Here is a 72,089-nt window from a genome sequence, read left to right on the forward strand (position 1 = left end):
CGCAAGTGATAACGAAAACACGCTGATGTACTAGAGATCTCTGAGTACCGCCACCGGCAAATGGCATATATAAATAGCTCGCTGTTAGCACGGCGAAGAACGTGTCGTCTGTGGCCTAATCGTTTCGCTCCGCGCGCTGCAGAGCAGGGATGGTAAGTTCGACTCCCGGTGACGGAACTTTTTCTTCTAGTTTTTCTTTGCCATCTGTTAGTCTTTATATATTACAACGTCGGGGAGGATACCAGAATCTTGGAAGAATGCCAACATCATCTTGATCCATAAGAATGAGGACGTCAAGGATCTGAAAAATTACAGGCCCATAAGCTTACTGTCCGTTGTCTACAAGCTAATTACAAAGTAATTGCTAACAGAATTAATACGACATTAGAGTTCAATCAACCAAGGGACCAGGCAGGATTTCATACAGGCTTCTCAACAATAGACCATATTCATACGATAAATCAGGTGAAAGAGGAATGCGCGGAATACAACTAACCCCTATACATAGCCGTCATAGATTAGGAGAAGGCATTTGATTCGGTGGAGACATCAGCAGTCATGCAGGCACTGCGGAATCAGGGCATCGATGAAGCCTATATAAACATAATGGAAGAAATCTACAGCGGATCCACAGCCACTATAGTCCTCCATAAAGAAAGCGACAGAATCCCAATAAAGAAGGGCGTACGGCAGGGAGACACGATCTCTCCAATGTTATTCACCGCGTGTTTACAGGAGGTTTTCAGGGTCCTAGATTGGGAAGAATTAGGGATAGAGGTAATGGAGAGTATCTCAGTAACGTGCGATTCGCTGATGACATTGCATTGATTAGTAACGCGGGAGACGCATTACAGCTCATGATTACTGAACTGGACACGGAAAGTAGAAGAGTAGGTCTGAAAATTAATATGCATAAAACTAAAGTAATGTGGAACAATCTTGGAGAGAACAGCGCTTTGCGATAGGTGGTGAGACACTGGAAGTTGTAAAGGAGTACATCTACTTAGGACAGGTAGTAACCGCGGAACCGAACCATGAGAGTGAAATAACTCGAAGAATAAGGATAGGATGGGGCTCAATCGGCAAGCATTATCAAATCATGAATAGTAATCTACCACTATCCCTCAAGAGGAAGGTATATAACAGCTGCATCTTATCGGCACTTACCTACGGAGCAGAAACCTGGAGACTTACAAAGAGCGTTCAACTTAAATTGAGGACGACGCAGCGAGCGATGGAAAGGAAAATGATAGGTGTAACCTTAAGAGACAGGAAGAGAGCAGAGTGGGTCAGGGAACAAACGGGGGTTAAGGACATCATAGTTGAAATCAAGAAGAAATGGATATGGGCCGGGCACGTAGCACGTCTGCAGGATAACCGGTGGTCATTAAGGGTAACTGACTGGATTCCAAGAGATGGCAAACGCGTGATGGGGAGACAGAAAATTAGGTGGGTAGATGAGATTAAGAAGTTTGTAGGTATAACGTGGTAGCAGAAAGCACAGGACCGGGTTGATTGGCGGAACATGGGAGAGGCCTTTGCCCTGAAGCGGGCGTAAACAGGCTGATGATGATGATGATGATGGCTACGGCAATCGCGGAGGCCAGGGGTAAAACAAACCTGAAGGTGGTCACCACCAACATTTTGCGATTTATTGGTATGACGCACGTGTTAGCTAGTTATAACCGGAACTCCGAGCCTTGAATCGTAGTGTGCGATGCTGTGTGGTGACGACCAAATCAGATGATAGGATGTTGCGGCGTGCGTATCACGCGTCTTCATGCAGTCTGCCTCTAGCTGCTCACTCCGTGTTACACGGCAAGCACCGCGGTCAGGGTCTCTGCTCAGCTTCATAGTCACGGTTACCACAGTACTCCGTCAGGGCTACGCAAAACAACAGCAGAGCCACATCATCACACTTCCTCATGCGACCGGCAGTGGAGAACGCGGGTACTTCGCTTGCCCACCATGTTCGCAACAGCCGTATCTAGCGCTCTCGCCTTTCTGCTTCGTACGACAGCTATGGGAACCGGTAGAACTGAACTGAAGACAATTTCCATTGCCATGGTCACAGCAAACAGTGATGGACAATGGAGTCGAAAGTTTCGTAAAGAACAAGCAGTTGCAAATAACCTCACTAATGTCTTTGTTGCGTCTTATACAAACAAAAAGAAACGTGGTATCGTATGTTTTTACACCGTAATAGGTACTGCTCCAAAGCATCGCCTTTCAGATCGGCATGCAGACTCCGAGATCCCCGCATCCGAGGGGGCGATTTAAACAAGATCTATATATCTTTATGCTGACGCTAAAATCCGGGCCTGTACAAGATATGCTTTTTAGCTTATTATTTATTTAATAATATCTGGGGTTTAACGTCCCGAGTCCACGATATGATTATGAGGGACGCCGTAGTGTGGGGCTCCAGAAATTTAGACCACCTGGGGTTCTTTAACGCGTACCAACATCTACGTACACGTGCCTCAAACATTCTCGCCTCCATGGAAAATGCAGCCACCGCGGCCGCGATTCGCTCCCGTGACCTTCGGGTCAGCGGTCGAGCGCCATGATCACTAGGTCACCGTGGCGGGGCCCCGCTATTTATTTAAATAGTAACGCAGTAATTCGAAACAAATTCTTTGTATGCGAGAATTATTGCCATTCTTTGGGAACTACTTCGTTTCTAGCGCGCATGCATGCAAGAAAAGCGCAGTGCGGCCTCGTGGGCGGAGCTTATATTTATTCTTAGCTTGGAAATCGCTATAGTCGTCACCTTGAGTGCATGAAAGCCAATGGGTGGAGGGGGGGGGAGGTGCATGCCGGGTCTGTAGAAACAAGCGCCACGCTAAATGCTTTCTTAACACCGAACAGTACTAAAGCTAATATAAAGACACGCTTCGATTGCATCTTTTCATTAATCACCCTGAAGGAAGAATCCAGAATCATTTTTATTGCTTTCTGCATTCAGTGTCATGCTGAACACGGTATCATGCGCAATAGTTTATTCTCGTAAAATTTTCATCGACATTACGGCCTGGCAAGCAGCTGCATAATATAGGGCAGCGCGGGTGTCCATCACGTCCATTAAAAGAACACTGCAACAGAAAAACAACAGTGGATTTGACAGGCAGGTATGATAAGAGCACGTCAGTGTACTAAGATTAACGCAGCATATACACGGGATTCCATCTTTCTGTATGGCCAAGCTGATAGAAATGCAATAATTCTTTCACATTTCAATACAAGCTCCCATCAGCTCAACGCTTCTTTCACGCTTCTGTACACCATTCTTCAATCTTTACTTCAACATCAGCAGCGTTTTCTTTCCTTAAAAGTATTTCTGAAGCCTTAGAAAGAGGTAGTAGTCATAGGATACTCGGTCTGAGTATATGACAGGCGATCTGTCTCCTCGTGTTCGTAGACGCTCGCTGAAGGCTTCGCAATCCTCACGTCTGAAGTGAAGCGTTGTCATGAAAGAGGTGGACGCCATCATAAACATCCCTCGCCTCTTCTCGTTTATGCTTTGTTGCATCATGCAATTTACGTAAACATACGCGTAGGGTAGCTAGTAATGCACAGGTATCCCAATACATGGCGCCATGAGCCATCTATTGTGAGTTTCATCTGGACGGAAAAAGTGTGTTAATATATATATATATATAAGTATAAAAGTATATGCGCCTTTATAAAACCAACTGTTTATTTTGCCTACGTTTCGATGGGAGCCCCGTCTTCTTCAGGACATAACAATATTTAAAGCGTGTGTGTGTCCTCTTATAGCATGTTAAGAGGGGATGGGGACAGGACAGAAAGAAAGGGAAATAGGAACGTAACAAGTAAAGGAAAAAAAGGAGGGGGGGAACCACGACAACAACAACAACAATAACAACAAAAAAAGAGACAAATTACACCATTTCCCGATAAAGGGGACCATGAGGCGATGCGAAGCCGGAGCACTTGCACGATCGCGTTCCGTTGGCGTTCGTTGGGCATGCTACCTACCTCGCGTCGTAGAACGCGAAGAGGAACGCTACGCGCGTCTTGTCTTCCCTCTAGCATGGCCGCTAATTCTCACAGGGCGAGCGGGGAACGCGGTCGACAGGCGCGCGAGAGGGCGGCAACGTAGGAGAGGAGAAAGAGGGGGAGGGAACGCGCATGCGCTGGTGTTCATCAGAGCGTTGCGCAGGAGAGAATTTCGGCATGTCTAGCCTTCGTTTCAGAGGAAGATTGGAGAGAGGGAGTGTAGAGGGGATTGGGAGAGGGGGAAAGGGGATAGGGGATGTGGAGAGTAGGAGTGTGGAGGAGTGTAGAGGGTATGCGAATGCGCATTAAGGGTGGTCACGCCGCACACCACCACCACCGGATTGAACTCCGCTATACGATGCTTCGCATCTAAAAGAAAAGTCAGGAAGGTCAGTAAGAAGGGTTTTGCTTGACGCGGCCATTGTGTTAGTTTAGGAAGCGACAACAACAGAGACTCCGCGCACCCACCTTTCCCGGAGTGAAAGGGTGAAAAGCACTGCAGGTACGATCACCGAAGGCACTGGCTACACATGCATCTTTTCTGCGTATTTTGCTGGGTTGATGTTAGTGTCATTTAGAGTACTATTTGCGCTTTAAAGAGACACTAAAGGCAAATATTAGGTCGACGTTGATTGTTGAAATAGCGCTCCAGAAACCTCTTAGTGCTACTTTTATGCCAAGGAAGTGCTTATTTTGAAATAAAATCACGTTTTCGTGGTCCGCATCGCGTTAGCGCACTTCAAATCGCCCGCCTGAATCCGACTTTCATACGTCACTGCTGCCGTGCCCAACGTTGCCCGCCTTTACTGCGCGGCCGCCGACAGTAGTAGCCGCAGAGCGAAAGTAGCAGGACCCACAGCAGCAGCAACGGCCATCGAAGCCATCGAAGCTTGCCGCAATCGCCGCAATGAATGTGGACGGAGAACTTGACAACGAGACATTGGCTCGCGACGCTGAGCTCCAATTCAACGACTTGAGCCCCGATGAATGCGGTATGCTGCTGAGGGCTCGTAGTGCCGGCATCGTTACATGCGGCATTTTGTCGAACTTTGTATCAGAGCGACTTTCACGAGCGCGCAAAACACACGCGGCAGTACGCGATCCCAAAACTACCACTGAGACGCGACCGTGTGAGCGAAGCAGGGCGCTGGGTGAAGCGCAGTTCGGCGAAAACGGAACCTTCTAAATGCGAATGCATTTCTTAGTCGGGCTATGTAAGGCACCCGGCGTTGTCCGCGCGCCTCTCCGCTCTCACTCCCTCTCCCATAGCAACAGCTGCGGGCGCGCGCGCTTATCCTCGCCCCTAGCAACTGAGAGCGAAAATTTCCTTGGAGTAGTGTTCTTTTATTGGAATCGAAATGGTGACCTTCTGACTTAATATGTTTGGAAAGGGGAAAGTTCGGTAGTGTGTCCACATGCGAGCGGTGGCTGTTGAATCTGGTTCGAAAAGGTGTATCAGTTTATCTAACGCATTGTTTAGAGCAGATTCCACATTCCAATAGGTAGACAACGTTTGGGGAGTCGCAATTAAGGTCACCATGTATGGTGTGTGTAAAAGTACCATGCGTACTTTCCGCTATCGGGGTTGTTTTCATGTGCTTGCACACCTGACATCTACTTTTCCCGCAAGGATGACAACCAACTTGTCCTGTTCTATTTGTTTTAGAGTGTACTACATAGTCCCTAACATTTTTCAGGCGCCTGTATACCACCCGCAGCGGGATAGTAAAGAGCTTTTTAAGGCGGTCGCTTTGTTCAGTTACATTGAAGTGCTTCTTTAGAATTTTGTTAACGTTCAGCGCGTTACTAGTGAATGTAAGAATTTGGTTGCTCCGTTCTCCTTTACTTTCTTTGTTCTGATTGTGTAGGATTTGGTGGCGGTTCAGATTCGCTGCTTTTTATTGCGATAGCAATTATATGGACAGTCTCGGCTGGAAAATGTCCGTCCCCGTCGTCGTCATTCACCGTATATGTATAAGTATGTATATATATAGAAAGGCCACAAAAATAATTAAGAAATTCTTTCCGACGCGCGGAATCGAACGGGCGACCTCTCGCTTTGCATCCCGCCGCGTTAGACGTTAGGCCACGACAGCACTGTCTCTCAGCCTGCTAACGGCGAGCTATTTATATATACCATGTAATTCAGCATGCTTTCTTAGTGGCCACATAGATGGCGCGACGTGCGCGCGTGTTGCGCGCTTTAAAGATCGTCGCCCCGCCCCTGCGAACGCTGTTGCTGTTCGCTCTACAGGGCGTCGTTGCTTTCGTGCCCTTATCTCAAGGAAAGAAGGGGCGGCCGGTGGATTGCTTCGCTTCACTCGCTGCAGCGGCCGCGTTTGCGAAAGGAGCGCGCTGTTCAAACAAAAGTAAGTAACAACTGTGACAATTAGTTCGCGCTCGTCTTGTGTGTACCTGTTCGTTTGTTTCGTGCGTCCTGCTTTATGTTTGAGCAGTGCGCTTCAAGTGTCGAGCTGTGACGCATTAGTTCGCTCTCGTCCTGTGTGCGTTCTTTTCGTGCGTTCTTTCGGCTCGAGCGTTGCGCTGGCAATTTCGAGCTGCTTTCCGTTCTTCGCGTTACATTACAATTTATTTCTATCGCAATCATTGCTTCGCCGTTGCGGCGAAACTGTGAATTTTTTGTATTGCGTTGTCGATGATTGGAGGTGGATAATGCTGCTTTATAAGGAGGTTACGTAGGCGGTCTGTGTTCTCTTTCAAGTCCTTTGTTTCAGAGCATATTCTCCTAAATCGGTGTGCGTGGGTGTATGGGATGCTGGTTTTGCGATGCCGCGGCTAACAGCTCTTGGAGTGGAGGTATTGTTGCGCGTCTGTAGGCTTCCTGTAAACACTAGTTATCAGTTTACCCCCTTGCACCCTTACGTTAACATAAAGAAAGTTAATTTCAGTTCTAGAATAAGTATGCGTGAAAGAAATGCTTTATGAACGTTGTTAAACGCATCGATAAACTTAATTAGTTGTGCTTCAGTGCCCGTCCAAATAAGAAAGATGTCATCCAAGTAGCGCGTATAGAAGGCGGGGCTCGTGGGATACGTTTACAGAAAACTCGATTCGATCTCGTGCATAAATATATTGGCATAGTTCGGCGCCATCCTCGTTCCCATCGCCGTTCCATTTATTTGAAGAAAATATTGGTTGTCGAATTCGAAGCTGTTTAATTCGAGGACGATCGTAGCTAGAGTTTCAAGGACAATCGGTTGTGGAGAAGAGGCTGGTGCATTTTCGCTGTATGACTTCACAAGAGCCCGAATGCCGTCATCATGTGGTATGTTTGTGCATAGTGACGTCTAATGTGACGAGAAAAGCACCTTCCATTATTGTAAGATTTTCAATTTCTCTCAACAAGTGGTTTGCGTCCAGCAGGTACGATGGATGCCGAGGCGGAAAGTCCCCAATCAAGAAATCAATGTAGCTAAATATTGGTTCAACAATTGCCCCCTTCCTGATAATACAGGTCTTCCAGGGTTGCCTTTTTCGCGTATTTTTGGTAGCATGTAGAAACGTCCAGGTGAGATGCGAGCGGTAATGAGTGATTGGCAGAGCTTGATGTCTATTGCACCCTGTTTTGCGAGGTCTTGGAGGGTTGTAGTAATCAATTTTTTGTGCTGTTTTGTTGGGTCAGAGTCAAGGGGTTTATAAAATTTCCTGTCCTGCAATTGCCGCACGCCTTCTTTGATGCCAGTCCTCCTTGTTTAGAACGACTATTCCACCTCTCTTATCAGCTGGCTTTTTAACAATGTCCTCACGACTGCCTAGCGCTAAAAGTGATTCATGCTCTTTTCTAGATAAGCTTGAGGTACCGGGTTTACTAGCCTTATTAGCTTCTATAATATCCATTTGTACCGCTTCAATATATATATATCTAACTGTTTGTCTCTGTGGGCGTCCGGAGTGCACTGTCTCCCTGTGGCGTGATGGAATTCTGGTTTTCTATTCTGCGATTGGTTGGAGAAGACTTCTGCCAAGCGTAAATTTCGTGCAAAATTGTCAAGATCCCTTAATCTTCCATTATTTGGGCAGAATGTAAGTCCGCGAGACAATACTTAGCGCTCATCCGTTGTGAGCTCGGTGTCTGATAAGGTGATGATGTTTTCGCCCGCATTATTATGATCTTTTCGATGTCTGCCAAGGTTGTTGAATTTGGTTTTTTATCGTCGCAGCCTAATGCTAGTACAGGTGGCGTGTCTGTGTGAGTTGATGCCCTGTGTGATGTAATGCCATCGCGACTTAGTTTTCTATATTTCATAGCGCCTATATTATCAGTTAGATATATTTCGAAGATAACAAGTTCAGTGGCCTGTGATGGAGAAAGGGTACCCATATCCCTAGCCCAACGTTCCTCGACCCTCAGCGGCAGCAGCGTTTTCTCAGAATTTTCAGCTATACTCTGTTTCACAAGCTGTTGGCAGTGCAGCCAAAGGTAGAGCTCTCACGTCCAATCAGGGCTGTAGGGGCACAAGAAATAGTTTCTGAAATATTTTAGCAATTCAGTTCTATATCGCAAGCTACACCCACACAAATTGAAAATATTGTTAGGATTGACGTTTTCAAAGCGTGCAGAGTGTTTTTATCATTAGTGGAATTAAAAGAGAAAGCCCGCATGGACGCATTCCTGCGGAGGCTTGTTGTGACGTGGTCATGCGCCGCCTTTCGGAATCATATGGCGTTGCCCGAGTTGGTTGTGTCTGTGCAAGATGCTTCTCAAGCTGTGCGACCAGCGAGCGATTTTTCAAATGTGCGCGGTTTTCCCAAGCTGGCGAAGCAGTTAGCTTTAAATGTTTTTGAAGGGCTTCGCGTCGAGTGCGGGGACAGTGCAAGTGTGGATGCACTTATCCAGAGGACCGCGGAACTGACCCAGGTGAGCGAGCGACCGCTGTACCGCTGGATGGAAGACGCTGGCGAAGTCCTACCACCGAAGAAGCGTTCGTGTGGAAAAGGCCGTGATCGAAAAAAAATCTGGAATATTTTGACCTAAGCGTTTTGCAAAGAGTGGTGCACGGCTTTTTTGAGAACGGCGAAATTCCAACTATCGCCAAAGTGGTGCAGCGTTTCAAGGAAGACGATGCGCTACCGACCGTGTCCACGGCGACGATGCAGAGGATGCTGAATAAGCTTGGCTTCAGGTACAAGAAACGTTCTCGGAACGCCCTTCTCATAGAAGCGACGCACATTGTCCAGAGTCGCCGCCGATACCTGCGCCAAATAGCGGAGCTGCGACGCCAGGGTAGGGCAGTTTCTTTCACCGACAAAACGTGGGTCAACGCTGGTTCAACGCGTAGCCACGTGTGGATAGACGCTCTGTCCAGTCTACGTACGAAGCCCGTCGATCTGGTTTGTCGACTGGTCGTCGAAACCCCAGTGGCGAAGGAGGTAGACTGATTGTTACGCACTGCGGTAGCGAACATGGTTTCGTTGAAGGCGCAGCGGAAGTCTTCCAAGCTAAAAAGAGCTCAGGAGACTACCACGAGGAAATGAACGGGGACCACTACGAAGAGTGGTTCTCCCAGAAGCTGCTTCCACTACTACCACCCGGCAGTGCTATAGTCATCAATAACGCGCCTTATCATTCTGTGAAGCAGAAAAAAGTGCCGCGTATGCATAGCCTAAAAAAGGACATACAGGCCTGGCTTTCCGGAAAAGGTGTTCCGTGGAGCAGCGATATGGTGAAGGCGGCGCTCATGAAGCTTGTCGACAACGTACACGCAAGCGGGGACCGATACCGTGTGGACTGCATCGCTGAGGCTGCTGGTCACCTCGTTGTACGCCTACCTCCCTACCGTTGTCAGCTTAACCCCATAGAGCTTGTTTGGAGTGACGTGAAGGGCTTCGTAGCAGCGGCAAACAAGACGTTTAGGCTTCAAGCCCTTCACACTCTACTGTGGCAAGGAATTAAGCAAGTAACCGCTGAGAAGTGGAAGAGATATGTGGAGCATGTTATCGCTCAGGAAGTTGTAATGAGAAAACTTGACCACTTCATCGATGATGTTGTTGACACTAATGCAGCTGTCGTAATCACCCTGGAGGACGAAACAATGAGTACTTCAGATTTAAGTTGTGAGGAGGACCATGACATGTGAGCTCTTGTAACAAGCTCACGTCTATCATTACATGTGTGCGTAGAGGTCAGGACATTGAGTACTATCGTAGTGAGAGTAGCCAAAATGACAACACAGAACTGTCTGCTATTATGACAAGGAATCAAGCAAGTCACACTGAGAAGTGAAAATAAAGCTTCAGATTGATTGAGTCAATCATTTGTTCATTAAGTGATTCAGTAACTGAAGTAAGTATTCTTATACACGGTGCATAAACAATTAAAAAAACTGTAACGCCCCAAGAACTCATACGAACCGGGTGACAATATATAGAGAAGGTTGGGCCAGTTTCATTGCAACGCTGGTCGTGCCGTCCGTAAATAAGCAAAACAGATCAAAACTGATCAAAATAAAGTCCTTCTATCTTACAAAAGGAGCGAAAGGGCTTGATCCAGCCGCCGCACCTTGCGATAGGTCGGTTGGCGATACGTGACCTTTTCGCCTTCGCGCCCCGCCCAAAGGGTCCAGCGGCGGCAGCGCTGTGCCGGCGATAGGTACGCATCACTGTGTCTTCAAGCCTGTGGGGCGATTTTAGCAAGTAGAGAGTACTTCACGCGTCTCTGTCACATTGTTGTTGCAAACTAGAAGTGTTTATGTACCTGAAGTTGAGTGGACGCAGTAATTCCGCGTTTCAATTTAATGTTTAGAGCATGACGTGCTAGTATGTCGGCTCTCTATGCCTTAGGTTGCCTCCCCGCGCGGAGGACAGAAAAAAGCTTTTCTTTTTTTTTCTGTTCCTCGCGATGACAAAATTATATGCTGAAGGAAGGCCCAACAAAATCAGTCGCAAGAAACTTGTGGCCACAGAAAACACCCGGCTATGCGAACAAAGTGATTTTGTAATGGTAATAACTTTAAGCAGCCTTTCGCCTGGCCGGCGTGCTTTGTTCGTGCATACGCATGAGCATTTTCTTAGCAACGTTATTATTGCTTCGACGTTCTTTATGCCCTATATATGTGCGCAGTATTCAATGCAGAGTCACACCCCGTATCTCTAACAATAAATTGCTCGGAAACCAATAAAGCTGCCTTTGTTTCTCTCACCGGATTAGTTTTTTGCCACACCTTGCCGTGTTTTGCCGCACTGCTGCGTGCGAGATCGGTTAAGGCTGCTTTTGAGAAGTTCGAGTAAATTATACCACAAACACTGGGAGAAAAAGCTGAAACCATATATGCCACACCAAGCATCTCTGCTAATTTTCCAAGGCAGAAGGAACGAAAGCCACCCTGCAAGCGAATGAGGGGGGGATCAGTTCTCACAACAAAACTTGCAAAGAACAAGTTTGTTATGAATTCATGCAATAAAACCCAGTTTTTCAATAAGTGCTCTTTTGTTCTCTTGCATCTCTACAAAAAGCCACCTAACTCAGCTTTTCTGGTTGTAGTCTGGTTTTAGGGCCCGTACGTGTATACATACCCCAAATTAATTTGAAATTGCATTGGGTAACATTGCAACGTACCTTTATATCTGCGGGACACGGAGGCAGCGGGGGCAGTAAAAGGGGGACGGCTTTGGATAAATGCACGTTGTTAAAAAGAGTTAAACATTAAAATGGGCGAGACACTAGTGGACATGCGATATTTCCTAGATCTTGAAAGGTACTCAAGTTGCTGATATTCCTCAAATGCAGTGCTGCTGCATTTGAGGAATATCAGAGCTTATACTTATGCGTCGGCTATTACTGATTGTTAAAAGTCGTCGCTCTATTCTGTCCCGAAGGGCTGGACGAAGAGCCGGCTCCAGCCCTCCGGGACAGAATAAAACGACGACTTTTAACAATGAGTAATAGCCGACGCGAAGTATAAGCTCTGTCGCAAAGCGCTCCGCTGGCGGCGGCAGCGTGTTACTCCTGGTCCTCTCTCCTGATAACCCCTAAGCAATTCTCCCCCTCCCGCTCCTATCTCTCGCTCACTTTCTTCCCCTCTCATTTGGTGTCCATATAAACAAGGAAATATACACTTTGTTTTGAGAAATGTCAGGCTCTGACCAAAATGTCGACGTAAACAATGAAGTTTTGCTTGAAGAGCCACCTCTCATACTCATATGGCAACCAAAGGCAACCACTCCTTCAACTATATATATATATATATATATATATATATATATATATATATATATATATATATATATATATATATATATATATATATATATATATATATATATATATATATATATATATATATATATATATATATATATATATATATATATATATATATATATATATATATACATATATATATATATATATATATTGTAATGATGAAAAGCGGAACCATGACTCGGGCGCTCAAACGCGCTCGTTCAGCCAACGTGAGGCAGAGCAGTACGAAGTCAGAGAATAAAACAGCCGGCCCAACGTCCTGGCGTTGTCTCTGTTCTCTCTCCTTTACAATGGCACAGGCCACCAAAACGAAGTCTTACGTCCACGCTTCCTCGTCCATGACACCCGCCAAAGTGCAGCCGCAGTAAGCGCGGGTGGAGGACAGCGTTGAGGCCTCCTCGGCATCTGCTAACCTACCGCTGCTGCAACCAGTGTTAGGGGACGGCTCCTAGGCCTCCTCGGCGGCTCCACACCACTTTACCAATACCACTTCACGACTAGGGACGCGTGGACGCGTTCCTTGCCATGGATTCCGCCGCCGTGAGCACCGGGACCGCCTCATACTCCGCGGACGTGATCCCTGTCTCGTCGGGCGCCTCACCCGACCACGGCGTGGAGCGCTTGCATGCGCTCACTCAACTGTCACAGCAACTCGACTGTTTGACGTTGTTTAACTCCGGGTTCTCGCCTATCACATCGAGACTATCAACTCGCTCGGCGCCGACCATTGCTGGCCGGAGCATCAAAAATAGCTGGTGGCCATCGACCGCCCTCGCGATGCCGCCAAAGCATGGCATGCCTACAAAGGCGTCAGGCAGCGATCCTCGTCGGAATGGTGTGCTAAGCTGAGAAGTCTCTTTCGCCTGTTTTGTCATGCCTGCGACCCCATCTTTGTCGACCAAGTCTCTAACGCACATGTGAGTTGCAAGGCACACCAGCTCGGGTGTCCACGAATCTGCCGTCCGTCGGCGATCGAGCTAATGTGGGGCACCGCCTTGATGGCCCATCGGTGCCGTCGAGCCTTATGACAAAAGAAGCCGGAAGCAGGATGCTACACTCCGCTGCTAGCCTCAGTCTCTGCGACTGTATAAGACACAATGACATCACTAAGGCAGGCCGAGACCACTCCTCATTCAGAGCGGTTGGAGGAGCGGGCACCAGATTCGCCTTCCCTGGGACGCACGCAAATGCCGGCTCCTGTCGTGCTTGGCACGCCTCCAGTGAAGGCGCTGGAACAATCAATTGCTTCTATTGTCGTGCTCGCCTACTCCCTGGAGCCGCTTGTTCAGATACTAGGGCAGTCACCTACCCAATATACACTCGATCGCCTTGCGGCACTGGAGATAAAAAAATCTAGGAGGGGCCGTGTTGACAACACACACCTATCGGGAAGAACTCCTAAAACTTACCAGAACAAGAAAGATGCGATACGTAATCATTTCAAGGAGATCCACAAGTTTCCACACCAAGCATGTGTAATCACCGGACTTTCTCGTGAACAAGCGACGCTGTTGTACCGCATAAGAACCGGCTCCGCATACACCCCGGCTTGGTCATTCAAGACTGGGCGATACGCTTCCCCGTTTTGTGCCTTCTGCGGTGACATCGGGGACATTGAACATTTTATTTGGCTTTGCCCGCAGTTTGATGTGGAAAGAGCAGCGATGGTCCGCACCTTGCAAAAAGGTTGTCATAAGCACCGGACAGTTGAAGACATCATTTTTCCTGAAGGTCCCGCGGCAACGAGGAGGAGCGTGCAAAGAATTTTGTTGGTTTTCCTGGGAGACACTGGGCTGTTCGGCACTTGGTGACATCCCCCTACTATTCAGGAGATGCTCAGGCGGAACAATTGCCGGCCATGCAGGCCAGGCTAACCCCGCCTGCTGCAACATCACCACCACCACCACCACCACCGCCACCAGCTGCCAGGACACGCCTGTGTTTTGTCGGTGTGGAGGTAAAGGTAACCAGAAAACGTGTGCTCAAAAACAAGAAGCAGCAGCCTCACATGGTCATCGAAGACGTCCTGAAAGGAAAGCGCTCACAGCACATGACTGGAGACTGCAAAGGATGAAAGAAATTGAATACAACGTGTCCAATACACCACCTCTGAGGGAGAAGGTTCTCCGAGACAAGTACAAGAACGTTCCGCAATCGTTAATTCAGCTGTCCGTTGACGTACCATCATTCGCGAAGACGCCTACGCTCAACGCCGCCCCCCCCCCCCTCAAAGCACACGGTGTGCCACAAAGAGCGCCTCCAGAGCTGTTGGACGACAGTGAAGAGAAGAAGAAGACCCTCGTGATTAAAGTCGAGAATGTGGCTAAAGACAATAAATTCTCAGTTTTTCAAAAGTCACGGACTATTACTTTTCTTGACGAAGGTCCTCACTGTCCTCCTGGAGGTGAAAACGATTCCGATGCACACGGCTTCCAGAAAGAGGTGGGAAAGACACGCCGTGAAAAGGTGCCAACCCGATTGGCTCCTCGGACGCTCCTCCGACATCCTCCTCTTGGTAGACCGCGTGCGCCGTTTTCTCCGGGACCCACCCAATGCCGGTCGCCATATGTGACAGCTGAAATGACGTCGCTGCGTGACCAAGGCCGACTGCCGCGACACAGCCAATGTCGCCTCCCGGAATGTTCGGCAGCTACACATGTCGCGGCGTGCACAGGACTGACCACCGCGACACTGTCAATGCCGCCAGCCAGAGACAATTTCGGCAGCTCTGCTTGTAGTGTCGCAGCGTGGCCGAGTGTGATGATGAAAAGGGCAACCGGGACCAGGGGCCATATGTCTGTGTTTGATTGCTTGACTGAATAAATAACTTAAAAAGTAACGAGGAACAGCTTGCCCAGTTAGCTGTTACAACTTACACATTGGCACAATGATTACACAGTGTGGTTCACTCAGTCAAGTCTCAGTACTGCATGTAAAACACAGGGGGGCTGTACGTTCGAATGCATACTGTGGCGTAACTGCTGTCCATAAGCGTGTATTCACGTTACAGCATTTTACTTTCGTTACGCTCTTAAAATTGCGTTTTACGCAGATTCACATAAAAATGTGGCTTAATCAAGAAGAAAATAGCGGAACGTATCCGAGATATGAAGATATATGTACATTGAGAGACGTTTACTTCGACGTTTTACCTACCTTTTGAGGTAGGTAAAACAATTTATGAGGAACCGTACGTATAACATTTATAATATCTATACTTTTGCAGCATTGCTATCTCTACACCAGCATCTTAGAAGACGAATATATCCGTGTTCAGACCACATGGAGGTATGGCTGCCGCAAGGGGCACTGTAGAGCTTACGCGCAAGCTACTATGGAGTCGCGGGTTAGGGTGCATAACTTTATAAAAGAAGCGAGTGCTCACTGAAAGAGCCCTCCAACTACGACGAATTCATCATTCGATCTCGCTTTTATCATTTTTAAACCCCCACTTTGTGACAGTGGCATGCTTTCAGGCGTTTGCGCCATCGCGCAAAGCAGGTGGAAGGTTCTCACACAGGATTTATTATTCCATTTCCTAACTCTTTGAAATAGGAGATGCTTCCTCCCCCAATTTCGCCGCATCAAGAGCATCAAGAGCAGGTGGCCTTTCGTGCACCCTTGAAAGTAAGACCTTTAAGTGACTGCTCGTGGTGGCGAACGATGACGTTGCACCCAGCTTCCTGGGGAGATTGCAGCTGTGGCGTCACGGCTTTGCTCGCAATGGCATCCAAGTGAGACATTTGTGAGCAGATTCAGGATCTTATACTAGACCAGCTTTTAGTTGAAAAAGAAACGATATTCATTGAGAATGCCTACTTGTAGAAGGAACTTCGCTTACTGTTCAACGTGTGTGGTCCATTGCGAACAATACAGAAGAGGCCGCGGAATTCTCACGAGAGGTGCGGTCATCGGCAGCGAGTATTTAAAGGGTCCACGTATGTCAGATGTCATGCCGTACAGCATCACCATTATTGTCGCCCCAGCACAAGTCTTGCTTTCGTTGCGGGTCTTCGCAGTATATTGCAGATTCCAAGATATGCATGGTGCCGTGTAAAACCATACAGCGAACGTGGTGAACGAGGCCATTTTCAGCAAGTTTGTAGGAGCGGTATACCAGACGAGCGGGCGCACACTGCCCTGAAATCGGTAGCTGCAGTACATCCTGGGACCTTAGCGTGTTACTTCTCGCCCAGCAGGACAGAGGAGGCACACATACAGAAGCCCTAATACAAGATATACCGTAGGTCTTGTGTAGGTACGGGCTCTGCGTCCTCGATCCTGTCGGTTGTTACGTATAAAGGTTGAAAAGCCGTCATTTGCAGTCAACATCAGCAGCACTTTGCGTTGTTTCTCGCCGCAAAATAAGCACAGGGAGTGTATTAAGCATCAGTCACAGATTTTTTTAAGTCGTCAGGGAGGGAACTTACATCCTCGGCATCCACGCTATCGATGCTCTGCGACTGTAGATCAACCTAATGTCATCGCAATACACCAACATCACGCAATAGCCGCAAGACCTTCACCCTGAATTATTTATCTTTCCCTATTTTCGCGCTTTTTCGATGTAAAGTTTAGACTGTCAACAAAGTTCGTTCACGAGGCCAAGGTAAGAGAGAGGATCACGCCTTTTTCTGTGATGTTAAGGCCTTTGGCATTTCCGGTGAGATATTGAGCACGTGAAGAGCTGCAGCGCCTTCAGGACCAAGACGTTATCAAAAAGGTTGGCGCATCTGTATGAGTGTCACCAATCACAGTAGTGGAAAAGAAAATTGGCAAGGTAAGAATTTGTGTCAATATGTGTGAGCCAAAGGAGACCACTACCGATGACTCATTTCCGCGACCACACAAACAACTATTGCACACATTTCACGACGCAATGTACTTTTCCAAGATTGATTGATACCCCTGTCACGCGGCAACCACTGAACTGCGTTTAACTTCGTTGCGCATTTAACTCCCTAATCGAGTTGTACGAGAATGGAGTTGTGTCCCTGCCACACGGCATAGTGCAAGCTTTTGACGGGAGCCGCATGGGGCAAAAACGGCGCTGCTGCGCTTGTCGAGGCGTCCCATTTTTTACATATGTAATCGTATTTAAAGCAACGTACTCATGTTTTTTGTTTTTTTATGTGGCATGTAACGTAATAAATTAAAACGAAAAAGTATGCGATGTGTTATCGCAAGATTCATGTTCTGCAAGCATGAAGAAGTTGAAAACTATGCTGGCCACACTGCGCTCTTGTTTTGTTGCGCGTACAGTACGTCAGCACAGTGTGCATCGGTCGACCGGTCTTCTTTGTGTGACGGTCTTCCTTGTGTGCTGTGAAATTGTGTGTGTTTGCATCTCTAGGCTTGTGTTAAAGTGCACGATTAGTGACGAAGCCGACGACGCGAAAAAGAAGGTCGCGCTCGCCATCGCCGCAGTAACTGATACAGAAGTGGAGCTCGAAGCCTCGGCAGCCAAAGTACGCGCTATCAAGCGCCAAATAATCGCCAACAACTGTTTGGTTAGTGTGTTGGCATAGTCTTCCTTTCGCGGACCAAGGGAAGTGTGGGCCTACGCTCGGCATGGACGTTGGTTCAAGGAAACTGCGACAAACCTTGGGGACCAGAATTTCCGCCAGTCGGTTCACGTGTCTCAGACAACATTGAAATACCTGGTCGATGTTTTCCGGCCCACGATGAAACGCCAGACTACAAACGTGCGCGAAGCCATTCCTGTGCACATTGACCGCGACTGCGCACAGTTGCTGCCTTTGTGCTGCTCGGCTGATGGTTCGAGCGACGGGGCAGTGGAGGTATTAGGATTGCCCATTTCTGCTACACTGTGCACGTGCGTGCGCCTCGCACGTGTATAAACAAACAAGACGGCGTAACGCTTGCCGGTGGCGGCTTGGTGAAGCGTTGGCATAGAGGGGATAGGCGCTGATGTCCTTAAAAATAGAATGAAAACTTACACTACGTGGTGTAATGCTACACAGAACAAAAATATAATGTTAAAAGTTATATTTGAGCTTATCCAGACAATTTTGTTAGCGCGGATTTCTTCGCAGCAGTAGCTATCTGGGAACAAGAGTACTCCGTCGAGCCCAAATGGTCATTATCGAACTCCCTTCTCCAAAAGCTCGATTTAACTTCCTTGGCGAAATGGAGACCGTATGACACGAACCGCATATCCCTCGACAAAAAGACGAAGGAGTTAAACGGAGTTCACGGGTGCCCGTGTGACTGGGGTATTAGCAGCCGAATATACCAAGCGCTGCTGATCCCTGAGAACAGAGAATTGACGACATTCATATCCGATATTGGATTGTATAGGCTCAAGCACGTCTGATTCGCAAGTTTCATTAGAACCGCTGTCCTACCTTATGCGGTTCCTTTAGCATTGATGCTTGCATTCGTAAGATTGAAATTATACACGCAAGGAATCTGCTCTGCTTATTGATTCTGAAGATAGCGCGATCACAGAAGAAAAGAACAACAGACATAAGGAGAAGCGGCAAATGCAAGTACTAGTGCAGTCAACGAATTCGTTATGATATACGGTATATATATATATGTGTGTAATGTAAAAATAACTCATTGGTGTTGTCCGATAACAAGCAATAATCGCAGCTTTAATCTCCTGAGAGATTAAAATTTGTGTATCTGAATTCATCATTGCTGAAAAAAAGAAAGTGAAGTGGCAAGCAAGACACAAGCACTAAACAGAGAGAGAGAGAGAGAAAAACATAGATAGGGAGAAAAATAGCGCTCGTTCTGTGGAGGTACACTTATGTGGTCTCCGCTGGAATAAACACATCGACCAAGTCATAGCTCATACACAACATCGATTATTTTTATTCGCCGAGCACTGAAATTATCAACCACCCCAGTACGTCTCCTTGCGTATAAATCTGTTATTCTGCCCAGGTTAGACTACGCTTTTGTTATCTAGGGCCCATATATATTGATAAGCTGGAAAATGACTAGGAAAAGAGCCGTTCGCTTTATTTATAATCGCTATGACCATACGTCATTAACGGACCTGTTAACCAGAACCTTCCTGCAACCTCTATCCACGTTGGAAGTTTCTTTGCCAAATAATAATGGGGCATGTTAAGGTCGACGCATATTCCGTTACTCCATTCACCTCCATGTAAAGCACAAGAAAACGGCATGATAGAACATGAACACCGTATACAACGTGAAATAGGTTATTTAAAGTTTCTTTTTATTGCGATAGCTATTATATGGACAGTCTCGGCTGATTTTTGCCGTCGCCGTCGCCGCCGTCATGCTGCGTATATGTATAAATATGTATATATATATATATATATATATATATATATATATATATATATATATATATATATATATATATATATATATATATATATATATATATATATATGTATGAAAGTCCCAAAGAAAAATAATTCCGAAAAAAAGCTTCCGAAGCGCGGAATCGAATCAGCGACTTCTCGATCCGCAGCGCGTGGCTCTAACCACTATGCTACGAAGCGCAGATCGTCCAGGTGGCTAACGGCGAGCGTTATATACACACCCTGTACCGTATCACTCAGAGACGGCATGCGCTTATAAGCGGTTCTTCATTACCAGCGAGATGGCGCTAGGAGCGCAACGGGCGCTCTTAAAGGCGTCGGCCAGCTCGCCTCGCTCCTGCGAACGCCGTTTCTCTTCGCCCTACAGGGCGTGCTCGCATTCGTGCTCTTCTCCGAGGGAAGGAGAGAGCGGGCGGGGGGGGGGTTGAGAAGGGGGTCGTCTCTCATGTGCTTTCCCCGCAATGTCAGCGCTGAAGTCACAGAGCGTACGAAGGTCCCTTCGCTCGCTGCAGCGGCCGCGTTTGCGAGAGGAGCGCGCTGTTCGAACAGAAATAAATAACTTTGACAGTTAGTTCGCGCTTGTCCTGTGTGTACCTGTTCGTTCGTTTCGTGCGTCCTGCTTTATGTTTGAGCAGTGCGCTTCAAGCGTCGAGCTGTGACGCATGAAAGTTCGCGCTCGTCCTGTGCGTGTTATTTTCGTGCATCATTTGCGCTTGAGGAACGCGCTGGAAATTTCGAGCTAGTTTCCGTTCTTCGCGCTACGTTCCAATTTGTTGCTATCGCATTCATTGCTTCGCCGTTGCGGCGAAACTGACTTTTTTTCGAAGAACAGTAAATGATTGGAATTTATTAACAAGTAAGCCAGTATTGCAGCCTTCGTTGGTAACGTCTACTTCTAGTTTGTGCTCATTAACCTGTTTTTCATCTATGTTTGTGTATATGTATACACGTGTATTTGTTGTTGTGCCACTTTCTGTTCTCGGTCGTGCGAATCATGTGACCCGGTTGCGCATAATTGTTCTACAAATTTCATTAAACGAGATCATGTATTGTCAATCTTCCCATCCTACCAAAATCCCAACCAGGGATTGCAGTACTCATAAATAAATAAATGAGTAAATAAATAAATGGATAAATAAATGCCTTAGAATATTCGCAAAATTAACTTTGACCGAGAATACAGCTATGTAACTATATTTCTACGTTTTGTTGCCGAATTAGTACCTTTTGTAACATTTTGGGCATGATCAAAAATCTTGACAAATTGCAGAAATGCCATTATATTGTCGAAGAAGTACCATCGTTGTGAAAGGAATGCCTTAATGCATAAGCTATGTAGATGTCGTACATAAGGACCTGAGAGTCGTGTTCAAGACACTTACCCTTTGACCTCTGCACCAAAATGGTCTTATATAGTAACCTGACCTTGCGGAAATCTCGGTTCTGAAATAATATGTAATCTTTTAGCACTCCCGCTTGCAATGTCATACTAACTGGCGGCTTGAGAAAAGGACAAATGATGTTTCCATAATCGCATATATAAAACACAGTACATTCGTCATCTGATGTTCGTCCTCACCAAGTACGACGCAAAGCGAATGCGAAATTCAGCAAAAGATTTGCCAGCCTAAATGACTATATGTTACTCTACTAATTTAAGCATAATCTTGGATCAGCATAACCTAAACTATGTTCACCACTTGTTAAATTCCTTGTTCATCGCTAGTAGCTTTAGAAATAATGCTCAGGAAAGAGATTTTTGCGGAAAGATCCCACAAAATAGTACCTATGTCTCGTACCATCAGATGCGAAAGCTGCGCAGGAAAACGCAAGAACACGACGGAGACTGTTCCGTTCGGCGAAGCCGTTGCGTGCCAGGGCATGGAAATATTTCCTGTTGGCGGACTAAAAACAAATATACCGGGCAATGCGTAAGGTCGATATCAGAAATAGCCCTTTTAAGGAAAAACCCGACTTCGAGAAAATTGAATTGCTAACACGCGTTTCCATGATCGCGTGATGGTCTTTTCGTTGGACCGTTCTACAGGGAGACGAACGTTGGAAAGAACATGAAAGACGCTATGATTAAGCCCGAAAACAGCATTCCGGGGACGGCTGCTACTTTAATATATCTGAACGCTTAGGTGAGGAGGTAGCATTGCGCAATGCAAAATAAAAAAAGAAAGAAAGAAAGAAAGAGAGAGAGAGAATCAGTAGATCAAGCATGTCCACACCCACTTTCGCTTGCCCCCATAAGCAGTGCCCCATTTCCCCTATATGGAAAGGGATCCTGCCTTTTTCGAAAGCAGTTTGAAGCCCTAGCGCGTCTTTGTGGTGGAATACATTGCTGCCTCGCAGAACGCCTCGGCTCGATTCCGGCTCAAATTCTTTATTCTTTCCATATGTCTGGATTTTTCACTCACCGACAACGCCGCCGAACAAGCAACGCTGTCGCGTCTAAATTTCCAATGTCTATTCTTGCCGTTCGTGAGTTGATACACACTGTGAAATACCCGTGGCGCATACCTGCCTACAACGGCTCGTGGTATGCGGGTATGTGCCACACGTTATGGGGAGGAAAGTGTTTCATGACGTACGTAACAGCCTCGACACGTCATTCGTGTAATGACCGTTCAGTCGCGTTTGTGACACACTCGTGCTCTCCTATGCCAATTTTTGCATATGCCAACTTACGCAGGCCACGATTAGAGCAGCCAGACATAGCCATATTAAGATAGATAGATAGATAGATAGATAGATAGATAGATAGATAGATAGATAGATAGATAGATAGATAGATAGATAGATAGATAGATAGATAGATAGATAGATAGATAGATAGATAGATAGATAGATAGATAGATAGATACGGTCAAAGTGCATTTGCTTCGCTCAGCAATGCTTTGCATTTAAAGGTCACACAAATGTAGATTTACGCTTCTCAGGCAATAGGTAGAGTTGCTGATATTTGCTAATAAATTAGTTTAAGTAGCTGCAGAGGCAGCCAGGAAAGTAATTATTGTTTAGAGGTCTGAGACGCCGTACTTACATTGCCATATTAAGCAGTAACACGACGAAAAGTGCTGAAATCTTTGAAGAAGGCATTAAAAACGGCGCTTGAAAGTGCTCTGGCCATTTCGCATGTTGCCGGAGGTTTTATTCTCTTCTTCAGGGGCCCAGAAACCTTCGTTGAAACAATGATGCCTAAACTGCCACAATCTGCTGCAATATAGGAGTAGACGAACGCAAAGCTAAAAAATCTAAAACAAAGCGACTGTCAGTAAAGAACAAGAAGATGAATTCTATCTGCAATGGTGCAGAGGGCAACAAACCGATAATTCAAGAAATACTTCAATAGGGGCAATTTTTTTTGCTGTTACCATTGTTGTTCTTGCCTTCTTCATATTGTCGCGGGGTCGTGACGTGGACGAAGGCAGTAGTCGGCTTGTCCAAGACTAAACGTTTTATTTGGGCGAACCTGTGCCCGGTAAATGATAAGTCAAACTACAAGTGATACATGCTTACACTGATAGCGGCGAACAGAGCGTCGGTCGTGGATAATCTGCGATAAGGTGCTTCGGCATTTACACATGGGGCACCAAACATTCGAGCCTTATCGCTGGTGGCCGCGTGAGTTCTGGAATAAGCTCAACAGTTCGTGTTTGCACGTTCAAGGCTACCCGAAGATTCCGAAATATGGAAGGTTCCCGGACATCATGGCGCGGCTTGCGCAAGGCAGCGGCTACGCATGCAACGGAATAATTACGTAAAAATAACAAAAAAAGCGAGTGGGGCTATATTAGCTTTCTTAGTGAAAGTTCAGTCTAAGCATCAATTGTTTGTCCATTGCAATTGTTCCTACGTGCGCAACAAAGGACAGGCGCTGCACTTTTTAACGCGATAGCGATAAAGAGCTTGTTTCGCAGACACTCCGGTGTCGGCTTCGTTGGTTGTGAGCGAAGAATCAATGTTGTCCGTGACCGAAAAATGGAGAACTATGAAAATAAAATAAACGATAAAAAACTTCGGTTCGAGTGATAAATGAACCCAGGCCTTCTGCGTGGCAAGCAGGTGTTCTATTGCAGAGCCACGTCATTGCTTGAAGCGCCTATGAAAAAAAAAACACTATGTGAATGTTTTTCTGTGGGAGCAGTCCCCTTAACGCATGTAATATTGAGTAGCATAAGTAGAATCACGCCAGGAGTCGAAACATGTGAATTGCGCAACGAGTGGGTGTTTTAAAGGTCCCCCCATTGCAAAGCGCTGAGACATATATAATCATCAGCAGCATCAAAAGCATCAAGAAAAGCGAGCACCGGCGTAGCTTCGCGTGTTGCCTTAGGGACACATAGTGGGCTCTTCGCTGATTCGCAAACGGAAGAATTTTGGCGTAGTGCGCACTGCGCAACTGTGCTTGCAGTGGGCATTCTAGGATAGTTTGAAATGGCCAATGTTACGGGCACAGACTTTTCTTTCCTTGCGGCGCGGTAGAGGCTTGCACCGAGAACCGAAGCGAGGCTAGCAGTTGAGAAGGCGGTGCGCACGGGGCCCGATTACGCTATCGCGTTCTGCTCTTGAAGGCGAAGATCTAGCGTCCTCCAAGTTTTGGTAACTGCAACACACCGCTGCAAGCGCCTTGTTGATGTCGACTGAAGAAGTGCACGTGGGAATGGGGCGTCGAATTCATCACGTTGTTTAAGGCGAAAGCCTTAGATGCCTAATGCTCGGTGACAACACGAGTGATACAAAAAAAGAATCATGCGATGACGTCATCATGGCATCCCAGATCGTTCAAATTTGCGACGTCATTATGACGTCATCATGACGTTACTGTGATGTCACGTGACGTAACGTCACATGATCACGTCATCACATGACATCGTAGCTTGCTCAAAGGTGGGCCGATTACGGAGGCAGTGCGAAATCAGGTCCGGTGCAGAAAGCTCTTAGACTGTGCTTGGGTAGGATCAATACATTGACTGAGAAGAAAAAGAAGATGGCTTTCACCTTCGACTCGTCTTAGGTAAATATTAAGGGACCCCCTGAGTCCTTTCTTTTATTCTCGGGTTGCTGGGTCCATTGCGCTGAATCTCAGCAACTTGTAAGTTGCCCAGGGTGTTCCGCCGCTCACGGCAATGTTTAACTGTTACACATACCTTATTAAATGCGAAGCATTTCTTAGCGAACTTCTGCGACTTTGAGCGTATCTATCTATCTATCTATCTATCTATCTATCTATCTATCTATCTATCTATCTATCTATCTATCTATCTATCTATCTATCTATCTATCTATCTATCTATCTATCTATCTATCTATCTATCTAGCCGCCTACGACTTTGTGCTCTCCTGGCCGTTTCGTTAATCGGATGTATACCAAAATTGGTGTGTCATAACATGGCCATATTACGAACCTAAATGACAGGTCATATCATGAAAATCATGACACGCATGTCATGAACAGCATGATTTACATTCCACGACCTCAGGCCCTTGCGGCCGTTCCGTTAATTTCATATACACCAAAATTGGTACGGCGTGACAAGAATTCATGACGAACATAATGACTGGTCCTAATATGCAAATCATGACGCGCTTGTCATGTGCAGCATGATTTACATGACATGGTCTCTGGGCGCTCGCGGCCGTTTAAATGAAGGGATATATACGACCACTGGTATGAGGAGACATTTCTGTATGACGAACATAACTGACACGTGGTAACATGAAAATCATGGCATGCATGTCATGTATGACATGATTTACATACCACGCTCATGGCGCACTCGCGGTCGTTTCGCTAGATTGATATACACCAAAATTGGTATTGTGCTATGTGACTGTATGAAGAACATGGATAACAGGTCGTAGCATGAAAACCATGACATCCATGACATGTATATCATGATTTACATGCCACGCTCATGGTGCATTTGCGGCCGTTTCGCTTGCATAATATATACCAAAATCGGTATTGCGCGACACAACCGTATGACGAACGTAAGTGAGAGATGGTAACATGAAAATCATGATATGCAAGTCATGTGCAACCTGATTTACATGCCACGCTCATGGTGCGCTAGCGGCCGTTTCAGTAGACTGATATACACCAAAATTGGTATTGCGCGAAGTGACTGTATGAAGAACATGAATAACAGTTGGTAAGATGAAAACCATGACATGCATGTCATGTATATCATGATTTACATGCCACGCTCATGATGCATTCGCGGCTGCTTCGCTAGCTTGATGTACACCAAAATTGGTATTGCGCGCAGCGACTGCATGACGAACGTAAATGAGGCGTGGTAACATGACAATCATGACATGCATGACATGTGCGACATGATTTACATGTCATGGTCATGGCGCATTCGTGGCCGTTTCGCTTGCATGATATACACCAAAATTGGTATTGCGCGACGCGACTGCATGACAAGCGTAAATGAGAGGTGGTAGCATGGAAACATGACATGCAGGTCATGTACGACATGATTTGCAAGCCACACTCATGATACATTCGCGGCCGTTTTCCTAGCTTGGTATATACCAAAATTGGTATTGCGCGACACGACTGTATGACGAACATGAATAACAGGTGGTAGCATGAAAAACGTAACATGATGTTACGTATGTCATAATTTACATGCCGCGCTCATGGTGCATTCGCGGCCGTTTCGCTAGCTTGATATACACCAAAATTGGTATTGCGCGAAGCGACTGTATGACGAACGTAAATGAAAGGTGTTAACATGAAAGTCATGACATGCATGTCATGTATGGCATGATTTACATGCTATACTCGTGGTGCACTCGCGGCCATTTCGCTCGTTTGATATACACCAAAATTGATATTGCGCGATGTGACTGTATGACGAACATAAATGAGGTCTTAACATGCGAATCATGTTATGCATGTCATGTACGGTATAATTTACATGCCACTGTCATGGTGTGCTTCGGCCGGCCGTTTCGTTAACTGAATATATACCAAAATTGGTATGGCACGACACGAGTGCGTGATGAACATAAGCGACAGGTCATGCATTGCATATACCAGAATATGCGTTTCGTTGGCATGCTGTATACTAGATTGTGCATGCATGCGTGCATGGCAAACATGCGATATATGGTGGACTAGATGCCATGGCATGAATGATTTCATTTGGCTCAAAAACAAACATTGCGATGTATGCAGCTCTTTGCTGGCTGCTTCGCATTACATCGATTCCCACAGTGCGTGGGATCTGCCGAATTTTTTTTGCGCGTCCATATATCGGCTATGTTATTGTTGAGCTTGTTTGTAGAGTTTGACGGCCTGTCATTATTCTTTTCGGTGTTTTGATTCTATATTGCGTGGAAAGCGCGCCATCGCTGTCGCCTAACATGGCTGATTTGGGGTATGCGATTTTATATCATCTTTTGCCCGGAGCGTGCAACCAGATCAGTCCATTAGAGTTCGGCCTTCTTTTCTGGTTTCAGCGTTTTCTCGTATTTAGCCTTTGGGCTTTTTACATTCACACGTTTAGCGGAGTCCGAGCTTCATTAGAAACCATCGACTGTTTTTCAGAAACTCCAATGAAGGCTTTCGCTTCTTCTTCATGAAAAGTTCGCTTTCAAATTCATGCCGTTCCGAGGCCTACTGTGGTGTACCGTGCGCTGCTAAATTGAGTTTTACGAAGGACTGCACCATTCGATGCGTGTTTAGTGCTCGTACGCCGTGCCTGCGGTAACGAACTGTTCGGCGAAATGCACCCCGAACTGTTCGGCGAAATGCATAATTCAAGCCTAGGGACATAATGGATAATGCCGCTGCGAACCTGCAACCAGAATATATATAGTATCTGCAACCCCCTTGGGGTTATACTTTTGTCTGTTCTCTCGTGCGTAGACGACCTTGAGTACCAGAAACCTGAGCGTTTACACAAAGCAATAAACCAGGTCGCACTACCGTAGCTTCTACTTTCATCGGCTCCTTCTTGCGATTAATATTGCATGGCAGTGGTATACTCCTCTACTTGTAAAACAGTGCAATAATTTAGAGTAAGCTCTAACTCAAGACGCAAGAACAAGTGAAGCTGTACCATGAGGAGACATTTTATTATGAAAGGGTTCTAAAACTTCAGATTTTTATGCTCATTTCGACTTTTTTGTTTTGTGCAACACCATCAGATACTTGCAGACAATATTTTCATTGTACGAAGAAATGTCAGCAATTTATTTATTCATTTATGTCGTTGTCTTGTGCGATCGTTGGCATTCACTAACGCAGTTTGCAGTGTGGCCGTTCCAGCCTTTCCGAGCCACAATGGCATTTGTTAAGTGATGGCCATGACGCAAAAGCAAATGTGCGTCTGCCAAGCTCTTTGATAGCAGGTAAGAATCGCCTGCATAATGCAGCATTTTACAATCATTTGTGTATTGTATAACTTTTTTTTTTCGAAAGTCTGCCCTTAGGCACATGTTTAGCGCCAGTAGGCGAGAAAAAAATGGACGATGATGTCCAGCCATTGGAGAAAGAACAGTTTTAGTACTAGAGAACAAGTGCATTGAATTATATATATATATATATATATATATATATATATATATATATATATATATATATATATATATATATATATATATATATATATATATATATATATATATATATATATATATATATATATATATATATATATATATATATATATATATATATAAGAAAGCAAGCGGGTATACGTACGAGGCAGCAATACTTTATGTCTAACGTTCCGGCCGTGGCGCGGCCTTCGTCAGCGCATGCACAAATATACAACGCATATGCCGCTTTTAAGGGCCACTGAAATCGCGGTATCAATCAGGATGGTGATTACAAGAAAAACGCCAGCAGTCCAAAACAAACCGTAGTGACAATATATTTTGATATGCCACCTCGAGTGACAAAATAAGTGCTGTAACTCAAAGTACAAACAAGAAGCCGTCGCACGGCAAATGGTAAAAGCAAAGCAACATGATTAAGCTGCGACAGAGAAACACGAGAGGTTAGGGCACCATGCGTGGCAGAAAGATATCATGCGCATATGTTAGGCACACTTTAAGATACTAAAAGGTCAGTAGACAACATTTAAACAGTCACTTTGGTCGCTATACTGCCCAATGGAGCAGGTGATATCAATGCAGTATGTGAAAGAAAACCACTACAAATACAAATGTACAAAAGGTTGTGTGCGTGTAGCTGCTGGGGGGGGGGGGGGTGAGGTTAGTGCAGAAAGAAAGAAAGACAACGTGTCCGATGCATTCGTTCACGTCGAAGTGAAGGCAGTTGAATTTGTTAATTCGCGAACTTCGCGGTCATGATGAGTTTTAAATCCAGACTGTAGTATTGTGGCCATGATGTTTTTCAAAGGAGTGACCTGGCATCTGGACATGCTTTGAGAATAGAAGATGAGGTAGGTCAGAAGCGTGGGCTCTGTGGTTGTTAAAACGTAATCTCAATGACGTTTCGGTTTGACCGATGTATCGCTTGCGGCACCTGGAGCACTCAAGCATGTAAATAACATTGACGCTGTCGCAAGTAAAGTCTGCGATGATTCTCAGAGAAAAGTTTGAGGCACTGCTAGTTACAAAATGTGAACTTGTCATGTGTGGGCAGACCTTGCAGCCAGGGCTTAAAGTCAGGGGGCTCCGGCCCCCTGTCCATTTTTCAAGGAGGAGCTCGCCCCCCCCCCCCCCTCCAGATGGTGAACTGCAGCAGAACAGCACCCATTCGACAAGCGCTGTAGTTGATTTTTTTGGCAGTGGTAGCTTTTTGGCAGCGGCAGTGGTACAGCGCAAAAACAGGACACCCAAAATAGACCACACAACACAAGCGCTGTGTGTGTGGTCTATTCTCGCTGCCCTGTTTTTGCGTTGTGTGAAAAACTACGAAAATCAGAGGGTCCCTCGTGCATTCACCTAAGGCGACTCGAAGGCGAAAGCCATCTTCCTCTTCTTCTTAGTCGGTGTATTGGGGAGCTTACATGAACGGCCGAGCATGTAGGCTCCCTAGATGTATTTATCCTGCCCCGCCACTCTCCGAAAGCATTGTGCACCTAGAGTGGTTTCGCACTGCCTCCAGGGTCAGAGGCACCTCACCTGGTTTTGCACTACCTCCGTGATCAGCCCACATTTGACCAAGCTACGATGTTATGTGATGACAGTGTAGGCTCATGCCACAGGAGTGAAGCAACGAGATGGCTGAACCATAATCGACGCCAGCAGGTAACACGAGGCGTAGCTTCAGTTGCCACTGCGAAGCGCCGTCTTCATTTTCTTCTCTTGAAGTCGTGTGCTCTCCGATTTTGTTCCCCGCCCAAAGGAGGGCGCTATAGCGACATTATGTGGCGTTACGTCACATGACGTGACACCAGAATGTTTGACGTCATGATGACGCCACAAAATTTTGCGATCTCTGACTTCATGAGGACTTCACCACATGATGATGAATTTTTGCACCACTCGCTCCCGACGCCGCAGGATGCGAGACGATGCCGACATTCAAATCTGGTGTTTATTGGGGCATACAAGGGTTTCGCCTTAAAGAGGAGAGAACGTATTCTGCGAACCGTGCGGAAAAAAGGACACTGACATGGCTATGTTTAACAGTTGGCGCCTTTGTGCCATTATAAAAAAGAACTTTTTTTGCTTTCCTGTCGGAGAACACGTCGCGCACGCGTTCGTTTTTAAGTTATTTGCATTCATGTAAAAATTAATTGTGATTACATTTACGGCGCTGCAGGCCTACAATGTGTTTTGCCTGCCTATTTTTGACGCCTGAAACATTGTTTCCCATCTCATTTTCGGCGCCTAAAACGTGCGTTTTAGTGCCTAGAAATCCGGCCTCTATATATTACATACTTGTTACTGTGTTATTTATTTTTTAAATATATTTCTGCTTGGAAGCTTGCTAGTTTGCGCTCGTCTGTTGTATATGTTCCTTATAGTCCTCGTCTTTTTTGCCCAACGTTTTTCATTGAGTGTGCTACACCAACTTGCCCACATCATGCTCCTTCTGTTTCTTTCACAAGCCCTTCCGGCTTCTTGTAGTGATGAGCTCGGCGAAAGTTCGAGGCACTCAGTATGCCTATTGTTTTAGCCCGCCATGTGGTACTCTGGCTTTTGCCCAGTGTCTTGAGGCGCACTTCCGCCCTCTGCGTGGCTGTTAGGGGCATCTGGTTCTTCAAGTACTCGTTCATAAAGTGGAGGCATATTGGCGAGCGCAGGTCATCTGTGTCACTGATATGGCTCAAGTTTCTAAGTGGCACTTGTTTTCCTGTCGTGTAACGATTCCAGAGAACCTGAGGTCAGCTTCTGAATTCTAAGGATGGCAAACAGTAGAGCAGCAACATGCTGGTACTTATGAATCAGGCTACAGGATATACATCGAACAAACAAAAAAGTTATACTGTGAATCTTGGTCAAGGCTATTTAGGTATTTAATCCACAGAGGAGACCGTAGACAGCTTTCCAGCAGTTCGCTAGCGTCAAGTCTCCTAAGGCAGCGGCTTTATCTTGGTGAATAGGCTAATATTTCATGTAACAGTAAGCGCAGTGCTCAAAAGAGGTTTCTAAGTTTGTGTGCGTAGCTCTTTCCTGTTCGCCTTCCATCTTCTTCTCACACTGCACGTGCTGTTATACCAGTGCCACACGATGCACTACTCATCTCGACTGAACCTGCGTAAATGAGCCATTCACGACCAAGAAATTTGATCCAGCTGAGAACCAATCGCGAGTGAAAGGGAACATGTCAAATGAGCATGACGTCTTTCCAGCTGGTTGACGGCGGGATTACCCTTTCCTTACATAATACGATTTATGCATGACTGGAACCCATTTTGTTAAGCAAAATATCCGGCAGCACAATAAACGTTTTTTGTGGCGTTTGACACACAAATCGCCCGCATGCTTCATATTCACAGCACACCGGTACTTTCGATCATAACTGCGCACAATCCGTATCTCGATAGAGACGGTAACACGTGGACTGCACGCTGAAGCTCAGCGATTTCAAACAGCTCTACTGGAACGTGCACCAGCGGTAATTTCCGATGTGAATCAAAAGTGTCCGTACGAAAGTGTTCATAGTGTCGCCATCACAACTGAAGGTCTGCTGGCGAATAAAGTGACCGTCATGACTTAGAGAGGCAAACATACCTAGCAACGCAGTGACAGTATGCTTGGTCAAGAGCTGTGGTGCAATCGAAGCGTTGTAACTTGCTTGTAGTGGCAAGGTTTCATGGAACATGTGCTACGCCGAGCAACGAGGTCAGAACCGGTAGGTGGGCGCTGTGTCGTACACTCTGTGAGGCGAACATTTCGTTCCTCTTCCCAGATCCAGTATTTTAGTAGCTGGAGGTGTGTATCGCCAAAATGACTATCACGTCGCTCCTCAGCGCAACCCGGACGATAAATTGCTGCTCCATTGACCCCGGGAGTCACGGGGCCGGGAGTGTTCCGCAGAAAACATGATGCAATGTACCACATGATGCACTGTTCATTGTAACAGCAGAAATAACAGGTGAAACAATGTTAACTATAAAAAGGTCGCTTACACTAAAGAAGTTTGGTGTTATGCCCGCGAACGCTGTGATAACATCTGTGAAACCATCGGAAATAAGAGTGCAATTGACACTTTTTTATCTGTTTTGATTCGTTCCTGAGAACGACGAATCAAGAATCCTTTTTATTATTTACTCTATTCAGCGTTATGTCAAAGCAGGCTGTCAGGCGCAATAGCCTACTCTTACACCATTCCCGTCGCGATTACGGCCTGGCATGCAGCTGCATTCTACAGGGCAAGGCGGATAACCATTGCTTCCATCAGAAGAACACTGTAACAAAGAAATAAAAGTAAAGGTTATTGTAGGAATGGTAATGACACATCAGTGTAAGTAGGACAGCGCAAGCACACACACACACACACACACATATATATATATATATATATATATATATATATATATATATATATATATATATATATATATATACGAACGCGATTCAATAATTGCGGGCCATTTCCTCATATTGAAGTACTTACCCCTCAGAACAAATATATATTTGTGCAGCGCCATCTGGTAATTCTTCACGAAGGTACTGAAGTTATTGTTCTTGTTCAGGAGTCGCTGTTTGACAGGCAATGGGGACGACAATGTGCGCGAGAACCGTTGCTCCCTCCTGTGGTGAAGTGTGAGCTGTAACTCGATTTTTGAGTGCAGAAGGATCATCAGCTTCTCAAATGGACGCGAAGTTCTGCTTAGTTGATGGATGTACAGTGATGAGTGAAGGAAAGGACAGAAAATGATGTCGAGACTTCCCAAATGACCGCACCATGTGCACGACGAAGAGCGGCGTTCCATGCCCACCGTCAAGACCGATGAAACTGTTCGACAAGGGGCCCCCGAATTGCGATTAGATCGACGACTGAGCGTTAGTGGTCTGTCGGATCAATTTCCTTTTTTTGGCCACGCTACAATATACACTATTGCAACTGAAAAGCTTGGATTTCACAAAGTGTGTAAAAGATGGCTACCAAAAATGATTACTGAACAACTCAAACCGCAAAGAATTTCCAGGCGGCGAATTCTGTAGCGAAAGACTAAAGAAACTGGTGCAGCGGTACGGAAAGTGCATAGAAGTTAACGGCGTCTGTGTAGAAAGTGAAGTATAATTTACTGAATTAACCCGCCAATGAAAACGTTTTGAAATGAAGATTTATTTGTTTTCGGACAAAAGGGCCCTTTCTGAACAACCCTTGTAAATATACGTATATATATATATATATATATATATATATATGCGCTGAATCCAGAAGTAACAGAAAAAACAAGGCGTGTCACACACACTCGAAGTAAGCTTCTTTTGACTTGTGCGCGAAAGACCTTATATATCTATATATATATATATATATATATATATATATATATATATATATATATATATATATATATATATATATATATATAACTATCTCCAATGTCTCAAGACGTCACCCAGCAAACACCTACTCTTGCAGCGATGGCATGTCCCGGTGTCCCCAGCATCAGCGACCCTCCTGCCTTCACCAGCGCGGATGGCACCGACGTGGTGGTGGCACCAATAAAAGATTACCCAGAGGTGATTGGGTTGGGGTTGCAGCGATGGCGTAGTGGTAGAGCATGAGCTTCGCATGCAAGAGGTCCATGGTTCGAATCCCGGTGCCGGACAATTCCCAACCGGATTAAAAAAAAATCCGCGTGATGATGGAATTGTGTAAAAAGGCCTGGGGTGCAGCCTCACTGGCGACCACAGCCAGCAATGCACTCCCTCACGAGAGCAGGATTCGCCACCCTGGTGTAGCACTTGGCCACTACCTCCCATATGAATACACCAATTAACCCTCGGCCCTCAGTCCCCAGCGGCTGCGAAGCAACTGACCAAGGCGGCAGTCAGACCTGCAACGCAGCAGAGGGTGCTAAGAATCTCTGGGTCCGGACAGGCCGCCATTGGAATCTGAATTTGGCTACGTAAAACGCTAGAACTTTATCTCGTGAGGCGAGTTTAGCTGTACTATTCGAGGAATTAGAGAGTGTTAAATGGAATGTAATAGGGCTCAGTGAGGTTAGGAGGCCACAGGAGGCTTATGCAGTGCAGAAGAACGGACACGTCCTATGCTATCGTGGCTTAGCTGACAGAAGAGAACTAGCGGTGGGGTTCCTTATTCATAAAAATATAGCTGGTAATATAGAGGAATACTATAGCATTAATGAGAGGGTGACATGTATCGTAATTAAGTTTTATAAAAGGTACAAGATGAAGGTGGTACAGGCCTACGCGCCTACATCCAGCCATGATGATCAACTGGTTGAACGCTTCTACGAAGACGTAGAATCAGCAAAGAGTCAGGTAAAGACACAGTGTACTGTACTGATGGGCGACTTTAATGCAAAGGTAGGCAAGAAGCAGGCTGGAGATCATGCAGTTGGGGAATATGGCATCGGCTCTAGAAACGCCAGAGGGAAGTTACTAGTAGACTTTGCAGAACGCAATAGTTTACGGATCTTGAATACCTTCTACAGAAAACGGGCTATCCGTAAGTGGACGTGAAGGAGTCCTAATGGCGAAACGAAAAATGAAATGTGCGGCCACCTGGACATTGTACAGGATGTGGAAGTAGTTAACAAGATCCGATGCAGTGACCATAGAATGGTAAGATCTAGAGTTCAACTAGACGTGAGGAAGGAACGGCAGAAACTGATACGTAAGAAGCCGATTAATGAACTAGCTCTCAGAGGGAAAGTACAGGAATTCAGAGTTTCACTTCAGAATAGGTATGCGGCTTTAATTGAGGAAGCTGACCCTAGCGTTGACGCAATAAATGATAATTTGACTAGTATCATTAAGGAGTGTGCAGTGGAATTCGGGGGTACAGTCGTTAGACAGGACACTGGTAAGCTATCCCAAGAGACGAAAAACCTCATTAGGAAACATCAAGCTATGAAAGCCTCAAATGCAACAGACAAAATAGAGCTGGCGGAGCTTTCGAAGTTAATCAATAGGCGTAAAGTAGCCGATATAATAAAGCATAATATGGAGAGAATTGAGCATGCTCTAAAGAACGGAAGAAGCCCCAAAGCTATAAAGAGAAAACTGTGCATAGGCAAAAATCGGATGTATGCATTAAGGGACAAGGAAGGCAAGGTGACAACCAATATGGATAGAATAGCTGAGGTAGCGGAAGAGTTCTACAGAGAACTGTACAGCAGCCGAGACAGTCAGGATGATAACGTAAGAAGCAGTAATAGCCCAGAGGAATCTGACATCCCACCAGTATTGACAGGAGAAGTAAAGAAAGCCCTAAAGGGAATGCAAAGAGGCAAAGCGCCTGGTGACGATCAGGTAACATCAGACCTGTTGAAGGACGGTGGAGAGATTATGTCTGAAAAACTGGCCACCCTGTATACGAAGTGTCTCTCGACGGGGAGGATACCAGAATCTTGGAAGAATGCCAACATCATCTTGATCCATAAGAAAGGGGACGTCAAGGACCTGAAAAATTACAGGCCCATCAGCTTACTGTCCGTTGTCTACACGCTATTTACAAAAGTAATTGCTAACAGAATTAATACGAGATTAGAGTTCAATCAACCAAGGGACCAGGCAGGATTTTGTACAGGCTTCCAAACAAGAGACCATATTCATACTACCAATCAGGTGATAGAGAAATGCGCGGACTACAACCAACCCCTATACATAGCCTTCATAGATTACGAGAAGGCATTTGATTCGGTGGAGACATCAGCAGTCATGCAGGCACAGCGGAATCAGGGCATCGACGAAGCCTATATAAACATAATGGAAGAAATCTACGGCAGATCCACAGCCACTATAGTCCTCCATAAAGAAAGCGACAGAATCCCAATAAGGAAGGGCTTATGGCAGGGAGACACGATCTCTCCAATGCTATTCATCGCGTGTTTACAGGAGGTTTTCAGGGCCCTAGATTGCGAAGAATTAGGGATAAGAGTTAATGGAGAGCATCTCAGTAACCTGCGATTCGCTGATGACATTGCATTGATGAGTAACGAGGGAGGCGAATTACAGCTCATGATTACTGAGATGGATACGGAAAGTAGAAGAGTAGGTCTGAAAATTAATATGCATAAAACTAAAGTAATGTGGAGCAATCTTGGCAGAGAACAGCGCTTTGCGATAGGTGGCGAGACACTGGAAGTTGTAAAGGAGTACGTCTACTTAGGACAGCTAGTAACCGCGGAGCCGAACCATGAGAGTGAAATAACTGGAAGAATAAGGATGGGATGGAGCTCATTCGGCAAGCATTATCAAATCATGAATGGTAATCTACCACTATCCCTCAAGAGGAAGGTATATAACAGCTGCATCTTACCGGTACTTACTTACGGATCAGAAACTTGGAGACTTACAACGAGGGTTCAACTTAAATTGAGGACGACGTAGCGAGCGATGGAAAGGAAAATGATAGGTGTAACCTTAAGAGACAGGAAGAGAGCAGAGCGGGTCAGGGAACAAACGAGGGTTAAGGACATCATAGTTGAAATCAAGAAGAAGAAATGGGTATGGGCCGGGTACGTAGCGCGTCGGCAGGATAACCGGTGGTCATTAAGGGTAAGTGACTGGATTCCAAGAGATGGCAAACGCGTGAGGGGGAAACAGAAAATTAGGTGGGTAGATGAGATTAAGAAGTTTGTAGGTATAACGTGGCAGCAGAGAGCACAGGACCGGGTTGATTGGTGGAACATGGGAGAGGCCATTGCCCTGCAGTGGGCGTAGACAGGCTGATGATGATGATTGGGTTGGGGCCGTATTGGACGCCTCCCCTCAAAGTACTAGGTGGAGCCCCTATTCCAGGGCTCCATTAGCAAGGAACGCCGCCCGCGTCCGTTGAACCAGCGCCTTTTGAGCCTTCAGATCCTGACAGCCGAGCAGGGCCGCCTCCTGGTTCTCTCTAGTGGATTTGAGATTGGAGGGATCGATGGGTTTGACTGGCACGCCCACACTATGGAGAGCCACAGAACTGGCATGCGCCATCAAAGGATGAATTGAAATGTTATAGCACCGCCGCGCACAGTACAGTGTTGGTGAAAACATTTAAAAGGAGGCGCTCGTGAGTGCGATCCAGTCCCTTACAAGGGTCTGGATAGCGCCGGTGCTCGTTTTTGTGGTAACCGGTGATCTCTTTGAATGAAAGGGCCAAACTGTCTGATTGGGATTAGGCTTCCAAAGACAGGGAGTTAATCCGGGAAGGAATGCGCTGGCGGGCCTCATCGGCCTGTTTGTTTCCCTGGAGTCCTTAGTGACCAGGCACCCAAACCAGATTACGCGGAGTTGGATCGAGGTATCGGCAGCTAGGTTGCAGTATGCGATGAGCAAGCGGGGGAGCCAATCCTGGCTCATAGTTCCGACAGGCCCCTCGCGAGTCGGTGATGATGTGTTTCGACGAGGGATAGGCGAGAGCCAGAGCGATAGCAATCTCTTCCGCGTGTGTTGCACTGTAGGCTTTGAAAGTGAGCCCATTTACTGTTCTTGTCTTGTGTACGACTGCGGCCGTATACCACCCCCCGTGGTGTGGGCCTGCAACGTCCACGTAACACACGTGTTGTTGGCGCCTGGTGACGACCGCTGTGGTCTTCTCTGGACATGTTGTAGGGAAGGGGTCGGACCCGGAGGGCGCGTCTCCAGGGCTGTGGCACTCTCGCCCTTTCCTCAGTGTGGTAGTCGTGTTTGAGGTGCAGCCAGTCCAAGAGGCGGCGACCGGAATGGGTCACTGCAAGACGCGTGTACTGGTTGACGAGGTGGGCTTACCCAAGCTCCTGGAAGGTGTTCACTACGCCCAGGGCCAGAAGTCTCTGGTTGGGCCTGGTGATCGGGAGGTTGAGAGCCCGCTTCATGACTTCTCGGCGGATGACCTCCGGTTGGTCATCCTCGTGTTTGCGCAGGTGCAAGTAGGGGGTGGAGTAGAGAATTTTACTCGTTACGAACGCATGGGCAAGCGACAGTGCATCCTTGCTTCGTAATCCGCCCCGCTTGTTCGAGACTCGGCGGACCGTACGGCCCACCTGGTCGCCCACCGTACGAAGTTTGGCCAGAGGGGTGTCGGCCCTCTTTTGGTGGTGTATGAAGAGGCCAAGGACGAGGAACTCCTTAGACTCATGGATCGGTCCCGAGGGGAGACTGATGCGTAGCTGTGTCCTGAGGGAAATGGCGTACGTGCACAAATTTTGATTTAGCTGTGGGGCACAGGAGTCCATAGTAGGTCGCGTAGTCGTCGCCTACGGTCGCCGCTGCTTGCAGGCAAGACTCCATGTGGGCCAGGTTGCCTTCTGTGGCCCAGATTGTGATATTGTGACGTAGTCCAGGACCACTAGCCAAGGAACAATCGAGGCACGAGTGCACACACACACACAAATATATTTACAGGTAAAAAGCAACTATTAATGAAGGATCTCTGAAAATAGCCTGTCACATGCAATCCTGTACTAAATCTGTCTCTAAATTAGAAGTCTCTCGCCATGTTTAGCTTGGGCTTGTTGGACGGCGATCACTCGGGGCAACGCGCGCTGGCTCGTTGACGTCCTCAACGTGAGTTGGCCCACGGCATGTCACGGCCTTCGGCCGCAGCAGCAGCAGGAGGGTAGCGGTCACTTGGAAGCTCCGCAGCAGAGGAGCAGCTCTCAGCCACCGCGTTCGTCCCAGCAGCACACCGGGGTCGTGCCAGTCACCCGGAACGACAGCAGGACCAGCAGTCTACAGCAAACCGGAACTCAAAGCCACTCGGGCCGGCAGCCGAAACAGCAAAACCTCGCCTGCTCCCTGGGCCAGTCACCCAGCCGGAATACAGACCTCGTTCGCCGATTGTCCAGCTGTCAGGAACGGCAGCCGGAACAGCAGCGGATCGCCTGGTCCCTGGGCCAGTCACCCAGCAGGAGTCCAGGACAGCACAGCGCCTAGAAGACGTTACCTAGTTCCCCGGACCGGGCGTCCAGCCGAGAGCCCTCTGTCCTTGCACGCTGGGCTGCCTCGAACGCTGTCACGCGCTTTCCGATCCCATGCGCTCTTCTTTGTCGTCTGCACCGGTGTCACTGTTCTGCCCATATTATCACACATATCATCCGCATAAAGAGCGTGATGTATCCCGGGCAGAGAAGCCAATTTGGAGGAAAGATGAAGCATGGCGAAATAAAGAGGAGGGGAGACAGGACCACGCCTTGAGGTGTTCCCCTCGAGCCGATGGTGTATGGCCCGTGTTCCGCATCTTGTATGCGTATGTAAGCTTGATGGTCTGTGTGAAACTCTCTAATGTAATTGAATGTTTTGTAACCACAGTTGGTGTGGCTGAGGTGGTCAAGGATTTCTTCATGCTTGACATTATCGAATGCGCCTTCAGATCCATGGCCAGAACTACCATGTCGTTGTGGGGACATTTGACAGGATCTAATATGTCATGGTGGAGCTGCAGAAGTATATCCTGTGCCTTCTGAGGGCGGAAACCGAACATGGTATCCGAGAAAATGTGATGTGTTTCCAGAACGTCGGAGAGTCTGTCGCGCGCCATCGTCTGCATCAGCACGCCGACACAAGACGCGAGGGAGATGGGGCGAAGGTTCTCTACGTCAATGTGTTTGCAAGCCTTCGAGATGAAGGTCACGTGAGCCGCCTTCCAATCAAAACAGAGAGGAGTCTCTTCATCCCAAATTCTATTGATGTACTTCAGCAGCGCGGCGTAAGCTGCGTCGGGAAGTTGGCCAAGGGCTTGACAGTAACGTGGTCACGCCCGAGTGCAGTGCCAGCTTCATCTTGCGTAAAGCCGCCCGGAGGTTGTGGAGCTGGAACAGAGTGTCCAGCTGCGTGTTCTCTTTGCCTGCATAAGAGTACGCGGCCGTCCGGGGGTCCTTGGTGGTGCACAGGTATCGCTCCCTGAGCGTGTGCGCTAGCTGTGTTGTCGTTCCTGTAAAGTTGTGCATGGTCTTATGTAAGTGGCGTTGGGTTTCCGCGCGTGTTTGTGTTGGACCGATGAGAGCGCGGAACAGGCGCCACGTGCTGCGGCCAGGCATCAGGCGCGCAGCCATGTTGCACCGGTCCACCCAGTGAGTGTCGGCTGGCAGAGCCGCATATTCCGCAGCTTGTTGCGTGAGCTCCGGGATGCGCTTCCTGAGACGTTTGGTGTGCTTCTGTTTTTTCCATCGTTTGGTGATGCTGCGGCGGGCCTCTCAAAGATGGAGAAGGTGGTTGTCCACGTTCGTTTGTGTTTCCGTGAGCTGTATCTGGCGTTCGTGTTGCTTGAGTGTAGACGTGAGCGATTTCGAGCAGGTGTTGTATCTGGACTTAAGGGGGTCTACTATAGGTAGAGAGGTGCGGAAAGTCGTGCAGTCTGGAACACGGGCTTGTGTTAGTGGGCATTTCAAGCGACGCATGTAGATGGTGGTGTTTACTAGACAATGATCACTACCGAGAGTGTCCTGTGTATTCAGCCAGTCGGCATGGCGTATGTTTCTCGTAAATGTGAGGTCCGGGCAAGTGTCTCGTTGAACAGAATTGCCTACACGTGTTGGGTTGGCGGGATCAGTGTGGTGGGTGAGCGCAAGTGTGGACAGAAGTTGCGCAAGCTTCCTCCCATGCGTGTCCTCTCGGGGGTACGCCCACAGCCTGCTCGGGGCATTGATGTCGCCGACGATCAGGAGGGGTCCCTTCCCGCCACCTGCATAGCTTGAGCAAACGTTTCGCTGAACGTCACGTTCTTAAGTTTTAGGGGGCAGTAAATGGTTAGAATATGTACAGGTAGCTCAGATCGCTTTATTGGCAGCACCGAAACCATCTTGTATGGAAAAAGCGGTGTTGTGGGGAGTGTGACCTCCGCAGTATACTGCTTGTGAACAAGTATGCATGTCTGCGGGTTATGCTGAAACGTAGTGTAGTTTGTGTTTGACGCCGGTGCCGGGTTCCTGAAAGGCAACCATAGCAGCGAGGAACTCAAGGTCTCAAGGTAGAGGCAGAGATCTCTGCAGTTCCACTGTGTTAGTAAAAGCGGCTGAGTTGCTCTGGCTTGCCGGTTATGGTTGCGGGCCATGGTCGGAGACGGAGGGTGGGGTGCGTTGTTAAGAACGCCCAGTCCGCTAGCGCCCGGTGCAGGCGTGCCGGAGTCTTCAGAGAAGTCAGACTCATCGGGAGTGACTCTGTTAAATTTTGAGGGGCGGTTAACGTTCCTAATGGGCTCTACGCGCTTAAGGACGCGCGGGCTGTCTTGTATTCATTTTTGGATAATGTGAGTTACGGCTTATGTCAACTGTGCGATGACACTCTCCACCTGACGCGTGATGGTGTCGTGGATAACTTGGGGAAGGTCAGCCAATTGTGTTTCTATTTCGGTCACTTGGGTCTTTCCTACGAAATCTCTTGCCCACTAATGGCGGTCGAGTTCTTTCTGCAAGGAGGTTGCACAAGCGCAATATGAATGCTCGTTACACCTTAATGTGCACTCGTCTCTCGGGACGCAGAGAAACATAAGAGGCAAGTCCCAGAACGTGCAGATAAAATTACTGGATCATTCTAACTGCGAAAAGCTCCGCCACTTGTTGGGAAAATGTTTAGCGGCAAGAAGCGCACCTGGTGATGTCTGAAAGGTTATATTGGCGAAGGTATATTCCCGTATTTGCACACTCTTGTGCAGGTTTCTGACACGAGCAAAACAATTCTCTGACACTTCAGAAGAGTTACAATTTTAAATGTGAAGCATTTCTTAGTTGAGTTGAATAAACTTTATTTGCCCAACGGTTGATATTGTGCCCAGGGCTAGGCTGCCAGGGATCCACCATTCGAGGAACATCTTTCGAGGTCCTCGGCGACGGCCCTGGCCCGCTGGACGGCCCACTCCTGGTCTTCGGGGGCCTCGCTGAGAAGGGCGGTTCGCCATCGCTCAGCAAGGCGCCCCGCTTCAGAGGGCTTTTCAGGTGTCCTCATTCTTCCTCGTAGTGTATCTACATTTCTGTCGAATTCCCAAAGTACATGGGCCATACGGCCCGTCCGTGCTCGCACCACGAGCGACCCGCAGGCACTTTGGCCGGTACTATCTACGTATCTATCTATCTATCTATCTATCTATCTATCTATCTATCTATCTTTCTATCTAGCCGCCTACGTCTGGACGCTCTCCTGGTCGTCTCCATTACTTGTAACATACCGAAATTGGCATAGCAGGTGATCGGTGTATGACGAACACGATTCACTGGTCATAACATGAATAACGCAAAATACCTGTCGCGTAGGTCATGAAACCCTTTCTCTCAGTCACGTGTGGCACATACCCGTAAACCAGACCTAATGTTATGCGGGTATGCGCCACAGGTGATACAGAGTCTCAACCAACACAGTAACCACGTACACACACATTGACACGCAAGGAAAGTGATAATAATATTAATCGTTGGAGTTTTATGTCCGAAAACCACGATATCATATAAGAGACGCCGTAGCGAAGGGCTCCAGAAATTCTGACTATCAAGTAATGCTTAACGTGTACCGAGATCGCACAGAACACGGACATCCAGCATTTTGCCTCCATCGAAATGCGACCGCCGTTGCCGGGATCGAACCCGCGACCTTCACGTCTGCAGCCGAGCACCTTAACCGCTACACCACCGCGGTGGACACAAGGAAAGTAAGGAAACTGAAGCAAGAACACCCCTGGAAGACGCTCACTTACCATCCACACCACGTGGTCCGCAACCTGGACCACGTGGATTACGCAAAAACCGGCGTCAATGCTTCCTACAATAAATCTGCTGAGAGAACCAGGCCCCTAATGATTACCGGTGACTTCAACATTGATTTATCAAGACTCAGCAACACTTGGTCCTTATACTGCGTGAAAGACGGATTCGATGTGGAGAGGGCATCAAAAGACCTCTCTACCACGTCCACGACTGGAGGCATCATAGATCATTTCATCGTTGGAGGCATCCAGGATTTCCACCAGCTGCACTACACCTCGCACTTCACTACACTTAGACTCCTGATAGCCGCGATCAGGAACGGATCCGATTAAAGCAAGTCCGGTCCAGCTGCTGGTGCTCACTAATCACGGTGATGATGACCTAGTTCAAGAACTGTCAAGAACCCCTCCTACACGTACACACGGGTTCGTGAAACGTGCGTGTGTTCTCCTTCATAACGTACAAGTATAAGCATAACAACTGTAACCGTCACAGTACGTGTATCTGTCACGTGCAGTGCGCCTGCGCGTGCCACTCGGCTGTCTATATATCTAGGGAAACTTTGCTGAATGAAGCTTAGTTACGAGTAACGCCTGTCCTGTGCATCTGTTTACCTTCTTTGTCCTGTTAGGATTCGTGCTATCCAGTTTTGAAGAATATAAGCACTACAAATCAGCTTACCGCGTCTGGTGTACGTAACACCCGTGTTACTGTTGCTATCGTTACGCAACAGTAAACAACTGGTTATATAATAGATATGCGACTCTCCAACATATGAGTGTGCGTATACCACTTCCATATTTCTCTAGCGTCATTCCGTAACGTTTCCCGCGATGTGAAAAATTACGCCAGTCACCATCCCGCGCATGCTTCGCATAACATCGATTCCCACGGCACGTGAGATCTGTCAAATATTTTTATGGAGTTTCTGTGACTTTGATGCCTGCGTTTGTCAGGTTGAAATAATATACCTGTGAACACTATTTTTTCTAATGATTGTTTAAACACAGCGACTACATCACCAGGACACTGCAATCATCACGGGCAGAACAAGACTTGTAAAAGTGCAGTCAAGTGCAGTCAACACATTAGAGTTATGATGTAATGTATACTTATATATATATATATATATATAGAACGTAAAGAACTCAGTTATATCGTCCTATACCAGGCAATAACCCGAGCTTTAGTTATATAAGAGAAAGATTGTGTTTCTCTCGTCCCCCCATAATTGTAGAAATGAAAGCGAAATTAGAAGTAGGAGACAAGCAGTAACAACACAGAGGGAGCCAGCCAGAGAGACACATAACGTGTGGTTTAGAGAAAACAGGGCTTGTTGCTTTTTAAAGGTTCCCTTCTGGCTTAGAATACTCCCGACAACTGTAACGACCGCGTATACACCTATAGATACAAATTATGTTTCTTTGTTATCGAAACAGTTGCTCGCGTTTTCCCGGCCGCCTTCCAGGAATATAAGTAGTTGAGAAATGCCTTTAGAGTGCTGATGAAACGCGTCTGTTGTGAAACATATTGGTAAGTACAGAGACTTCCTAGATGAAACACATAAAGATCTGAAGTTCCGGCTCAAGGACTTACGCTTTGACCCACGCAAACGTCGTCTGTATCATAATATGGCCATTCGGCGGAAGCCTCGGTCCTGGAAAATAAATATGGGATTGTTTTACACTCCCAGCTACAGCGTCATGTTAGACAATTTTAATTTAGCGTTAGCGTGATAGCGGGAGTTAAGGGAGTAGCGTTACTGTGCCGAAAACGTTCGTTGCGCACAGCGCGTTTTAGAATCCGCGATGCGCAGCGCCTATAGGGGCGCCACTGAAAGCCACGTAGCGGCGGCCGTTGGAACCGCTCGCGGGTCGCGTAACAGACGCCTCATTTGCGCGCGTGCGATTCGCCGGTTGTGCGCGTCCCAGATAATTACTTTTGCGGCAACAGTGTGCGCAAAGGAGCCGCACTTTATAATAGTGACATGTGTCCGATGTCACAGCTGTGTGGGACGACAATGTCCCCATACGCGACAAGTGTTTGTCACAGACAATCGACAACAAGCCTCTCCTACGAAGTGGAGCTCATCGTAAGTACACCGCTTTCTTTATAACGTCCCGATCACTAACGCCTGCATGCGTTGACGCGTGAACCAATGTTTTTTCTCGACACAGTAGCTTCGTTTACGTGCCATGTGCTGATATAGTAGATTTTGTGGGAGCGCTGTCGCACCGGCGTATAGATTTCACAGGGTCGGCCACGTGAAGGGTCAGCGTTGGTAAAACTTTGAAACCAGCACGATAAACTTGTGAAAAAATAAACGATAAGCTTGTCATCATCGGTGCAGAAGTGCACAGCGAACATTCTGCACCGATGATCGCATTCCAGTGCCATCAATAGGTAGAATGCAGCCGATTTCATACAGCACACGTGTGATTCCACGGCGCTTTTTTAAAGGAGCCGTCACCTGCCCTACATTCTCTCGCATTGCGCTTCGCGCCATTCGTTTTTCAAGTGAGCCAAGGTATCGCGTCTTATCAGTAATAACAACCTCATGTGAATTGTAGTGTCTACAATGCAGGCGAGGCGACCAAGTGTAAACGTAGTAGCGTTCGCTGAAAACGTAGCGACAAAAAAGAAGAAATAAAAACACGGTAATCGTTCTAACACTGCCGTAAACAAAGCGCGATTGCTTACAGGAGGATCGAAAGGTGGGCCAGTTGGTAATTCATTTTCTTCGTTCAGCGAACTGGGAGCGCGGAAAATACACAAAGGACGAAGCGAGGAACCACATAAGACGAGTGCTCACTAACAACTCACGACATCGGGCACGACATCGCACCAGACAAGATGCCTTCATGCTGCTTGATGTTTCAGGCCGCTATCACCTGGACTATCTGGTCATGGCTCATTGATCCAGACCACCTTCCGTCGACGTGCTTGCCGCTGACTGCGCCGAATTCGACACATCATGCGCCAGTTCTGGACGGAGCCTGCCCGTTCGTCTGGCAACCCGGATCAACGACAGCTGCGTTCGAGGCGGCCGGCGCGCAGTATAAAAAGCACCCAAGGAGCCTACACTTCGGGCACGACATCGCACCAGACAAGATGCCTTCATGCTGCTTGATGTTTCAGGCCGCTATCACCTGGACTATCTGGTCATGGCTCATTGATCCAGACCACCTTCCGTCGACGTGCTTGCCGCTGACTGCGCCGAATTCGACACATCATGCGCCAGTTCTGGACGGAGCCTGCCCGTTCGTCTGGCAACCCGGATCAACGACAGCTGCGTTCGAGGCGGCCGGCGCGCAGTATAAAAAGCACCCAAGGAGCCTACACTTCGGGCACGACATCGCACCAGACAAGATGCCTTCATGCTGCTTGATGTTTCAGGTTAGTTACCTAAACAACGCGGCTTGTGTTAAGAGTAGCAACTGCTGTCTTCTCGCGGTGTCGTGCCCACGTGCTCTTGAAGACATATTGAAGCGAACGCATGTTTTTTCAGCTGGCTTTTGTTCTTGCTTGTGTAACCTTTTGCTCTTGCTTGCTGGCGATGTCGAGTCAAACCCAGGTCCCATGTCAAAAAGCGAGGCTGACGTTTTTGCCGCGGCGCTAGAAACTATCCGAAAGCTTGAGGAAGCACAAGGGTCTTTACTAGAAGAGCTAAAAAGCATCAAAGAAAAGCAGGAAACCTATGAAAACACTGTTCGAATACTTAATGCTAAAGTGGCGACCTTGGAAGCAGCTGTTAATTCGCGTAGCACAGCAGAGGAAGACAAAAATGAAGAAACTATGTGCGTCTCGGATCAACTGACGGCTATTGCGTCAAGATGTGAGGATGTTGAAAATAGAATGCGACGCTCGAATCTTCTATTTTTTGGCATAGAAGATGAGTCAGGTGAAGACTGGGCAATGTCCGAACAAAAAATAGGTAAATTCTGCTCAGAAGAATTGCAGATGACCGCTAATAGCGTTCAATTTGAGCGCGTTCACCGTTTAGGAAAATATAGCCCAGAAAAGCGAAGGCCAATAATTGCGAAGCTGACCTATTTCAAGGACAAAGCACTCATACTGTCATCGGGGCCTAAACTTAAGGGAACAAATTTTGCGATACGCGAAGATTTCTCGCCTGCAACTCGCAAAGCCAGGGCAAAACTGATAAATTTCGCAAAATCGCAGAAGAAGAAGTACAAGTTGTCCGTTGACAAACTGCGCATGGACTCAAAAACCTATATTTACAATGCAACGGCTGACACTGTCATGCAGTTTAATCCATAGCTCATGCGCAGTGAACGTGCGCACATCTTGAAACAGCCGAAACCAGTCATCATGTCTTCCCCCTTGTCAATATCATTCACTAATATTCGAAGTATATTATCGAAGTGTGCTGAAGTCTCATCTTTCCTCGAAGACAGTGATTCCGATATCATCGCTTTCACTGAAACGTGGCTACACCCAGACATTCGTGATTGCGAAGTTCTTTCAGGCTCCAGCTCATTTAACATATACAGGCGCGATCGCACTCATAAGCGAGGGGGAGGCGTTCTGCTTGGCATTAAGAAATCGCTAACACCATTTGCTATTAATACAGATTATGATCTGGAAATCATATGGACGGCCTGCATTACATCTTCCACCAAACTATTGATAGGCAACTGTTACCGAGCACCAAACTTCGATCATTCCTTCTCAGACAAGCTGCGTGAAAGCATTGCGAGAGCACTTGAGCTCTTCCACGCAGACGTCACTTATCTGTTCGGTGACTTCAATTTTCCACAGATTCATCCCCATGTACTGTTTCATCAGGCCTCATTGATCTGACTTTAGATTTTAACCTATTTCAAGTAGTTACCCAACCTACCCGCGGTCCCAATATACTAGACCTCATCTTTACAACAGCCCCTGATACAGTCAGTAGCATAACTTACTTAGATGGACTGAGCGACCATAAATTACTTCAAATCACCATTAACATTCCGCTTCCTTTCACTGGTGTAACGAAAAAACAGATTCGCGACTATAACAGAGCTAATTACGATTGCATTAATGCCGATCTGCAAGTCTTTTATGATAACATCATGATGCCCCATTTTCATAAAAGGTCTGTTGAAAGAAACTGGGTCCTTTTTAGAGACAAGCTCACAGAATTAGTATCCAAGCACGTTCCACTTATCACAATATCTAACGATAAAACTAACCCTTGGTTTACGAGAAAACATCAGCATATGAGAAAAAAGAAAAGGAGACTGTACGATGCCGCGAAGCGTGAGTGTACGCCAGATGCATGGGTTAATTATAAAAACTACCTGAAATCATACTGTTCTGCCCTTTGCGAAGCCAAAAATAAGTATTTCTCAGAAGACCTTCCCGCACTACTAAAAAATAATCCCAGTAAATTCTGGAAAACGATCGGTCAACGCAGCATGATTAACGATATTTCGATACATAATGCTTCTAACACCCCATATTCGGATGCTGACATTCCCATTGCATTAAACACGTTTTTTACATCTGTCTTTACCAAAGAAGATCATTCTAGCATCCCTTACGTTCATGATTTTGATTACCACTACATGGCAGCTGTTGACATTACACTTAATGGCATTGTACATCTGATCAATAACCTTAGAGTGTCCTCGTCCTCCGGTGTCGACGAAATCAATTCAAAAATACTAAAAAATACCATTTCAGTTTCCAGCGTCATCTTACTTCACATTTACAAACAGTCATTATCAACAAGCGAACTGCCCTCTGATTGGAAAATAGGAAAGGTAGTACCCGTTTTCAAAAGTGGTAATAAACATTCGCACGAAAATTATCGCCCCATCTCACTAACATGCATTTGCTGCAAGATGCTCGAACACATTATCGCATCGCATATCTACGATCACCTAGAATCAAATCATTTCTTCTTCCCAAATCAGCATGGATTTCGAAAAGGCTTCTCCTGTGAGTCACAGTTATTTGAATTCACTACTGACCTTCATTACAGCATGAACGATAACTTACAAATAGATTGCATCTTCCTAGACTTTTCTAAGGCATTCGATCGCGTAGCACATTGCCGACTAATATCAAAACTTTCTGCGCTTAAATTAGATTCGCTAGTCTTGTCATGGGTCCGTAATTTTCTTTCTAACCGCCAACAGTTCACCGTTGTCAATAATTACTTCTCTCCTCCTTCTGATGTCACATCCGGGGTGCCGCAAGGTAGCGTCCTTGGTCCTCTACTATTCTTAATCTTCATTAATGACCTGCCAAATAACATATCATCTTCTATACGTATATTTGCTGACGACTGCATTGTTTATCGTTCCATAAAAAGTGCTGATGATCATCAATCCCTCCAGAGTGACCTAGATCGCATTAACAACTGGTGTAAATCATGGCTAATGACTCTTAACATTTCAAAATGCAAAATTATGTCATTTACCCGTAAATCAGTTCGTTCGCTCTTTCCTTACAACATCAATAACAACACATTGGCTAGAACCACATGGTATAAATATCTAGGCGTTCACCTCACACAAAATCTTTCATGGGTCGACCATATAACTACCATTTCTGCGAATGCTTCTAGATCATTGGGGTATCTTCGTCGCAACCTACATTCCACTACTCCTCACGTACGTAAACAGGCCCACCAAACATTTGTCCGACCCCAGTTAGAGTACGCATCATCCATTTGGTCACCTCATCAAAAATATTTAATACAGAAGTTAGAAGCTATTCAGAACAGGGCTTGTCGCTTTATCACGCGGAACTATAACTACTTGTCCAGTGTAACCCAGCTAAAGCTCGAACTTTCACTCCATCCGTTAACAACACGTCGTGACATTGCGCTTTTGTCTCTCTTTCATAAATATGTCACTGCCACTCGATCACCGCTAGCACAATTACAACGTTCCTCTCACTTATCACACAGATTACACAATGACTTCAGCTACACCCGTGTCTACGGCACCACTAATGCTTTTAACTACTCGTCACTCCCGCGTGCCATACGACTGTGGAATGATCTTCCAAACAGCATCGCCCTTCAGCGTAATCACGATAAATTTCGCGAGCATCTCATCAACCATTTCACTGATAATGCTTAGCTGGTTCATTTGCTCCGATGATTCATGCATCCCCCGTTTTTTTTTTTTTTTTTTTCATCATCAAAGTTATGCTATTGCGTTAAGTCTTGTTTGTTATCACAACTAGTACCGGTAAACTGCGTAGTCTGTTTCACTACGCATTATTCGATCTGTCCAACACGCTGTTGAATTTCTTGTATGTGTTTCAAACTTTCCTACTCATGTGACATACATATGACTAGTTTTTGTACTTGGACATTTTTTTTTTTGCTGTTGTTGTTGATGTTGCTCTGCATTGTTCCTACTGACTCGATGTTAACCCAATTTGTTCTTACTTTGTTCTTACTTTGTATCGCCCCCCTTACACAATGCCTCGGCGAGGCCTGTAAGGTACTTGTAAATAAAATAAATAAAATAAATAACTGATTTATTTTCCACATCGGAAGGACACATGTACACACAAATTGCGCATGTCAAGAAAGATTATGACGACGGCATGAATAGCATGCGAAGCGTATAATTATTAGCTTCTATGTCGTACAGCCGCAATCCACCGCCGCCGTCGCTTTCGCTCATGAAATAGCACCGGAAACCTGTAGATGTGCGTTCCTGGCGATTTTTTGTGTGTGTTTGAGCAGCCGACAACGCAGCAGGTATTTTTGGACATTGCTGAGGCCCGCCAGAATCTTTAAATCACAATGGAAAAACACATCCATCCGTGCACTCGCGTATAGACGCTCGGGGGAACACTGCTCGCCGGGCCCCGCGAGCGCTTCCGAGCCATGGCGGCAGATGGCGTCGTCGGCGCTTTGCGCATCGCCTATAGCGGGATAGCGTTTACTTGTTCAAGCTGTGACTGCGGTGGATGGCTGTGTTAAAGAAGATGAACAGCAAAAAAAGAAAAAAAACAACTGAAAATGATCGTCCGTGTCCCGGCATGCAGCAATATTACAACTTTGTTTAGTAATAATAAAAGTAAATAAATATGAACGACGCACCGAAAGCGAAAGTTTATGTTGCAGATATGTTTACACCGATCTTCCTGTTAGGCCTAGGAACGGTGAAAATGGGAAGCGATCTCAAAATATTCACCGGCGGTTACGATACTGCATAATGCGAATTCTGAGCGCAACTTTGTGCTGGGGCAAGGACAAATTTGTTGGAAGTTTTGACGTTCTGCAAGATATCAACTACGCCATAAATCATAATTCTTGTGAAGTAGGACAGCACCCACTACGCCATTATTCGTCTTTCTGCTGATAAGCGAGGTACGCGCTACACATCTGTTAGATATTATGCGCACTTTGTTGATGCTGCATGTGGCTGATGACGATGAAGAATTATGGCTGAGTACTTTGCAGTGGGGGGGGGGGGGAAGCATGAAACCACACTCGTAGCGCACTTAGCACTGCGTGATGACTGCTTGTTATTTTACTCTTGTGCCACGCTATATTACATAGGTTAACGCAATGCCTTGCAAGGCATAACGCCTGTATAGAGTCTTTTTTGCAAATGGGGTTCAGCACGTACCAGCGTGACTCTGTGGTAGAACACTGAACTACCACACAGAGTGCCCGGGTTCAAATCCCACTCGATTCAGGGTATTTTTTTTTCTCATTTTATTTTTTTATGTCGATCGGCTACGCCACCGATGGCGACGGCAGCGGCGGCGGCGACGCCGCTCAACACAGAAACGGGCGCCTAAGAGCTGCGCTCTAAAGCTCTGCTTAGTTATCCGTGATACTCGGGTCGTCGAAGCTGTCTGAAGGTAAGCGAAGCCATTTAACACAGTGACTTGCTGCGAACGAAGTGAATCCTTCAACAGCAACACCAACTTTACTTCGTAGCCGGTCTCCGAAACCGCCGCCATGGTTTACGTGCACTACGTAATGCTAAATCTGAAAACAGCGTGCGTGCGGTAAGCGCTACGAGTTCTTTAGCGTACTGCGCATGCGCATTTCAATCCCGCTATTACGTTAAGCATGCTATTCCGCTAAGCCCGTTTAATTATAACTGCCTATTATGTGGCAATTCAAGAAAACAATACCTAACTCCCCGGCATTCGCATGAGTAAACTGCAGTGTATTCCTCCTGTGATGTTATTCTCAAGATGTATAGTAAATAGTGAATTTTAAAACCAGCAAAGAATGTGTGAGCCGAAATTGACTGGTAATATGTAACTGTACTTATGGAATCAAAGAGATGACATCAGCATAACGTTAAGTGTGTTCACCGCCTGTTCGTCCGGTGCTCCTCGCGAATATCCAGCATGCGATTTAAGGAAGCGCTAAGCAAACGAAGCTTTGCGGCAACGTTAAAATTCCACAGAAGCATTCAACTTTTGTTCAGTGCGTTGAATGCGAAAGCAGCGCGAAGAACCGAACGAGGCGAATCAGTCTAGAGCTGTCCGTAAAACCATAGAATGCCTGAGCATGACGTGTGGGGCTGTGGTGATGAAATCCAAGTCCATTTCATATGAAATCGTCAAATGACGTCATTGCTTCGTCACGTGACCTTGTAACAAAAAAGCGCGCTTAGCGGCCCAGTAGCTGCATGACCGTCCACTCCTTCTCAGTATCCTTGTAATAGTTTCAGCGCTGACTGTGTCGTATCATCTCTCTATCCGATGGAATTCTTTCATCGTCATCAACCTAATGTGATGTCCATTGCAGGGCGAAAACTTCTTGGTGGGCCGCAACAGCAGCAGTGGCACCGATCATCGCTAAACGCGCCCTGTACTCATTGGTGTGGAGACGTGATGAAATAACCAAGGAAGATATCACTCATTCAGCGCTAACAGCCGTCAGTGCGGCCAAGGCTGGAAGGGCAGACGCGTGTACAGGTTGACATCGTTGCCGTCCCTAAAAGCATGGACTTTGCACCAGCTGTATTTGCTTTGTGGGTGGCAACATCAGAAGTGGCATGGACCATGGCATCGTAGTCTACACTCATCCTGTACTCATCGGAGATTCCAGTGGTAAGGATACAACCATGCAAGATGTAGTTTAAACCATCGCTAAAGGCACCACTTTGTTCACGGCTGGAAGGACAGGCACTTGTACAGATATTTATATCATAAATCGTGCCTTCCCTCAATGACGTCAGCCAGGGAGGAGCTATGTGAATTGAAATTAAACCGAGCAGGTGGTCTTGCTGATACTTTTCGACTTTACAATTGAAGAAAGCAAACTTTTACAACAGCACTAAAGTTTGGTCTGTGAAAGCAACATTTGCTTACCCATTAAAATATATAACTTTCAGCTGCGAAAAACTCTTTTCCGAGGTGTTCACAATTCTCTAAAATTGATCACACTTGCAAAAAAATTAGTGCACTTCATCGCAATATTTTTTCACAAGAAACAAGTGAAATTTGACCCTAGAAATTTCGCTACACTATGCGACTGAAAGATACATACTGGGCAGTCACATATGAGAGACAACATGCGCAGACACAGAAAAGATGCATACAATCAGCGGCCTAATTTCAATATTTCGGACATATAGAGGATGTGTCCTCATAATGCCTCGAGGATACATACAGTACACTTGTAATGCAAAATCATTTCTATAAAGCTTTTTCTATTACCACAAGCTCTCTAAACCCGCCACTGTCTTTCTCTAATATGTCCGACTCAAATCTGCGCGCTTTATCAATGGTGGTGAGGTGATCATTAAGCTGCATAAAGTTCGTGCCCATTGTTATAATATTTTTGGAAAAGAATTGGAGTTAATAGAGCAGGGTGCGTTCGTCATACTTCGCTTCATTAACATTTAATATTTCATTACCCTGTTACAAAGTACTGTTTGTGTTGATACTTCACTTTATGTGGTCCAACTTTAAGGACTACAAGGCCATATATGAGGGCGTTTCTCAAAGACGTAGAGAATCATTAAGGATGTTTTGTTCCCTAATCAACTACGTCCCATTTTCTCTATTTTCGCCTACAGTATGCGAGCTCTAGCTATCCTTCGTGCTGTCCTTGGCTGTGTCGAGTAGCCCTCCACACATTCTGACACCATGACTATAATGACTACAGTGGTACGTTTTTATTACAAGTCATGAAGGCTTATCTACACGTTTTCAAATAGCTCAAAGAATACCGACAGTTCACCATGTGAACGGATGACCTCATTTTTAAAGACGATAGTCTTTCTTGGGGAACTTAAACGCAGAAATTTTGGTCTGTCTTTCTGTTTGTCGGCACGTCACTCGGTTCAGCCACTCGGCCAAAGTTGAACCACTTGCCCAAGGGCCAGCCATCTTGAACGGCTGACTAGGTTCATACTTGTGTACATTGTTGATCAAAAAGCAAACAGTCCGCATATCTGAGGCGCAACATCACTAGGTAAGTATTAGGTGGGGTGTTCCTTTAATAGAAAATACATAGATACGTAAGTCTAGAGACCGTAGTTTCTTAAGCTGCGCTGAAAATGCGACTGCGCTGAAACTTGCCTTCCTCCGTGCCCTCTGCACGAACTCATTGTTGTTTTGGTTTCGGTTCAGTATTGCACTGTACGAATGCCATGGAGCGCCGCTCTGGCATTCCTGTTTTACCTAGGCGATGTGTAAATAAAAGAGTGTGTGGAGAGTACTCGTTGAGTGCGGACGTTTCTTCTGCTTCGGCGCTTCGCGCCAAACCGTGTGTTCGGGCTGGCTGGCGTCCCCGCCGGTCGCGTTGGTCACCGCCGGTCTTCGCCTGCTGCTGCGCCGGGACTACCAGCCCGCAACACAGCACTCATGTTTCCCGACGTATTGCCAGATGGCGTCCATACCTCACGCAGCGCCTCTTCTATCGTCTTTAGACGACATTTGCAGCGAAGCACGCAGATACGCGGCCAATTTTTTAGCTTGCCTTCTTCTGTGGCAGCAATTATGTACTTTAATCGAAGCTGAAGCCACATGACACGATTTGAATAAAGCTTCAAAATTTTCGATTCCGAAAAGAAAAGACGTTTTAAAATGTTGCTGCGAATGACTGAGACATTGGTTCATTAGTTGCTACCGTTTGGTTCTACAGGATTGTAAGACCGAGTTCTTCGGTTGGATGGCTCCCCAGCGCAACCCATCCCGAAGGATTCGCGTCGAAATCATGGCACGAACAAAATAACGGAAAAGTATCGACTTTTCAAATTTCACGTTAAAGCACAAATTAGAGGCATGTTCTGTCTGAAATTTTATTATCAATTTGGGTCAATTGTTTCACTTATTTCTGCATTACATTCTATTTCATTTGTGTACTTCTCGCTTAGTAGAGCTTATTGTATGTATGGCCTCTCACTGCGGGAACGCTGAAGTGTGAACCATGGCGGTAGAATAAATAATCACGTATATAAATAAATAGTAACCTGTCAAAATTAGGAAAAGTCTTTTAGTGCATGGTAAATGCATTACAATTTTTCTAAACTGCATCATGATGTCGAGAAGTTCCGTGAAAATAAAAATCGGGGGACAGGTTTACGAATTATTCAGGCATATATTGTAATTACGGGTGTGCGAGTACTCGAAACTTTCGAATAAACAATCGAACAGCGTTGTATTCGATTCGGCATTCCAATTGAATTGCGCATATTCGAATTACCGAATATCTTTTTAACACTTTTCGAGTAGTCAGTACTGACGGGAAAACCCAAAGGAAGAGCATGTCGGAAGAGCGAATAAGGGTACTTGCTTGGGCTTGCTGGTATCTATTCATTGTTACGTTACTACGCCCCACTTTGAGGACGAAGACTGTGTGCATTGGCTCCTGCATTGCGCCCGTGCTGAGCGACCTCTTGTTGGCACAGTATGACAGAGCGCTCTCTAACTCTTTGGATATAACGCGGGTGAAGAAAGCGTTTCGCTTCGTTGATGATTTCTTATTGATGACGTCAGGAACAGGTCCGAACGAGGCTGCTTATGTACTGGAAACCTTCAAGGCAGGCCGCAGTCCCTTGACGCTGACTCACAAGTTGGCAGAAAATGGAACCATCAGGTTTCTCCACTTGCGGCTAAGCTTTTTAAGTTCTCATGTGTGCTGGAAATACGAGTCACGCGCCAGTAAGCCCTTGCATCCATTCTCTTTCAGTCACTCAAAACTTGTCAAAAGAGGGGTTGCAAGCACGTGCCTAAAGAATGCTTTGCAGAAGTCTTGTCATGATTTAGTACAACAAAGCTTTCAAGCCCAACTTGGCCGACTTCAACAGGTGGGGTATGCGGGTTATGTCACTATGTCAGTGGCTAACTCTCTATAGAAGGCAGTGAAGAAGTCCCAGAAGGAGCGAGTGCACAATAAACCCCAGAGCGAGAATCGGAATTTACGTAGGACCGCGGCGATACCGTACTTACACGACGTCTCCCATCGCCTGGAAAGATTGGGGGCCGTGTCGGAGTACAAGTAGCTTTTACAGCGCCCCGTAAGTTGTCACTTTGCAACGTAAGAAAGAAAAAACGCCAGGCCTGCGCTGAAACCGCAGCACAGTCACAGCGAAAGCTGGAAGAGCAGCGTTTCTAGAGCCCGTTAAGCTCTCTTGGGGCTACAAAACAAGTACACTAGAAAGGTACCCACTACGCCATAAACCAGCATTTTTGTGAAGTTGGGAAGCACCTACTAAGCCATTATTCGTCATTCTGCGGAGAAGCGAGGCACCAGCTACGCGTCAGTAAGGCATCATGTGCACTTTGTTGACGCGACGACTGATGACGATGAAGAATTATGGCTCAGCCCTTTGTAATGGGTTGGAATCTTTAAACGGCTCACCAGTTATGTAATTTGCATTGGGTGACGCCCGGTCACTATTTCCCTCTCCCGTCATGCTGTATAACATACGTTGACGTGGGAGAGAGACAGGGGGGGGGGGCGAAGAACATTACTGAGACCCCGAGGTTATGGATCATGCGCTTATGGGCTTCCTTGGCAACCAATACAAGTGCACTTGCGAGGAACCCACTACGCTATAAATCAGTGTAATTTTACTGAGACCCCGAGGAAGTGGATCATGCGCTTATGGGCTTCCTTGGCAACCAATACAAGTGCACTTGTGAGGAACCCACTACGCTATAAATCATTGTAATTTTTGAGAAGTAGGGCAGCAGGCACTGTGCCATTTTTCATCGTTCAATAAAGTTGTTCACTCACTCACTCACTCGTCATTCTACGGAGAGCGTTGGTACCTGCTATACGCATGTAAGGCATTATGCGCACTTTGTTGATGCTGTGCCTGATGACGATGAAGAATTATGGCAGAGTCCTTTGTAATGGGTTGGAAGCATTCAACAACCTACTCGTTGCGCAATTCGCATTGTGTGACGCCTGGTTACAGAATTCGCGTTGTGGGACGCTTGGTGCTTATTTTACTCTTCTACCACGCTATATTGCATATGCTAATGTGGTTCCTTTCCGACATGAAGCCTGTATAGGACCTTTTTGCAACGCAGTTTCAGGCACCGGCATGGCTCAGAGGTTGAACACTGGGCTCCCACGCAGAGGGCCCAGGTTCGAACCTCGTTCCATCCTGGAGTTTTTTTCTTATTTCGTTTTTTTTTTCTTATTTCGATCGATACTGGTTACGGACACCGGCGGCGGCGGCGGCGGCGGACAACTACGGCGCCAAAAACGGCCAGTGAAATGATCTCATAACAGCTTTCGCTGTAAAAGGTGACGGGAATAAGTGCTTGCACAACTAACAACGGAAACAAGTTTGTGAATTGTGTCGAAAAAGTGGCGTACGAAAAAGTGGCGTATTTCCTTCCGCTCACATGCGGAAGGAAATACGTAGGCCAGGCGGGAAGGTGCCTGAATGAAAGACTCCAGGAGCACAATAACAATGTGCATAAATCGGTGCAAGGACACCTAGGCTTGCATTGTCGAGATTGCGGATGCCAGCCGAAGTTCAGTGAAACCAAGGTTGTCGCTAGGCATAATAATCAAATGTCTCGAGAAATCATTGAGGCGTCCGAGATAGTTCATACAGACGGCGTCAGTATGGCATCTTTGGGACTAACGCAGAAGGAAATAACGCATCTGAATTTGTAATGCAGGGATATGCGATAGGTGCGTGATTCATCGACATGAGTGTTTATTGGTACTGTAATATTATTTATATCTTTTTCAAAAATCATTTTTTGTAAATGTTTTGGGTTTGGTTGTTTGTAGCTATGATACGCGATTGTATAAAAGCTTCATGCGTCCGTCCAATAAATTCAGTTGTAAGTTTGCGCTTGTGTTCGTGTGGTTCAGTCTACGTCCTCAAAGTGGTGCGCAGTAACGTAACAAGGAAGAGCGAAGGATCAATTTTCTTGTTTTTTTATTTAGTCAATTGCAAGATGCTTGCAGTTCATGCTTTTACGGGACTATCGAAGCTTTACTCATCGCCGGTTCAATGAATTTTTCCTTTAAACGCCAGTGTCACTGAAGCGAATTTTTCTTCAGTTCGCTCTCGTTAAATGAGATTCATGATGTTAATCCATAAACATGATTTAATTTTCAGCCCTAAGTATTATTTAAAGCTGGTGACAAAGTACCACCTTGAATACTGAAGTAACTGCTGTATGCATCCCATAGTTCAAAATACCTCGAAGTATTTAGTCGCAACTGTATACGAGCTTACCTAGGTTTACAGAAGTGTGGTATCTTTCATTCGTTAAACGTGACGGTAATATTACTTTGTTAAACTCTGTGAAAATTAGTTTGATATAAAAAAGTTGCAGAATTCTAGGCCTGTCTTGAATATGGTTGCCTTCCTATTCGAAAGCTATTCTAATAGTATTCGATTCAGTATGACAACTATTCGATTCGTATTCAATTCGGTTCTAAATTATACAGTTCGCACACCGGTAATTGTAATGAAACAATGATAACAATTTTATATGTGCCTTAATTGGACTATAGATATATTAGCTGACACCAAGTATTCAGGATTAGCATGACTGTGACAAATGTTCGCAAAACATAAATTACAACGCATTCAAGGTTTGTGTAATTCAACGTGCTATTTTTGTATAAAGGGAACAAGGTGTTTACAATGCACTTAGTTTGGGTTTCTTGTATTTGCTAATAAACTTGTATAAATAGTCATACAGAAAGTACGGTAAAAATTTGTTGATAGGCGTCTGGCGCCGCACTTACATTGCCATAATAATAACTACGAAGAAGAAAAACGCTGGGACCTTTGAAGGAAGCATCGAAAACGGCGTCTAGACCTTATCTGTGTCTTTCTTAAGCTTTGCGAGATTTTATACCTTTATTCCCGCAGTCAAGTGACCAATGACGTCACGCAAGAACAATGAAGCCTAAACTCGAATCCATTGCAATATAATAATAAAGAAACACACAGCAAAAAAAGAACAGAAGAAAGTCATGCTTGCGTAAGAACATGCAAAATGAGTTTCTTCTTTAATAGTGCAGACAGCAGCAAACCTATACTTTAAGAAATACTTAAATAGGGGCCTTTTTCCGCTCTCCGCAGCGTTATTCTTGGCTTCTTCACGTGAACTTTTTCGTGAAAGCACTGTCCAAGCAGCAATTCGTTTTCCCGCGCATTTGTTCGTTTTTGCTTACCATTAGTTCTGCATCGTGCGTCGTGATAGAATCTCCATTGGTTGTTAGCTTGATATAGATGGACGCTACACTTTCATGCAAGGTTGTTTCAGAGGTTGTACATCACGCATGTCTTAGTAAGAGTTTTATTCATTGTGTTAGCAGTAGGGTAAGTACGACCTTGTAATAGCTTTGATCTGAGCGCGACGAATTCAAGCGCCGTCTGCATATAGCTCTAACCATGTTTATCAAATGAGAGGAGGGTTCGCCAGTACAGATAAGGCGGCTCAGAAAGTTTAACGCATCGCTTCGGGTGAGTGGTGAGCTCCGGCGCGCTACGAGATCGAATGGCATGCTTCCAGCTGCGAGGATAGACAGGCGTCACATCATGCGACGGCTCACTGGCGTCCATTTGTAACCTTCCCACATAAACGGGACTGTTGTTTACCGGCAGTACCGGCAGCAACAAGGCGAAGGCGTCAGACGTAGAGGCGTCCGCCGCGTTTACTGTCAAATCAAGAGATGGTAAACTTTCAAAAGAGCAGAGTGCTTTTTGCAGACACTTTTCAGACACCCTGTTTGGTCCTGCAGATGGAGGGATCCGTAAACCTTGAGGCGATGGCCGCCACAGGGATACCATGAAGGAGCAAAATAGAAGACGAAGCGCGCGCGTGGTGCGAGGCGATTGTGCCTTGGCCTGGGCTTCGTCTGGACACTGTAGGACACTTGTGCGCGTGGCAGCCGCGGCGGCCCTCGTCTGACTGCAGGCCGTAACTACGGAGACACGGCCGTCTTCCACACTGGTACACAACGTGGGGCCGCGGCTGCTTTCCGGGAAACACCGCGTTCATAGGGAAGGCCACGTCGTGTCGGCTGTTGCGCTGCTTGGGGGTAACCACCGCTCGGGCTATGTGTCAACCTTCGGCAGCCATAAAGGCTGGTGAAGGCTGGGATAAGCAGACGAGCAAATAGGAGTGGCTGCGTTTGCGGGCCCCTGCTTCTGATGGCCGTCGTTTCGGCTGCTTCCCCTGTCGGCTGTTGCGCTACTTGGGGGTAACCACCGCTCGGGCTAAGTGTCAACCTTCGGCAGCCATAAAGGCTGGTGAAGGCTGGGATGAGCAGACGAGCAAATAGGAGTGGCTGCGTTTGCGGGCCCCTGCTTCTGATGGCCGTCGTTTCGGCTGCTTCCCCCTGGTGAGCCGGAAAGCATCAAGGGATGCTGGAACGCGCAGGACGTGGGGCGCCTCCAGCACACCCCCTCTCCGCCTGTGCAGACATGGCCCAAGAACCCTCGAAATTCATGATAGCCTACAGACCAGAGGGCCTCCCTGCTGCAACCCTCGCAGACTTGACGCTCCCGGTGTTCCCACACCTCCGCGATGTTCAGCCTGTTGGCGTTCACGAAGACTACCGGGGTCATCAGCCATCCAGGACTATCGGCTATCGCCGAAGAATGCAGCATCCTCCTTCTTTTTTCCACTCTCGTTTCTTTAACTTCACTTCTTCCTTCCAATATGACGCTTCACTGTGTGCCCTTATAGACTGCACAAACTCTCAAGCACCACTACCACTACTACACACAACTGACACGTGCGTTTGCGTTAGAGGGCTGGCTCTGGGCGCAGGGGCTTTCGCATTCGTTTTCAGCATCGACGGGACAGGTGAACTATAATGATATACAGCGCATATCCATGCACCTCACAACGGGTGCACTGTAATTCATATTACTGTACCACCACCTACCTCTCTGTATAGTAGTCTGCCCAAATGTATCTCATCTCTGTAAAAATAGAAACAACACGTCAGGGACGCAATATACCTTCCAGCAAATGAATTCTCTTCCTATCAAGATTATTGACGAATCTGTTGAAATACCCAAATGCGGCAAATGAAATAACTTTTCCTCGCGGTACCTGCCGTCAAAGCTAGGGTCCCATGAGCCGAAAACGACTGCCTAAACTGCTTGTCAACACGCCCGCGTGCTCGGAATCTAAAGGGCGGCAAACTGGTTGGAACTCAGTCGAATTCGCAGCAAATAGTTTTCGTTTAGGGCTCGCTCGTACTCGGAATCAGGCTCATCAACATTTTCCTCACCCAGACTCACTCGAACTCATAATCGCTAATATTTATTTTGGCAGGGCTCACTATGACTCACAGTCACCAAAGTACTGCTCTACCTAGATAACTCACGCTGAAAATCACCAGTATTCTGCTCAGCTGAGCTCACTCTGCGCAAACTCACTACTCGAGCGGGCTGACTGCGACTCCCCCACCAGATTAGGACAGATCCAACCCTCATGCAGACAAGACATTGTCTATAATTGAGGCTTTATAATATTCCGAACATATTGAATATCAAACAAGCATGATGAGAAGCGAACTTAGTATAACGAATGCAAGCAGGTTAGAAGTGCAGGCACATTAAAAAATTACACCATCTCCTACTCAAGGGAACCATGAGGGAATGCGAAGCAGCATTGGGGGCGCACACCAAGTTTCCGTTACATTCACTCGGCGTTTCCATTAGTGTGTGAGGTTTGTATTTTGTGTTTTTGTTATCATTACGTTGCGTTTGTGCGTTGCTTTCCGTTAGCACCGAGTGAACGAGTGGCGCCGACGTTGACGTTACAACTCATCTGAACTGCTGCGAAGCGAGAATGACGGAAGCCGACCGAGCGCACGCGCTTATATGCACATGAAATGGGGGAGGGAGAGAAGAGAGTGGGTTACAGGCTTTATTTGGCTGCGGCGCGGCTGCATCACGTGGTAGGAGAGGCTGCGCCGCAGCCACGGTGTAAGAATATTCAGGTGTTGAAACTGCGCGCGCCGAAGCGGCCAGATAATGTTCGGTCATGGGCCCGTTGAGCGTAGCGCCATCTAATGGCTCGAGGAGGAGAGCGCCCGCGAGTAGCCGAACCACGATGGTGCCGCGTGAGCACCGCCGTGACCTCTCCTGTTCCTCTCTCGATTTCACTCCTCGACGCCGCTTGGCGGCTCTGCGCCAAGCGGCGCCGACCTTTCGCTCTTTTGTAGCGTTAGCTACACTTGCCTAACCGGAGCCGATTTCGCGTGGATGGTCATGAGCCGTGCTGCGCATGCGCGAGGATCAGTGATGTCACACAGCTGGGTCACCGGAGTAGAGTGACCTAGAATAGGGGGAGTGTCCAAAGCGCCGCGCGAATACATGGGAGGAGCGAGGGCCTTTTGCGGTGAACTTCCACGCCGCGGCGCTGCCGTGCCGGACCCGTGGGCTTTCTCCGCGGCGAAGGCCGCGTCAAAGCGGCGAGCGTCTGCTACGCGCGTCATATTTTGGCCGCTATTAGCTAAAATTGCGGAAATTTAGGCAACATTTAATACTGCGTCACTGCAACATAACACTGCAGCGACTCATCACACAGATAACGCGTTTGTTAGTTTGTGTGTCGTGAAACGGAGATTTTGTATATATCCTTTCAGCTGGTTTGTCACCGCATTGGTCCACACTTCCGCGGCTGTTTGAGGAACACATCCTGCGCGCACTTCATCGTGAGAAAAGGCGCTTAAGTTACTTTCATGTGGAATGACGAACGTAAGCTTGCTGCAGGAGAGAATAAACTGGAGATAACCAGGAGAACGTAGCACATAATGCACGTAGTAACTAGCTCATGCATGCTAACGCGTTTGCACCCTTCATATCCTATCTTTTATTTCGTGCATTCGATATGTTTTACAAGGCTGCCTCCGGAGCTCTTCTGTTTCAAGGCATTTCATGCGAAGCCGAATGTGTCAGTCGGCGTGGCCGCACTACCAAAAGTAAAAAATTACTCGCGTCTCGTTCACGTGGTATACACGAAAATTGGCACGGAGGGGCAGAATGTATGTATGCCCAACACGACCGATAGGTCATGGCATCACTAACTTGACATGCTTGCCATTTGCGTAACGACTAACAATAATATTATGGTGTGTGGCGCGCAAACCCGCTTTCTGTAGCCACAAATAATTCTGACGATGTGTGGTCTGACGATTTGTTTCCGTAAGGTTATAACAAACGTGGTGGTCACCAATATCGATGTCAACATGTTAGACTTACCCATACATTTTGAAGAACTGACCGCATAGGTCAGTTCATCAAAATGCGAAAAAATTACATGAAAAAAAAAACATGGTCTCTTATGCATTCGCCTGAGATGACTCTAAAACAAAAGCCATCTTTTTCGTCAGTCGATGCATTGATGCTCCCTCGCCCCTCTCCCAAAGCTTTCTGCACATAACGTGGTTTCGGACTGCCGACAGGATCGAAGGCATTGCAAGCTTTCTGCACCTCACCTGCTTTTACGTTGCCTCCGTGATCGGCCCCCGATCACGGAGGCAATGCAAAGCGACCATGTCATGTGATGGCGCCATCATATTGCGTCACGTTGAATGACGTCATAGTGAAGTCACAAGTTCTGTTAACGTCATCGCGTGATCATTTTGTGCATCGCTCGTGTTGGCTACGCGGGACGCCGACGGTCAATTTTCGTGTTTGATGAGGCATCTAAGGCTCTACCTTAAAAAAAACAAGACAAGTCAAAGTAAATGAAACGATAACAGCGCAACATCGTGTATGCCTCACTTCATGTTACGAGCGATCGCCCGAAAACAAACGTGATTGTCACTTCAGAGCAGCTGATAGCGCGCGTCTGTGGGACAAAAGAGGCGCATGTTGCATTTTTTCAGGCTAGGTACATAAGGGATCTCTGCATTTGAACAATTTTCTGAAGTGATTGAGATTGAGATATTACACTTCTATTTGTCAATTTCTTACTGTATTTTCGTTCAGGCAGCTTATACAGCAAGAATGCAGGCATTTGTAACTTTGTTTCATGATATCTGGATATTTGTAAAGCATTTTCTACATTACGCCTTTTATGCAAAAACTTGTGGAATAAGGTTAGTTTACCTGGCATTGCTTCTCTTTCAAATGTTTGCGCACGGTGAGCCTTGTTGTACGCTACCTCAGAAGCGAAAATAAACCAACAGCATTGCGGTCGTATGGCCGTCTCTACTCTTTTTTTTTTTTTTGTTTCCCTTGCGTCTTCCTGGTGTGCTCCGTCCATAATAAAGAGCTAGTGGAGGCTAATGAATTGTCGAATAAATCGGTGTGCATGTGGCTAGAAAACCAGAGGCGACTACAAGTAAAAAGCTAGTAGTGTGAAGCGGTCGCTGCGCGCAAGTATTTCAGCTGACTGCGCGTGCAATTTACTTTTTTTTATTACTCTTAATTCGAGCATGCGTGATGCTATTGCCCGATTACTCGTGCGAATAAGTTTTTTTTTTCGTTCTTTGCTTGTGCGTGCCCGTTTTGCGCGTTTTTACGCACGCACCAACGTTCTTGAACTCTGTGACTGGAACTAGGCCACGCTGATGCCGCTTGACACACGATTTTTTGGATTCTGTTGTTGCCCCAGCACTAACACAACGCTTAAAGATCGATAAGCTCTATTTCGCACCGCATTATAAAAGTTAAGTAGACTTCAAGTGCCCTGTGTGGAAACGCGGCGAAAAAAACTACAGCGCGTAGCAGACGCCTCTCGCTTTCCTCGCGCTTCCCGAGCGCGGAAAGCCCACGGGTCCGGCGCAGCAGCGACGCGGCGCGGGAGTTCACTGCAAAAGGCCCACGCGGGAGCCGGCGCTTTGGACACTCCCCCTATTCTAGGTCACTCTAACCGGAGCTGGCATCTCACGCGCTCTCCGACACCCCCGCCCGCGGCCCGCCGCTGCTGGTCTGCGTGTTCGGGACGAGTGGTGTCGTAGGCGCGGCAGACACGCTGGCGCAGACACGCGCGCGGCTCGCCGCTGCTGGTCTGCGCCGCATTCGAGAGTGACGTCGTAGCCATAGACACAGTGGCGCCGGCGCGCGCGCAGCTATTCGCCTTCGCTGTGCAGTCGTCATCTGACACTGCGCGGGGGCCGCTTGATAGCGCCTCTGACTGGCGTTTCCAGTTGGGTAACGCCATGGAGAAGGAGAGCGCAAATGCTGCTCGACGGCGCAGCAGAGCCCAGAAGCTTATCTCATCGGATCCCGAAGTAGTTGCCTTGCAATTCAGCGTACGAAGAATGAACAGAAGAAGGCTAATAATCCTAGACAATCTGAAAATCTAAGAATATTCAGCTGCACCTTTGGCTGACGCTACGTATATCCTGGCGTAGCCGAGCTAAGCCACTGCAAACTTTTTTCGGTCTTTTGCTAAAAAGAATTACGCATGTTGATCGAAGATGTTGACATGGCAGTAACGAAAAAAAAACAATGAAATAAACTGTCAATACGACTCTCACCGGAGCAATAATTTTCACCCCAGTCAACTCGCAGTCTAGGAGGAAAAAGATGTTTTATCGAGAAAGAAATAATTCAGGCAGTTATGGTCGGGCCCTCAGTACATTGATACACTAGCACTCGTTTTATTTTTTCGCATAAGACCCACCCTTTGCCCATAAACTTACATCGCCTTCATGAAGCGCTGCGTTTCAGATTGCTCAGCCCACATGCTAGCTTTATTGGGACTACATTAAAAAGCATGGCTCCCTACGGGGTGCCTCTATTTCGGCAGTTGAAAGTTTCAGACGCAGCCGAGTCTGTTCTATGCTCCAGGCTATCCTTGTCGAACGGCGCTTTGAAGAGAGGCACACGCTCCGCACAAGTCCGATAGCCAGAACGGCAGTTCGGCACGAAGCACGTCCTACCCATTGCAAACACCTCTCAGCAGTCCGTTGCCACCTTCGCCGATACAAGAGCATAAAACCACCGCGCATAAAACGCACACGAACAAAAATGCCTGGCTTCAAAACAGCGCGGCTGCACATGCAGCAAAAGGCGCATTATCAGCAGCATGCGCGTTGCTATGGAGACGACTGCCCCTCTTTTCGTAGCGCCCTCCAAGAAGGCGCCGATGAAACTTCGAGTCAACTGATAAGAACCCGAACATTATCTGGCACCGCGTGGATTGCGCTTTCCATGCGTTGAGGGAAGAGTGTCGTCAGCACCTGAGTATATTCTTACACCGTAGCCGCGGCTGCAGCGCGGGGGAGGAGAGGAGAGAAGGCGACCGAACACCTGCGTAAAGGAGGAGAGTGGGACAGAGAGTAGACCATGCGCAGTGGAGCGCGGACGCCGCCACCGACGCCGGACACAGCCCCGAGGAAAAGCTGCTTCGCATGTAAAACAATATTTGGTAGTCTTAAGCATACAAACCGTTTTGTGCGCATAATAATGTCCATAGTCGTAACAGAATCCACATAGCTTGTGATCTCTGCAAGACTGGCTAAGCGGCTCTTCACACGCAATTAGGCTTTTATTCTTGTTGGCGTCTGAAATCTTGCCGACACGTGTGCGATTTTGTTTCAGTGGGTAAGTGCGTGCGTCCGTGTTAAGAGAATGAATGAAACTTCGCCCTTTCTGAGAGTGCGCCGTTCAAATGCCTGAGGACGGGGCTAATTGCGGACGAAGAACGCTTCGATTTAAGTGACGACGCCTCTCTACAACGTTCAGGAGAACGCCGCAAATGCTCTGCAATGAAACTTCATTTGAACGTGCTTGGCACACATTCCTGAGGTAAAAGCAACACAAACACACAAGAGGCCCTACAAAGAAAAGGCACGACACACACACACACAAGTGCTGTGTGTTTGTGTCGTGTTTGCGCTGCTACTTTTACCTCAGGCTCTGCAATGACGTGGGGATTGCCCACCACCCCGCAAAAACTCTAAACCGCTCGGCTGGGCGTCCCGCGGGCGAGTCGTGAGCGCGTGACGTAGTTCCGAGAGGTCTGTTGACCAAACGCATGTACGCATGACGAGACCCGCAGTGCCGGTCCCCACTCTGTGCGAGGACTGCCTTGTCAGACTCCTTTCTCCCTTTCTGATACCTCAGCGAGGAAAACGTTTAACATAAATAAAATAACAACCCCTATACTTTTTTTTGGCGTAAGTGTCTGTTAGTTCTCATTAATAATGTGTCTAACAAAGAAAACCGAGCCCTTAAAAGTCACTTTATTTCCTTCGTTTAACATTTGACATGACTTTTCACTTGTTTGTCACTCGCCCTGCCACGGTGGTCTAGTGGTTACCGCGCTCGACTGCTGACCCGAAGGTGGCGGGATCAAATCCCGGCCGCGGCGGCTGCATTTCCGATGGAGGCGAAAATGTTTGAGGCCCGTGTACTTAGATTTAGGCGCACGGTAAAGAACGCCAGGTGGTCGAAATTTGCGAAGCCCTAAACCTCGGCGTCTCTCATAATAATATCTTGGTTTCGGGACGTTAAACCTCAGCAACTAATTGTTTGTCACTTCCACAGCACAATCTGAACGTGCTTTACTTTTCAGGTTTTAGACCGCGCTACCACCTTTCCTTGTTTAATTGACTCGGTAACATCTAGACTCGTGTCATTGTCATCGCTTGTTTTCTTGCAATCTTTAGGTTGCTGAAACGCCTGCCATAAGAAGCCTTGCGTTTGAAGCTATAAAATACTTGCAAGGGTGCTGTATCTGGCCGTTTTTCTGTGTGTTCTGTCTTTCTTGTGCTTTTTTATCTTTCCTTTTCATTACTTAGTCTTCTTTTCGTGAAAAGTCGAACTATACAATGAACAATCGTGGAGGGCCGCACGGTTACTACAATGAACACGAATACGAGGGCAGATGACGGAGCGCACACCTGCGAGAGCCGACGAGAGCCGGTCGGTTCGAAGGAATGGCCAAGGCTAGAAAACTAGCTATTGGAAATGACGTGGAAATATGCTGCTTTCACGGAGCACTTAGTAGCCATATTCAAGATAAATATGTGAATTGTGTGTTTTTCTGTGTGTTCTGTCTTTCTTGTGCTTTTGTATCTTTCCTTTTCATTACTTAGTCTTCTTTTCGTGAAAAGTCGAACTATACAATGGACAATCGTGGAGGGCCGCACGGTTACTACAATGAACACGAATACGAGGGCAGATGACGGAGCGCACACCTGCGAGAGCCGACGAGACCCGGTCGGTCCGAAGGAATGGCCAAGGCTAGAAAACTACCTATTGGAAATGACGTGGAAATATGCTGCTTTCACGGAGCACTTAGTAGCCATATTCAAGATAAATATGTGAATTGTGTGTTTTTCTGTGTGTTCTGTCTTTCTTGTGCTTTTGTATCTTTCCTTTTCATTACTTAGTCTTCTTTTCGTGAAAAGTCGAACTATACAATGGACAATCGTGGAGGGCCGCACGGTTACTACAATGAACACGAATACGAGGGCAGATGACGGAGCGCACACCTGCGAGAGCCGACGAGAGCCGGTCGGTCCGAAGGAATGGCCAAGGCTAGAAAACTACCTATTGGAAATGACGTGGAAATATGCTGCTTTCACGGAGCACTTAGTAGCCATATTCAAGATAAATATGTGAATTGTGTGTTTTTCTGTGTGTTCTGTCTTTCTTGTGCTTTTGTATCTTTCCTTTTCATTACTTAGTCTTCTTTTCGTGAAAAGTCGAACTATACAATGGACAATCGTGGAGGGCCGCACGGTTACTACAATGAACACGAATACGAGGGCAGATGACGGAGCGCACACCTGCGAGAGCCGACGAGAGCCGGTCGGTTCGAAGGAATGGCCAAGGCTAGAAAACTAGCTATTGGAAATGACGTGGAAATATGCTGCTTTCACGGAGCACTTAGTAGCCATATTCAATATAAATATGTGAATTGTGTGTTTTTCTGTGTGTTCTGTCTTTCTTGTGCTTTTGTATCTTTCCTTTTCATTACTTAGTCTTCTTTTCGTGAAAAGTCGAACTATACAATGGACAATCGTGGAGGGCCGCACGGTTACTACAATGAACACGAATACGAGGGCAGATGACGGAGCGCACACCTGCGAGAGCCGACGAGAGCCGGTCGGTCCGAAGGAATGGCCAAGGCTAGAAAACTACCTATTGGAAATGACGTGGAAATATGCTGCTTTCACGGAGCACTTAGTAGCCATATTCAAGATAAATATGTGAATTGTGTGTTTTTCTGTGTGTTCTGTCTTTCTTGTGCTTTTTTATCTTTCCTTTTCATTACTTAGTCTTCTTTTCGTGAAAAGTCGAACTATACAATGGACAATCGTGGAGGGCCGCACGGTTACTACAATGAACACGAATACGAGGGCAGATGACGGAGCGCACACCTGCGAGAGCCGACGAGAGCCGGTCGGTCCGAACGAATGGCCAAGGCTAGAAAACTACCTATTGGAAATGACGTGGAAATATGCTGCTTTCACGGAGCACTTAGTAGCCATATTCAAGATAAATATGTGAATTTTGTGTTTTTCTGTGTGTTCTGTCTTTCTTGTGCTGTTTTATCTTTCCTTTTCATTACTTAGTCTTCTTTTCGTGAAAAGTCGAACTATACAATGAACAATCGTGGAGGGCCGCACGGTTACTACAATGAACACGAATACGAGGGCAGATGACGGAGCGCACACCTGCGAGAGCCGACGAGAGCCGGTCGGTCCGAAGGAATGGCCAAGGCTAGAAAACTACCTATTGGAAATGACGTGGAAATATGCTGCTTTCACAGAGCACTTAGTAGCCATATTCAAGATAAATATGTGAATGCGTTATTGAAAAATTACACCATCTCCCGCTAAAGGGGACCATGAGGCGATGCGAAGCCGGAGCACTTGCACGATCGCGTTCCGTTGGCGTTTGTTGGGCATGCTACCGACCTCGCGTCGTGGAACGCGAAGAGGGACGCTACGCGCGTCGTATCTTCCATCTAGCCTGGCCGTTAATTCTCACAGGGCGAGCGGGGAACGCGGTCGACAGGCGGGCGAGAGGGGGCAGCGTAGGAGAGGAGAGAGTAGGGGAGGGGACGCGCATGCGCTCGAGCTCATCGCGGCGTTGCGCAGGAGAGAATTTCGGCATGTCTAGCCCGCGTTTCAGAGGATGAGTGGGAAGAGGGAGGGGAGAGGGGTATGGGAGAGGGGAAGGCAGAGGGAAAGTGGAGAGGGGAAGGGGAGGGAAGGTAGAGAGGGGAAGGGGAGAGGGTGAGTGGAGAGGAGGTGTGTGGAGAGGGTATGCGCATGCGCAGTAAGGGTGGTCACGCCGCACACCACCACGACCACCACCACCGGATTGAGCTCCGCCTTAAGATGCTTCGCATCTAAAAGTGACGTGTCGACGCAGTTTAGGCGTGAGCGTAGGAGTCCTGAGAACAGTTGAGAAATGCATCAAGACGGAGCGGCGAGGAGCTCTGCTGTAGGGCTCTTCGCGGTTTCAGTTGAGTGAGCGCATTGAGTGTGGAAAAGTGAATAGTGCTTCCGCGCGAGACAACGCAGGTTTTCAACTGACAAATGTTTGAAAACGAAAGAAAAGAGATCTACGAGAAAACGGTGGCTTCGAATTTGCTGCTGATGTTTCGAAAAGAACCCTCGAATTTAGAATAGGCAACCAAAATCAAATGCTCAAAACAATAACAGCGGGATGCCTATTCGTCTCCTTTGCAAAACGTTTTTTGGGGCGAGTCGGTTCATGACTTCTGTACGAAAATTGTGGCGCGAAACAACGCAAGGACGGACAAAGAACACGGGACTGGCGCTAACTCCTTCGCACGAAGAGCTAAGCCGGGTTGACCGAGAGTGATGAAACAGAGCGAAAAAGAGAGGCTGAGAAAGAAGAAAAAAAAAAGAGGCGATTCAGAAGAAGGAGGCAAAAAGAGGGATAGATAGAAGATAAGACAGAAAAAAATGAAAGGCTGATACAAAAATAAAACAACACATTAATAAGAAAACAACACTCAGATACCTAGCTTTATTGTTTTCCCACAAGAAAGAAGGGGTGTGGACCATGTGTGCACTGAGGGTGGCACGCAGTTTCAATAAGTTATTGTTTTGATACAAATTTGATGATACAAACTTGGTGCCTAGCGCGGCGCTTAACTTACTCTTGACGAAATGCGAGAGCAAAAGCTTGTGCGCATAGATGTTGAAGTTTTATGTTTGTTATGCTCATTATTGCGAGGAGACAACAGATCTTTAAGTTCTACCCCAGCTCAGGCAAAAAGAGAAAATGAATGTTCTGTATATATCAATTTATATAGTTTCTATATTTTTCAATCCGAGGACTAACTTAATGCGCGCCGTGATAGTGGTTTGGCGCTAAAGGAGGTTCAAATATAAAATAGAAAACACGTATGTCGTTCAAGTACATATTTCAATACGGCAATTTCTTTTCTTAGAATGTGTAGTATGGGCCACTCGCTTCATATTTTTAGTTTGTATTGAGCTCGAAATTTACAGCAAAAATAAAGCGGAATTACAACCTTGGACTTTAATAGGTTCCTTTCCCCAAATTAACAAGGAGTATTTTTCGTCGCGTCCCCTATTGCGACCAAGGCATCCACATGGCTGTACTTACTACCAGTGTGTCGGAACGGAACGAAAACCAAGAACAAAAAATGAAAAAGAAACGTTATCTATTATTTCATTCCGGAGTGAAACCAAAATTTTCGCAATCGTTTTTCGGTTCACGAGAAAACTTGGCAATCCGGAGTAACTGAGGTCATGCAACGTGAGCAATTATTCATACCTCAGCGTACAGTATTAGCGCGTACCTTAGGCAGGAATTCTAAAGCAAAGATGTGTTGAAATTGTGCCAAAAACGAAAACAGTGGCAACCAGAGATGTTTATATTAACGCAA

The 72,089-nt window shown here is 46.7% G+C and overlaps 2 long non-coding RNA genes across 2 annotated transcripts; both read right to left on the reverse strand.

The window, feature by feature from the left end:
- Positions 1-2,929: 2,929 nt before the first annotated feature.
- LOC119390561 (uncharacterized) lies at positions 2,930-22,758 on the reverse strand. The gene is made up of 3 exons (XR_005183370.2): positions 22,625-22,758; positions 20,958-21,018; positions 2,930-3,095 (listed from the first exon to the last, which is right to left on the reverse strand). It is a non-coding gene; the product is annotated as an uncharacterized LOC119390561 (long non-coding RNA).
- A 9,486-nt stretch (positions 22,759-32,244) lies between these two features.
- LOC125758098 (uncharacterized) lies at positions 32,245-59,083 on the reverse strand. Its single transcript, XR_007415838.1, has 3 exons — positions 59,011-59,083; positions 44,421-44,481; positions 32,245-32,429 (listed from the first exon to the last, which is right to left on the reverse strand). It is a non-coding gene; the product is annotated as an uncharacterized LOC125758098 (long non-coding RNA).
- Positions 59,084-72,089: the final 13,006 nt, after the last annotated feature.

The sequence above is a fragment of the Rhipicephalus sanguineus genome, chromosome 4 (assembly GCF_013339695.2).
Source record: "Rhipicephalus sanguineus isolate Rsan-2018 chromosome 4, BIME_Rsan_1.4, whole genome shotgun sequence".
In the NCBI taxonomy this organism is placed as follows: domain Eukaryota; kingdom Metazoa; phylum Arthropoda; class Arachnida; order Ixodida; family Ixodidae; genus Rhipicephalus; species Rhipicephalus sanguineus.